Here is a 67798-nt window from a genome sequence, read left to right on the forward strand (position 1 = left end):
AGTCAGACTGTCTCAGGGTTCTCATTCGTTGACAATTCCTTTTCTTCCAGAATACAAAAGACATGATCCTTTTGCAACCATGAGGAGCACCTCGTTAATAAACTGCGAAATGAACTGCACCAAGATCCACTCTTGTTTTAACAGAATCTTGAAATTAAATTTTAAGTGGCAATTTTTTAAAACTGCCTCACATCCCTGGCTGGAATTAGAATCTTCACTGGGTATTCTGTCATGGAATGCAATCCGTCACTCTTAGTACTGATTCAGAATCTTTACGTTATAGGAGGGTTTGACAGCACCATAAATGTGTGCCCAGACAAGCTCTGTTCTCAGACAAGAGCGGCAAGAAAGGGCCAGTCACCGGGTGCTGCATATCCTCAGCACTTCAGTGTCTGGCTGACCCACAATCCGTTGAATTATGTACCTGAACAGGTGTCACCCAACTATTTTTCAGTGACTTGAACACCAACTAGAACAGAACATTCTAAAACTCTTGGGTGGCTGCATATCTCAGGCCTCAGCATCCTTGTGTCCTGTGCTTATGGTACAAATGGAGTCAGTTCCAAGCAATTTTGGGATGTCCATACAGCTGGGAAAAGTAAGAAAACATAAGATAGGTCAAATCAGCAGTCTCTGGAGCACTGGGAATTAATCCCATTTTAAATGAGCTAAATATGTGGCATAAATGGCTGTTTCCATTTACAGCTGAAAAAGTTTTGACTCTAAACCATAAATGGGACACTTTACAACTTTTTAAAAAAGGTACAAACCCTAGGAAACATTTCAGATGCACACCATGGAACCCTGATCCTGAGAAACTCACTGACTCTTTCTAAATGAGTTTAGAAAATGTTGTTCCCTGGACCTCTTTGAGAGCTATGGCATGTTAAGACGTTAAGGACTACAGCAAATGTAGTACCTGGTCTTATTTTATTTCACCCTGTTTCCTAGAGTACTGTGCCCATAGAAGGAGCCAGCCCTTTTTTTCTTGCGCACAAATACATTCTAGAGAAGCTGCTCTGTGGCCAGTGTAGCCCCCCACCCAGCTTAGTAAAGGAAGGGGCAGAGGCAAGGTGCCTGCTGGGCCCTCAGCCAGTTTCACTGGTGCTTCAGCCATCAGCTCCCTTGGGGCAGGGTTATACCTTTGCTTCTCTGCACCACTTCAGAGATGGATTCAGAGAAACAGGGAGAGAAAGATGCACACAGAAGGAGGGGAGAGGAAAAGAGAAGAAAGAGCAACAAGAGGTGCCAGGAGGAAGAAAGGAACAGAACAGTTCACTGGGGGTCTAGCCATCTGAACAGGTAGGACCTAACACCACTGCTCTTTAACATGCTCATCAGCTACGGCCAAAGCCCTCCTTGGATTATTGCTTTGTCCCTGAACAGGGTGGACAGGCACACAGCTTCCCAGTCAAGAACTCAGTGTTTGGGCTGCAGCAGCAGATGCCAGAATAAAATCACCTCTAAGCCTCTTTGAGGTCCCACTAAAGACCGAAACAGACCCCATGTTGAGGTTCTCTACTAACTGGGAAGGAGAGGGATAAAAGAGAACAAGGAAGAATCTGGATAGCTGAGCACAGAGCTGAGCAGGCCCAGGAGAGTGGGGCTTGTTGCCTGGTAGGTGCCTACCTTGGGCTGGTAGCCCTGCTGAGCCATTGTCTTCGCCTCCTGCTGAAGGAGGGCATTGCTGAGCTGCTCTGCCTTCCTGGCCTCCTCTTCCTCCTCCTCCTCCTGCTGGTCTTCCTCCCATACCTGAAGCTGGCGTTCAGCAACCTGGCCACCAGAAGCAAAGTCACCCTGAGACAGGCGCATGGGGTAGAGTCCTGCCTCTAGTCAAGAGGAAAATTCCACGGTTCTGCCCACTGGGAGAATCAGAGCTAAGTAATAGTGAGAGCAAGTACCAAAAAACAAGAGAAAATGTATAGCACTGGAAAAGATTATATGTAAGGGAACATATACCTTATTAAAAACTCTGGATGCAGCCAGGTGTTTGGGGGAATGTTGCTATATATTAGGTACTGAATTGAATAAAGAATTGTGACCCAGTAAGTGACATGCTTGCAGATACAGACAGGATAAAGAGAAGGAGACAGACAGCACTGACCTTCTTGCTCCCACAAGAGATGAAGGAGCTAGAGGGGAGTTTAAACTACAACTGTGTGGGTCCGGGTTTCAGTTGGGAATGAAAAGGTATGAACTGAGCTCTCAAACGTCAACTTCTAGTCAAGGTACTAATGTCAAGGGCTTCTGATTCCAGCCCAAAGAAGATACAAGAACCACGGCCTTGGAGGAAGTGGGGTTCTTTCTGTCAGGGGCTTTCAGCCTCCTTGCTGCTCCCAAAGGTGGCCTCCTACCCATGAGCTCAGCCCCACCTGGGCCTCGAGTTCTTGTTTCCTCGCCAACTTCAGTTCCTCATTCTCCTCTTTCTCACGACGAGCTGACTCTCTTGCCTCCTCGAGATTTCGAATGAGTTGTTCCCTGTGTTTCAGGGACTCCTCTTGTGCACGCCGGTTCTGTTCAATCTTTTCTCGTATTTGTTGTTGTCTCCCTGTCAGAACCTATCCTTAGCAAAAAAAGGAAAAGGAAGGATTTTAGTTTGCTTCTAACAGACACCCATGCTACCAGTCTCCAATGAGCTGCAGCTACCCTGAGATCCAGCCTAATCCTCAGCTTCAGACCTAAATACTACAGACGAAGAGAAGTATAGATTAACAGCACAGGGTCCAGTCAGCACTGACCACGTGTGCCAGTGCCCAAGAGGCACTGCCTGCCACCCCCAGCACACACACCACATCCTGCCTGGGGAGACAGACAGGCACCAAAGTGGCCGTAGGCGTCATGGAGGATGTCCCCTTCCCCAGGAGCACAGAACCGCTCAGCAATGAGGTGACTCTTACTCCCTCACAGTGGATTCTGGAAAAAAACCACACGCCACACAGAGGGTTAGAAGCAGGGTCTGGCCTCTTTCCTAACCTTTTGGATTCAGCTTTACGCTCAAAGCAGCAGCAGCCTGCTAGGTTTCTGACTTGGCCATAGAGCAATATTATGCCCCACCAACCCAAACTGCCATCAGCACTTGGAAACCAAGAACAGTAAGGAGTTATTGAAGCCACTTGAAGCCAACTTTTATGCTCCCTAGAAGGGCCTTGTAAAGTGGCCACAGCTAAGCAGAGAATTAAGAATGGGGAATAAAAAGACAATAAAGATTATCTGGTATCCACAAAAGTGAAAAATCACCAACTGAGCCCCGATTTCTCATGGATTCCAATACATAATATAAATGATATGCACAAAATATAATTTCTCCTTCTAAACCACGTTAAAATAACTTTCAATACATGGATAATGATTTTTTTTCCCCAGTGATTTCCTTGTAATTGGGATACTGCATTATTTCTACACTGACAAACAAAATAATTATGCTCTTTAATCAGCTTAACTTCTGATTATCCAACCTGAGAAACAAAATCCTAAATATGAAAAAGTCTTATATACCAAGGTGCTCACTGCAGTACCTTACAATAGCTCAAAATTGCAAAGTACCAGGATACCCACACGAGGTGAATGGATAAACAAGCCATGGTACCCACACATGAAGATATATCATGCATCTGCTACAATGGTATTTACAGAGAGGCTGTAATTGAATGATAAAATGCTTGAAATCAAACAGAGCACAAAAATAAATAGAAAAAAATATTATATGTAGAAACAAAAGAGGAGGAGAAGATAAAATAATAGAAGCTTTTGTGGTTGGTAGAGCTCTGGGTGGCCTTTTTTGTTTTTGCTTCTCTGAACTTATGAATTCTATTTCTAAAAAAGCATAATTGCTTTTATAATGATTTTTAAATAACCGAGAAGACTGATCCCAGAACACGCGGCAGGTGAGCCTGTGATGAGGAACACCCAGACTCCTGCCCGGGAAGCCTGACACCCTTCCACGTCCATCGCAGCTCCGATTACCTCCCTCATCAGTCTGTCCCGCGCACTCCTCTCTCGGGCCCACTCGGCTTCTCTCTTCTCCCACATTTCCTTGGCTTCTTCCCTGGGCAAACACAGGATGGATGAGAGCAGTTTCCTTACCCCACCCATGGCAAGAAGTTAACGAAAGAACAAATACGGGTCCAAAGCATCCATTAGCACAAGCCATGGGCTTCCCGGGGAACCAACCTTCAGGTAAGCTCTCCACACAAACTTTTTAAAGATTAATCTTGTGGACAACATTTACAGAAAGTATTAATAAGTACTTTAACTTAATTATTAACCATACCCATCTCCTTACAAAAAGTACTTGCAATAACTTGCCACCAGGCCATTTAAACCGAGAGGAGAAGGAAATCATCAGGCCCCTGAAGTGGGGTGGGGGGCAGTGCATAAGCCTTGTCACCACTCTCCTGGTCTCACTGCTCCCCATCTGTGGCCTGGGACAAGTGAGTGGCCCTCAGGTCTCCGTGTGCTGCATACCTACCACTTGGCTGGATGTCAGGATTAAATAAGATGAGATATGCAAAGCACTTAACACAGCATCCGGCTCAGAGTAAGTGCTCAATAATGTTACCTATTATTAAATTATTTTTAATCTACCTATTTGATTTTTAAAATCCAGACCCATTTATACAGACATAAGTAGCATTCTCCATCTCCATAATTTATAAGATTTTAGATGAACAGTTACTCTATGCCATATGATTCCTACGTTAAATAACTTAAAAGGAAAAACCTACCCACCCACCCCAAACTTGGATCCAGTAGCAAAAATGTGTTCTTCACAAATCATGAACAAATTGACCGGGACAGATATTTCAATAACTGGCAATTCTCATACTGACTTGCAGGGATTTCAAGGTACCAGAGCAGAGGCCAGGAGAGTTCTGCCCAGACAGTTGCTGCCTCTCACCTCAGCAACATTTGCAGCTCTGCCTCCCGCTCCCTTTCCACCTGCAGCTGCTCCTCGATAACCTGCTTCATCCACGCCACATCGGCCAGGGCCTGCTCCCGCTTGGCCAGGTGGATGCGCTGGTTCTCATCCTCCTTCTCGAGGAGTGCCTGCAGGATCCGCTTGTCTGCCTCCTGGAGGAAGCAGGACAGAAGCACAGCGGGTAAGGGCCCGCTCCCTTGGGGGTGGAGGGAGCCTTTCTGCAACCACAGCCTAGCACTGCTACCAGCCAGGGGCTTGGTCATTTCCTGAGATAGGAAAGATGTACTCAGGGGGACAGCTGCATGATGGGAACATCGGGCTGTCCCCAGTGGCTGCAGACAGGGACAGGAGGGAAGCTCGCATTTGCCCGCCCACTCTCTCTGTCCTACCCAGGATCTTACTGGGAGACCGCGCCAAAGTACTTGACAGAATAAGTTCAACATAAATATACTGACCTTAAAAAACAGCTTAAGATATACTGTTAAGTAAACACACTGCAGAATACAACTTTAATTATATTTTAAAAATCACGGAAAACAATCTCTCTATGTATGTGAGTGCCAAAACGGACTCTGTATGGGAGGGGCAGAGGTCACAAGAGCTGGTCAAGGGGGAATCTCACTTTCTGTTTTTTTGTTTTGTTTTTGTATGCTGTATGGCAGGGTCACATTTCATTATTTTTCCATGTGTGTATCTTGTTATTGCACACCTCACTTTCTGTTTTAATTCCTAGCAGGGTGCATTCACATACTGTGCAATGAAAAACATTTTTTTTCGAGAGGGTGAAAGAATTGCAAGGCTGCATCTTCACACTTACCAGTTCCTCTTGAATCTGCTGTGTACGTCTATTGAGTTGCACATTATACTGATGTCTCAAAAAGCGCCTAAAAATGAGCAAAATATGGACTGCCTTCAGTGTCTTATCAAGGATCAAATGGAGGTTAGACTACCTGTGCCAGGCTGTATCCTTTATGGTTTTAAGGATACTGATGCATATCTGAGAAAGCAGTGACAGGCCCCTGCCTGGGAAGGGCCTGGGGGGTGGGGGCAGCAGGCCTTCCTGCACACACCCCAGCTCTGCCTTCTGCCGGAAGGCTGCCATCTGCTTCCTCTCTTCCTCCAACCTCTCCAGCTCCCACCGTTGCTTTAACAGATTCTCCTGCTCCTTCTTCAGTTTGGTTGCCTGTGGTTACAAGGACAATAAATCTGACTAAGACCATGGAAATCAGATTTTCCTTCATTCCTCATCTCCATTTTCAGCACACACTAAGCAACAAGGGCTGGGCCTGACCACCTTGGTGATCGTGATCCTCTCCCACCTCTGGGGCTCGGAGCCCCTCTGCCCAGCTGATCCTGCTCACCTGTCCCTTATCAGCTAGCCAGCGTTTCCTGCAAAGCCTTTCCTGAGCCCCATGCTCCATGCTTCCACAGGACCCTGTGCTCAGCTATGCTTTATGTTAACCTCATGTCAGTCTCCCTGCCTGACAACGTCCCTGCTGTGAAGACTGCATCTCTAGCACCCAGCCCAGCACATGGCACTAGTCTAAGTAGCAGGCACTAAGTTTCCATTCACTGAGTCATTCAGACCTGGGGAATGAGAGGGTGAAATCAGCACAAAGCCTCGCCTCGCCTGAATGGGAGGATCCAGCTCTACAGTGAAACTATGCGCAGACTCCTGGGCTAAAACCCTCAGTTTTGAGATCTAAGACTTGCTACCAATGGAGAAACGTACACTAAGGACACTGGACTAATTCATGTCCACCAAGGACCCTGGGAAATCCAAGTTCTAAGGAGGCTCTCAGACAGATGGTCTATAAATGTGCCAAAGAAAACCTCTATAGTCTCCATGTCATTGATGTCCTAAAATCTGGGTGCACACCTAGAGGAATGAAAAAAAACCACGGGATTGGACTACATGTGAGAGAAGGGAAAACCCAGTTGGTACATTTCTGAAAGCCACCTTCCCCGATATGACCTCTTTTTAGATGAGCTTTTGAAATTTTCATCTGATAATAAGCAGCTACAAGAAAGGCCACGGGAAGGTACCTAACCCAGGTGCCGCCTGCACTTACCTCTATCTCCTTCAGCTTCAGCTCCTCCATCTGCTGAAGCAGCGCCTCAGCCTGTAGTTTAGCCTCTAATTGCCTCCTCTCTTCTTCTGCTTTCATCCGTTCCATCGCTTCCCTGCGGGCTGTTTCATATTCATTTTCATATCGTTTTTTCTCTTCCTTGTTGGTGGATTCTTGCTACATGGGGGCAAATGAACCTGGGAGATCAGTATGTGTACTGCACAGCCAGCAAAGGCCTGCTTCCTGGCTACCTGCTCAGCAGCCACAGAGCCCAGTTCCTCATTACAAGGCATCTGCGCCAGAGTTGGCCCCTGCCTCAAGTCCCCTCTTAGCTGTGACCCTGGACGCGGATGCATCTTCCTCAGCTCAGTTCCCTCGCTATGAGATGGGAGGGAAACCTCTCTCAAAGACAAATCCTTGGCACTGCTCAGAACAGTCCCTAGCTCAGAAGAATGTGAGGCTTGATATCATATTTCCTTTCCCTGCCAAACTCCAACAAAAGGCTTTCCAAAATGAACCCAGAGGCAAAACAATGGGCTTGGGGGGAGGTGTGGACTTTTATTCCCAGAGATGCCACTGTAAACCCAAATTGAGAGTTTATGATGCAGATTACATCAAAAGAGATTTAAAAAGGGACTCTGCCAACAACAAAAATGCCCTTAAAGCCAATTCCATTTAGAACCCCCAAGACAGGCCTACCTGCCCTGATCACCTGGTCTTTCTCTGTCCCTGAGGATGATCTCAGAGGACTCTATAATGTGCCAGAGCAAACACTAACATGTGTTAAGTAAACTTAGAAACCCTCTATTCTTTGCGTAGAGTTATTAATACTGAAAACAGGAAACAAAAGAGATGGAGCCTCTCATATTGTAGCACATAGGACTATTTTGAGAACCATATACCACACCTGTTTTTTTTCTTCTTTCTGCATTTCCCAAGAGCTTATAACATGCTTCTTGTGAAGGTCCAATTCAATCTGAGGACGAGAAGGGGGAGAATATTATTTTCCTCACGGGTGCATCTGATATTCATCATGGGGCTGATGTACTATCTTCTGGGCCACAGCTGGTACATGACTATGACATTTCTTTGAAAGAACTCAAAGTGGCCCAGGTACCCACTTCAGAACAGTGAGCAAAGCACAGCATGGTCTGAATGCAAGTAAGTTGGAAAACCAAATGATCAGGTGCTTCTGAACCATTCTCCAGAGCTGGAACAAAGTAACAGACTCTGTCCTCCCAGTCCCCTTTGGGTTGGACAGAGACAGTCAGCAGACACTGAAAAGGAAATACAATTTCAGAAGGCCACTGTGGTTGGTCTAAGACCATGCGGGCCACAGGGCACCTGAAGTCACCTGGGGGAGAAGCAGACTCAACCCCTGCCCAAGTCCCCAAAATTCCCTTTGCAAAGCAATAGCTGTAAAAACATGTGCTTCCCTGTATCAAACAATGCACTACAGGGTTAATAATAAGAGGTTTAAGTTCAGAGAATCTTTGGGTTCAGAAATAGAATGGAAATACTCTATCAAAAAGCTTTTTTTGGGGAAATTGTTTATATGGGTTTTAAAAGTTTCTTTCTCAATTTCTAACTTGAATGTTTTGAATAAACCTGTCTGTGAGTAAACAGTTTTGGAGGGCCACCTAAGTCAACAAATGCCCATTTTAGAGCCATCTGTATAATAATAATACTCAAAAGCACCTAGCTATTCTATTATTCAGTGACTGGCAATTTCTAAATGTTACTGCAAGTGCATAAATTAATGATACCAAACTATATAAAGTTTGAAAAGTGGACTGAAATAAATCAATGCTATGAGTGACGGAGTTCTTTCCTTCTAGCCCAATTTCCTTATATTCCCTCTTGGCTGAATGATGCCATCTTAGCCAGGACCCTGCACTGTAACCATCTGACCACTGTCTCTCCACTGCCCACAGTCTCCCTTCAGGACTGCAAACACAGGTACCACATCTAATCTGCACGTCCCATGTGGTGGACCGGGCAGTGGATGCTTAGTAAATGTTTGTTAAACAAGTGAATGAACTGTTGCTCCAGTCCACTCCAGCTGTTCTGCACAGGCTCGTCTCATAGTTAAGCAGTTCCCTCCTTTGCCTCAACCCAGCAAAAGATGCAAGTTTTTAAAAAGGCTGCAAACATGAGTTCATCTACTTAGGCAAATCAGTGAAGGATCTCCTTAGTTTTTACCTCTCGAAGTTTGGGGTTGTTCTTTTTCCAGTGGTCATACAGAAGCTGCTCAGCAATCTGTCAAGAAAATACAAAGGAGGCCTGATGTCATTTTCCAAATCTACTCACTCTTCAGACAACCCGCAATGGGAGTCAGCTCAGACAGCCAGGCTAACGGCGCCTCCACACTACAACCTCATTGTACCCAACCTTCACTTGCTGCCTGCCTTGCAGCCCCAGCTATGGGATCTAGACTGCCAGAGCAGAAACAAGAGCACCGAAAGAAGAAACGACTCTCATGATGGCAACGGAGGGGGCAAAAATCTGATGCCACACACAGGTTGTATCTAGGAGATTTCAAAAGGTATAGCAGGCTTAAAAACACACGTTGGAGCTCACTGTTCCAAACGACTACTTTGGAAGATAAAATATACCATGCTCAGACCTTTGTGGAACCACAGAACTGGAATAAAGTAAAAGGACTCGGATGTAATGACTTGTGTGTGCAAAACACACTACCTGAACAAAGACTTAGAGTTAGCACTTTTCCCAGCTGTCTCTGGCATCGACCACCATCAGATCAGAGTGCCCAGGGGTGATCCCACGTATACAACACTGACAGGCCGGGGATGCTCCTGCTCTTGAACCTTCTGAAGGTCTATGGGACGTTACCAGTTTCCTTTGCTCTTCTCGGGCTGATTTCAGATTCCCATGCCGCTCCCGGATTCTTCTTTCCCGTAGGTCTGTGCTCAGGTCCTCCAGTTCTTTGGCCAGCAGGTTCTGCTCCTCAAGCAGAAGCTGCCTGAGCCTCTCACGTCTGGCCTCCAGACTCCTCCTTTTCTCCTCCTTCAACTTCTCCCGCTGATAAGCATGCATGCTGGGTGAGAAGGATCCCACAATAAACCACTCAGACTACAGCAGAGGCTCTGCGAAAGACCAAAGGTGGACATACCGTGGTGACACAGATAGGTGCCACCCAACCAAAGTGGAGAGAGCAGATTATAGGACAGGATGCAAAACAGAATTTTGTATCCATAAACAAATACTGTTATGCATGTGATAACGTATAGGTAATATTTTTTGAGCAATTACCACAAGCCAAGGACTAAGCTATACATGTATCTTTATATGGATAGTTTTATATTAATCATAGCATAAATCCTAAAGAAGGTTCCATTTTAGCCTACTTTACTGCTTGGGAAACTGAGCCTTATTCATATAGTAAGTGACACAGTCAGGATTTCTATACAGATCTGTCTGAATCCAAAGCCTATGCTTTGGACTAACATGTATTTCTATAACAATGGATGGATGTGTGTGTGTGGGGGGTCTATTTATACACAAACACAAATGGGAAAAAGTATGGGAGGATATGTACCCAACTGTTCTCTCTGGGGAGGCGGTATTACAAAGAGACTTCTAGGCGCCACTTCATATACTTCTATATTGTTTTATCTTTTTTTTAATGTGTAACTTTACATATGATTTTTTCTTTAATTTCCAGTTGGAAAAAAAAAATCACCACTATGCAGGTAATCTATGCTGTTCAGCAAACCCCTCAAGAAAATATGTAGTCAAGCCACATGTCCTTCCACCACGTCCTATGACCAGCCAGAGTGGCCCCCCACTTCCACCCAGCTGGCAGTCACCGCGCAATTACCTCCGCTGGTAAGAGGACTTAGAGCTCCATTCTGCCTGTTTAGAGCTGCAGATGTCAGACATCCTGAAGTAGCGACTATTCTGATCCCACTGCTGCCGAAGCCGGGCCTCCTGCTCTCGCTGGCGTGCTAACTGCTGATCCAGAAGCCTCCGGCTGCACCAGTAGGAGGGCAGCGTGGGCAGTGCCATCTGAGAACAGCAACGGTAAGAATATGCTCCAACTGCAAACCCCAGGAACCTGTACAAGGCTGGCATCCTTTTACTCAGTGGTCTTCACCCCTGTCTGTATATTGGAATTACTCCGTGGAGTCTTTAAAAATACCCATACCTAGGCCTCACCTTCTCAGAAAATCTTAGAATGGGGCCTAGGCATTGGCATTTTAAAAATGATCTGCCACCCGGGCTGCAAATCACTGATTTAATAAAACCAGGATGTACCCAGATGTGGGCCAGGTGTTATCAGAGGCACTGAGGACAGAGACAGGGGACCAGTCCCAGCAATGCTAGATTTGGCATATTGGGGACTTCTGTACTCTTCATAAACTAACAGGGACAGTAATTTAAGGAACATTTGTATGTACCCAGCATCTGTCACATGTATAACCCTTCTCATTCTTACCACCACCCCATTATTTGGCAGATGAGGAAACAAGTTCAAAGAGGTGAAGCACCTTGCCAAGGCTCACACAGCCAGAAAGGAGAGGAAATAAAAGACCTGGGATTCTAATTCAGATAGGTCTGAGTCCAGAGCCCCGGGTCTGTCTACTGCAAAAGGCTCCCTGTTGGGACAAATATGCCCTGGTTCTAGCAGCCGCAGGCGAGAGGCCAGGCAAGGAGTCACACCTAGAAGTCTTCTGGGCCCCCACGGAGGGCAGATCCCTTATCTTACAGTTGAAGAAACTTCCTCTGAGAGAGAGGAAGTGACTTGTCAGGGGTTGCGGGGCAATCTGGGGACACAGCTAGACTAAAAAAGCAAGCAGTCTCACTGTAGCCAGGACAACCTTCCCCCAGCCCACAGCTGTCCTCAGGTACAAAATCTACACAGTCCCTGGCTATGGTAGTGCTTGAGGAAGGTCTCTTGAATAAGCACATGGGTCTGGCACCGCGCCAAGAGTCTCAAACTCAAAGTCCTTCAGAAGCTGCAGACAAATAATCTACATCTATGCGTCCAATTCGGCCTACAGGCCTGCGACCTCTGTTTTGAGACTTTGGCTGGCCTGACATGCTTTTTTCCCCTTGCCTTTTAAAAAAGCCAGTGGATAAATCTTTGCACTAAATTTAAGATCCAGCTCCCCGAGAAAGCCGTTTCCCTCTCTGAGCCTCAACATCCACATCGAGCAAACGGCCGGGAGGCCTCGACCCCATGTCTCGTTAGTACCACAGTGAGGACCGGAGCCCAGGTTTCCAGGCTCCCTGCGGCGGTATCCCTGGGTCCTCGCTCCCTTTTCCGCCAGCGCCCGGCCGACCGCGGCCAGAGCCTCTGAGTACCAGCCCCAACGCCGGCTCCCGAAAGAACTCAGCCTCCAGACTCACGTTTCTCCGCGCCTGGGAGTTTCCGAGGAGCCCCAGGCCCGCTAGATCCCGCAAGGCCAGATCAGGCTGAGCAGATGCCAGAGGCCGGGCGGAAACTCTTAGCACTGAAGCCGACCGTTTCCCCGCTGGTTGTCCCGGCAACGGGCCGGGAGACGGCGCGCCGCGAGGACCAAGTTTCCTCCAGCGCAATACTGAACGCTCTAAGGAGAAAAAGGAGACTGTACTTTTTTCTAGCGCCCCCTCGTGGTAGGAGGGAGATCAATAGCAAACTTCGTCGGTTCTTGAAGTAGGGAAGGGCGAGGAAAATAATCCACTCAGCATACAAAATTCAGGATAGTGGTTACCTGGGGTGGCAGGAAATCAGGGGGCTAGGATAGGGGAGGATAATATAAGCCAGTGCTCCTCCAACCGGGCAGTACATGAGAATCAGCTGTGCAGCGCTTCAAATCCCAGTCCCCAGACAAATTACATCTGACTCTCTGAGGGTGGGGCCTGGATAGCCTGTTTTTCAAAGCTCCCCAGTTGCCTTCAATATGCATCCAAGGTGAGAACCACTAACGTTAAGTAGATGCAAATTATTGATAATTTTCTATTGTAGTCTTAGACTGGTGGTTGGTTCTCAGTGTTCATTCATTACATGAGTTACAAGTTTTTATGCATCGAACATTCCATTAAAAAGATAATAAAGTAAATATCCACTCTTGCATTTGTTCCATCTTTTCTTTCATTTTTCCATTCTTTTCCTCACTTCCTTCTTTCATTCTTCCATTCCTCTATTCATTTCTGTCTTTCCTGGACGCTGTTTTAAGAGCATGGTCTCTGCAGTCAGAATGCCAACGCACACCATGCTGGCTGGGGGGTCCAGGCAGGTTGCTTCCTCTCTCTGTGCCTCATCTTCCTCATCGTTGAGAGTTCTACCTTCTAGCGTTGTCCTTGGGGGAGTCAGTAAAGGTATGAACAGAACAGAGTGCTTGGGGCATGGCAGGGGGGCTTGGGGGGGATTTCTTTCACATTTCCTCTACCCCACAGACATTTACTTGCTGTGTACCCTGCCCCATGCACAAGATTCCCCCAAGGTTGGCCTCTGCATTGGTCTGTACCCACTTGGCCAAGTTCAGGATCACTCTACCATATTATGTCACCAGTGGACAGAGGCAACCACCTGCTGTGATCAGCTCAGTCACAACACAGTGGGGCCTGTATTAGTTTGTTAAACTGCCTGAATGCAACATACCAGAAATTGAACAGCTTTTTCTTTTTCTTTCCCTTCTGCATGGGCAGGCACCAGGAATCAAACCTGGGTCTCCAGCATGGCAGGTGAGAACTCTGCCACTGAGCCACCATGGCCTGCCCTGAATGGCTTTTAAAAAGGGAATTTAGGGTGGTGCGATGGTGGCTCAGTGGCAGAATTCTCGCTTGCTATGCCAGAGACCCAGGTTCAATTTCTGGTGCGTGCCCATGCAAAAAGAAAAAAGAAAAAGGGAATTTAATAAGTTACAAGTTTACAGTTCTAAGACTGAGAAAATGTACAAAGCCACCAATAAGAGGTTACATTCACTAAAGATAGGGTGTTACCTTCCGGAACCCCTCTGTTAGCTGGGAAGTCATGTGGCTGGCATCTGTTGTCCCTGCTCCTGGGCTCCATTGCTTTCAGCCTCTGTTCCCAGTGGGGGTTCTCACTTGGCCGTATAGACTGCTAAGTCAGGATTTGAACCCAGGTCAGTCTGATTCCAGGGTCTGGTCTCATGCCTCTGTCAAAACTCACCCCCCTCACTGCTGTACAAACTTTTTAAAAATGTTGATACCCAATTTACTTAATCTACAAATGGAGCATATAAATCACAGTTTCTTTGGGCCTTAATTTTTCTATCTATAAAACCATAGTACTGTTTTTTACTTAAATTTTGAAAGTCTGATTCCTAGTAAGAAATGTTTATGCCTCTCCGTTTGACTGATTAGAGCGCTCTCATGTGTATTTTTGTTGTAATATTTTAGCTATTGTAAAAGGTAGTATTATTAATCTCAGCAGCAATACAATTACTAATGGCTTTATTTTCCCTTTCATAATTGCTTGTATCATTCAGCAAATACTAAAGAGTGTGGCTGATCCTGCTACAGAGATTTCACATGCCAGATTTTATTCTAAAGCCATGATGTTATTATTGTCCTGGTTTAAAGTTTTAATTTAATGACTTAAAGGCTTTTTTCCCAAAAAAAACTCCTAAAATAAGTTTTTCATTGTAATATTATTTTTTTATGCTTAAAGTGAAATATGTAGTCAATTAATTTGTTAAGATATCACATAATTTTATATATCACATATATAATTTATATAATTTTAGGGGTGGATAACAGCTCAAGGGGCCAATTCTAACTCACTTTTTCCAAATAAACATCTACTTGTATAAATCACTGCAAATAGATTTCCATCCTTTTACTCAAAAAGACTGCACTGGAGGGAGCCAAAAGAGAATCAAATATTTTGAAAAACTGCGCAAAATTGCAAACTCATAAATCCAATCATATCTTAAATGGCATTCATCCAACAAATATTTACTGATCACCCACTATGTGCCAGGACAGATTCACATTGAAGGAAGTAATAGCTTCTAAAATAAAGTAAAAATTACTGTTTTTTTTTTCTCCTGTAAAATGCCCTAGTAATCTGCCTCATTCTGTTGTAAAGATATGATAATATGTCATACATGAAATTGTGAGATGTTATTAAAATATTTACAAAAGAAATCTTGATGATTTCAAGGACATGTTTTAGGGGTGTCTTAGGTAGAAATCTCTGAATATGGGACGATGCTGATTTTTTTAATTGAAAGGTTTTTTTCAAAATTTTCATGACAATAAAGGAAGTGGTAAGAAAGGATTATGTCACCTAAAGAAAAAAAAAACTCACCCCCTCAGTGGTAGAATGCTAACCTACCATGCAGGAGACCCAGGTTTGATTCTGAACCATGCACTACCCCCCCCAAAAAAAACAAAACCTCAACCCCCTCCCCAGCCTAATACTTCCAGTGCTTAGGGAGAAACTCCAAGTGTTCATTGCAATTATATAGAAAGACAATTGATTTTTTTATAGAGAGCTTCTATTCTGAGACCTTGCTAAACACACTCATTAGTTCTAGAAGTTTTGCTTCCAATTCGTTGGTATTTTCCATATAAATAATTATGTGGCCTGAAAAAGAGGCACTTTTATTTCTTCCTTTCCAATGAGGATGGCTTTTACTTATTTTTCTTGCCTTATTACATTGGCAGGTATTGAATTACGGGTTAATTTGTGATTCTTCTTTTGACTTACGTGTTTTCTGAAATGAGCACATATTAGTTTTGTTTGTTTGTTTGGTTGGTTTTTTTGTATGGGCAGGCACCCGGGTCTCCAGCATGGCAGGCGAGAGCTCTGCCACTGAGCCTCCATCACACCAGCCCGTATTGGTGTTTTAATAAGAAGCAGCACAGTGGAGGGCGTCCCCCTGAGGAAATTTGCCTGCCCCTGGTGCCCTGCAGGTATGCAACCTCCCATCAGATTCCATTCTGTAAATCGGGAGAGCTCATCAGAGCTTGTTCTAACAGGCCTTTTTCTCCTGTGTGCAGAGGAGGCTGGAAAATGGATTTCTGCTCCAGAACCTTCTATTCAGAACCCTCAAGTAGCTCAGTCTGCTTCCATCTGGTGGAATATATTTCTCTGATGGAACAGCACTGACCTTTCTTTTTCTTTTTCTTTTTGGTATTTGTGGTGGTTTGTATCCATAGACCCCAGAAAAGCATGTTCTTAAGTTTAATCCATCGCTGTGGGTGTGAGTCCATTGTCAGTAGGACCTTTGGATGAGGTTACTTCAGTTCGGGTGTGGCCCCACTCAGTCAGGCTGGGTCTTCTGTTTTTGGTGGGAGGGGGTGGGTTCATGATCTGGGAATCGAACTCGGGTTCCCGCATGGAAGGCGCGCACCAGGAGAGTGCTATTACCAGGATCCTGTATGAGCAGAACGAAACTCAGAAAGACAGAGAGCTGTGGGAAGCAAGAAGCCGAAGGTCCACAGAACCCAGAAGAGGAGGGAGTGGTCAGGAGAGGCCGCCATGTGCCAAGTGACAGAGAAGCCCAGGTCCAAGGATCACCAGCAGCCAGACCCAGGTTGCCACCGTCTTCAGGAGGAAAGCATCGCCTTGATGATGTCTTGGTTTGGACTTTCTCTTAACCTCAAAACCATGAGCCGTTCAATCCCCTTTGTTGAAGCCGCCCCATTGCATGGTATTTGCTGGAGCAGCCAAAGCAAACTAAAGCACTATTTATATTATCTTTCAAGGAGAGCATGGTGTGAAGGATGAAGCCTCTGACCAGCTACAATTATTTCGTATCTCTGAGCTTCAGTTTTCTCAACTGTTAAAAATGGGGATACTCGTACTGGTTTGTGACTATTATTAACAGCTGCCTTAACGCAGTGCTCGGCCCCTTATTAGAACTTGAGGGATGACACTCACTGGTATTATAATTGCCTTCATACTGATCATTTCCTACGTAGGCACCTGCTTCAGTAGGGCTGGGTTTATTTCCTTCTGTGCTAGAGGAAAGAGCTGGGAAATGTTAACTTATTCACTCATCCCTCATCAGTGACCAAATAGCTGTTCCCCCAATGTCCTTGCTCAAGCTGAACAACCATTGGGATGGGGTATCTACCCCTCTCTACATGGTTTGGGGGTGAATCCGGATTAGTCTAAGCCAATTGTGGTTGGACCCACGCTCCTTGTTGGTGACTGGGCAGACGGTGGACTTCTGCCTCATTTTCCCCTAAGAAGATGACTTCTAGGGGCAGGGAGTTGCCGGGCGTTGTCGCATCTGCAGGAGCCCGCGGCACCTCTGCAGCCACACTGGGAGGAGCTGCGTGGCCTTAGCAGATCAGGAAGGGGGAAGAATCTGGTCCCTGGTGGTGATGGACACCTCCATTCCCCCCTGGCTTGGGGTCTCTTTTTAGGAGACAAACTAAAGGATCTTATTGCTGAAGGTTTTTCAGTCACCAGCAAGCCTCCCCATGAATAGACTTTCCCCAAGCACCATGTGTTCAGAGTGTAATTCTTGAACCACTTACCAAAGCTGCAAAGAAGAGAGTCGGCCAGTAATTGCTTAGCATGTATTGATCTGTGCCTGTGAGACCTCCCTTTGGCCTCCAGCTTCTCTAGGAGGTATGGGTTATCGTAATCCCACTTTGCAAATGGGATTGAGGTTTGGGGACAGAGGACTCTCCATGGCCTGTTTAGTGAGTCAGGATCCCAAAGTCCAAGCAGCTCCATTCCGTTGGGCTGTCAGATATGGGTACATGCCACCAAGACAGGGCAGCAAGCCAACCCTATTTTTCTATGGCTTCAATGGACATGGCACCCCCTGGTCCATTCCTGATGAGCAGGGAGCCTTCGCTTCCTAAGATACTAAGTCTCAGACTACTGATGGGCAATGCTGCAGCAGCTCCTGTCACTCTGCTCAGCACCCTTCTATGGCTCCCATTTCCCCAAGCACAAAAAACCACGCTGTGAGCAAGCTCATAGGCCCCTGCATGGTCTAACCAGCCCCGCTGGCCTTCTTTTTAACCCCGACCTCCAAAGTTTCCACTATACTGTTCCCTCTTCTTGGAAGGTTATTCCCCTCTGCGAACTCCTACTCAACCTCTAGGTCTCAGGTTAAATGCCCCTTCCTCTAGGAACCCCTCTCTGATCCCTTCAACTAGGTCGGATCATGCAGCCTCAAGACACACATGTATTTCCCCCCCAGAGCATTCATAGCAGCCTTAAATATATATTTTTAAATATTAATGCCACACATACACATACTCTACTGGAAATCCCATTAGAGCAGGGACCTTTCTGTCTCTTCCACTGTGTAAATGGCCTACAGTAGGTGCTTAATAAATATTTAGTGAATGAATGAATGAAACTATGACCAATGGGCACTACTCTAACAGTTGTCACGTGCAGCAGCTGGAGGAATGAGGGAATGAGCTAGAGGTTAAAGTCCGCCCATCCTTTCCGAGGGCCACACCCCTGCCAAAGGTCTGCAGAGAACCTGGCAATGTACCGGAGCTGGTTCCTTATAATTAGGGGCAATCCCTCTTGAGCAAGTGCCTGCGGTGTTCCCAGACTTCTATGCTGCATCCCAGGAGCCTTTCATCCCTGAGAACAGCCTCACCGTTCAGTCCTGTCTCTCAGACCTTCCTCCACTGCCCACCCCCACCCCCATCAGAAGAATAAAATGCTCGCGGTACTGGCCGGGAGAAAAGCCACCTTTGGAATTAGAAGGTTGAAAGTCCTCAGAAATCATCTTGCCAGACCTGCCCATTTAACACATGAGAAAACTGAGGCCCAAAGAGGGAACCAGGGTCTTCAAACAAGTCAACAGCAGAACCAGGACCAGAACCCAGGTCCTCTAACAGGTTGGCCTGGACATTTTCTGCTTTACTCAATCCTCTGCTTTCACACAGAGCTACTGAGAGCCGGGGAGATCATTTCTGTAATCTTCAACACCTTCAGCATTCTCCTGTGACCTATGTCTAATGCTTGCTGCTGTCCTAGGTAGATCTTTAAGGAGGCCACCTTGTTGAATATTCTCCTCCACACCTTGAAGGAAATACCGTGATGGTACCCATTTCACAGATGAGGAAACTGAGGCCCAGAGAGAGATGCCATCACTTGCTCAGGGTCACAAGGAGTAAAGAAAGAGTTTGATCCCAAATCTGTCTGTCAGACTCTAGTCTGGGCTCTTATTTGCTCACCTTTGTCCTCATTTCTGAATGCTCAGCATCTGTACATAACTCATTTCTGCCCCACTACCTGGGCCGATGCACTCCTCGAGGGAGTGCCATCTTTGAACTTACTGCTTAGCAAAGCCTGGTGTGAGGCAGGCGCTCAGAAGTTAAGCATGCCACTGAATCGAACGACAGAGCTCGGCCTTCCAGTTTTATATATCTCCCTTTGAATGGCAATGGCAGCTATGTCCTGACATTGTCTCAGTGTCTCAGATCAGTGCCACCATCAGGCTTCCTGAGAGCTTTTTTTTTTAATATCCCTATATAAAGAAATCCTTTAATTCAACAACAACAAAAGAAACAACACAATTTTAAAAAATGGGCAAAAGACTTGAACAGACATCTCTCCAAAGAAAAAACAAATGGCCAAGAAGCACATGAAACCATGCCATCAGGAGTCATTAGGGAAATGAAATCAAAACCACAGTGACACCACTTCACACCCACTCAAATGGCTACTACCAAAAAAAATAAAAAATAGATGTGGAAGAATAAAAACACTCACCCACTGCTAGTGGGGATGTAAAATGGCATAGTTTCTGTGGAAGATAGTTTGGCATAGAATTACCGTAGGACCTGCCAATCCGGCTATGCCTTGCCAATCCCAGTACTAGGTATATATACCCTAAAAGAACTGGAAAACAGGGACTCAGATGTCAACACACCAGTGCTCACAATTGCCAACATACAGAAGCAACTGATGAATGAATAAATAAGCGTGGCACACGCGCATAGTGAAACATCACCCAGCTATAAAAAAAGGAATGGATCTCTAATACATGTGATAACATGGAGGAAGCCCGAAGGCACCATGTGTGTGAAATAAGCCAGACACAAAAGAACCAACACTGCACGAACTCACTGATACGAAATACTTAGGATAAGCAAATTCATAGGGTTAGAAACCAGATTATATGCCACTAGGGGCTGAGGTAGGGGTAGAGGATGGGAAGTTAATGCTTAAATTGTACAGAGTATCTATTGGGCTGATGGAAGAGTTTTGGGGACAGGTGGTGGTGATGGTAGCCCAATATTGTGAGTGCAATTAATAATACTGAATCATGTATTTGACTGTGGTTAAAATGGGGGGCATTTTAGGTTGTATATTTGTTAATAGCATAAAAACTAAAAACAAACACAGGACTGTACAATAAAGTAAACCCTATTGTAAATGATGAAGTCTAGCTATATAGTACAATTATAAAAGTGCTGGGTTTTTTTGTGTGTGTGAATTGTAACAAGACATATGTACCAAATTAATGCAAGGGTTAATAATAGGGTTTATATGGGGTCCTGAGAGCATTTTTCACAGGTGAAATGCCAAACGCTGTGCTCTCCTGACCCCCGAGACCGCTGGGTGGGCACCAGAATGAGGTGCATTTCCTCACTCTTCTCTGCTCTGTGCTATTTAAATGACCGAGATACTCTTCACTTCCAGAAGCTGGAAGAAACGCTCAAATACCTGATGCCCATGAGCCGTGCTGTTTTCTGGGATGGCAGCACCTCGAGCCTGCCGGCGGGCGCCGGCTTGGCGTGAATTATGGTGAAGCAGCAGGCGGACTCTGTGGAATGGCAGGGTGGGTTGACCCGGCGGCTCTAATACCCAGAGGATTTGGCTCCACAGCGTCCATCTGGCATGCTTAATCCTGTTGAAAACCTGGCACTGGAAGAGGTGACATCGCTGGAATCAATTACCCCCATGATTGCCAGGACCTGGGAGAAATAACTAAAAAAAAAAAACCCTGCTCCATAGTAACTGCCCCATTCATGGAGGGCTGACAGCTGCTAAAGTGCCAACTGCCTCCCTTCCAGTTACCCCCTGAGGGCTCACACCAGCCCCGAGATGGAGTTACCATAGTCACTTACCATCCCCATTTTATGGATTCAGAAACCAAGGCTCAGAGATGGGAGGTGAAGTGGACTGAATCGTGGCCCCCAAAGATACCAGGTCCCAATCACTGAAACCTGTGACTGTTACCTTATTTGGAAAAAGGGTCTTTGCAGGTGTGATTAAGCTAAGGCTCTTGAGATGTGGAGGCAATCCTGAATTTTCCAGATGGACCCTGAACACAATCACATGTATCCTTATAAGAGACGGGTGGGCTTGAGGACAGGAGGGAAGGCAGTGCAGCCACCAAGGCATAGATGGGCCACGCCGCCACAAGCCAAGGAATGTCAGCAGCCACCAGAAGCAGGAAGAGGCAAGCAACAGAGTCTCCGTGGGAGCCTTGGGAGGGATCTCCCAAAATCTCACTGATTTTTTAACTTCTGGCCTCCAGAACCGTGAGAAAACACATTTCTGCCAATTTTAAGCCTCCACGTTTATGGTGGTTTATTACAGCACCCCCAGGAAACCTATAGCAAGGGATCTTTTTTTCCTTTTTATTAATTTTTAATTGTTAAAAAATATATAACAACAAGTAAACACAAAGATTCTTAACTTATGATCATTCTGTTCTACATATATAATCAGTAATTCACAATATCATCCCATAGTTGCATTATTCATCATCATGATCATTTCTTAGAACATTTGCATCAATTCAGAAAAAGAAATTAAAAGACCACAGAAAAAAATTCTTACATACCATACCTCTTACCCCTCCCTTTCATTAATCACTAGTATTTCAATCTAAATTTATTTTAACATTTGTTCCTCCTATTATTTATTTTTATTCCATATGTTTTACTCATCTGTTGATAAGGTAGATAAAAGAAGCATCAGACACAAGGTTTTCACAACCACACAGTCACATTGTGAAAGCTATATCATTATACAATCATCCTCAAGAAACATGGCTACTGGAACACAGCTCTACATTTTCAGGCAGTTCCCTCCAGCCTCTCCATTACATCTTGACTAACAAGGTGATATCTACTTAATGCGTAAGAATAACCTCCAGGATAACCTCTCGACTCTGTTTGGAATCTCTCAGCCATTGACACTTTATTTTGTCTCATTTCACTCTTCCCCCTTTTGGTCAAGAAGGTTTTCTCAATCCCTTGATGCTGAGTCTCAGCTCATTCTTTTTTTTTTTTTTAATTAAAGAAAAAAAAGAAATTAACACAACATTTAGAAATCATTCCATTCTACATATGCAATCAGTAATTCTTAACATCATCACATAGATACATGATCATCATTTCTTAGTACATTTGCATCGATTTAGGAAAAGAACTAGCAAAACAACAGAAAAAGATATAGAATGTTAATATAGAGAAAAAAATAAAAATAATAATAATAAAAAAAGACACAAACAAACAAACAAAAAAGACTATAGCTCAGATGCAGCTTCATTCAGTGTTTTAACATGATTACTTTACAATTAGGTATTATTGTGCTGTCCATTTTTGAGTTTTTGTATCTAGTCCTGTTGCACAGTCTGTATCCCTTCAGCTCCAATTACCCATTATCTTACCCTGTTTCTAACTCCTGCTGGACTCTGTTACCAATGACATATTCCAAGTTTATTCTCTAATGTCGGTTCACATCAGTGGGACCATACAGTATTTGTCCTTTCGTTTTTGGCTAGTTTCACTCAGCATAATGTTCTCTAGGTCCATCCATGTTATTACATGCTTCATAAGTTTATTCTGTCTTAAAGCTGCATAATATTCCATCGTATGTATATACCACAGTTTGTTTAGCCACTCGTCTGTTGATGGACATTTTGGCAGTTTCCATCTCTTTGCAATTGTAAATAATGCTGCTATAAACATTGGTGTGCAAATGTCTGTTTGTGTCTTTGCCCTTAAGTCCTCTGAGTAGATATCAGCTCATTCTTTATTTCTGTCCCACATGGCCAGGAAGGTCCACACCCCTGGGAGTCATGTCCCACATAGACAGGGGGAGGGCAGAGTTTGCTTGTTGTGTTGGCTGGAGAGAGAGGCCACATCTGAGCAACAAAAAAGGTTCTCTTGGGGGTGACTCTTAGGCCTACTGTTAAGTAGACTTGACCTATCCTTTGTGGGGTTAAGTTTCATATGAACAAACCCCAAGATTGGGGGCTCAGCCTATTGCTTTGCTTGTCCACACCGCTTGTGAGAATATCAAGAACTCAACTTGGGAAAGTTGAATTTTCCCCCTTTCTCATCATTCCCCGAAGGGGACTTTGCAAGTACTTTTTTATTCACTGTTCAAATCACTCTGGGGTTTATTGGGGTATCACTCTGAACAAACCAACAAAATCTCACGCCCTACTCAAGGTTCCATGTACTTATGGTGTTCAATCAAGCTGTCCGCATAAGTTATAGTAGGAAATGCACTAAACAAAATATAAATTTTGTAGCAAACAAACATTTTTTGCTTTAGTCTCACACGTAAGTTAAAATTTTAAAATATGAATTACCATCTATTTTCAACACCCTGCAGTAATGACATTTCTTTGTTCTTCCTCATGCAAAAGCATGTTTTTAATTTGTACATTTAGTCAGCATCATTGTACACTCTAGGCATTCCTAAATGATACCATCTCAGTCTTTGTTGTCTATCTACAGTAAGGGGTCTTCCCAGCGACCACACAGCAAGAAAGTAGAGCTGTTGGGCTTTGGATATAATACGCACTCAGTAAGTGTTTGCTGTTATTAATATTACTAGGCTGCATGAGGGGAGGCTGAGTCTATAAGGGTGAGATGTCGCAAGCTCATGAACTTGGCCCTCTCCCCCCATCCCAACGGATGTGGTTGGGGAGGGACAGGCTGAGAAACCACGGTTTGATGATTCACTTTTAGAGGATGCTATTAACACTGGCTGGACCTGATTCAGGAAAATGAAGAAACTTTGCAGGGTGAGCACCTCACCCCCACGGAGTCACTTCCAATCCCTAGAATTAGCTCCACCAGCCAAACTGGTCCTGCAGAATGATTTGAGAGCTGGAATCAGTGAGTTTGCAACTCATGGGCCAGATGTGGTGGCCCGAAAAAGATAAGGTGGCTCCCCTGTGTCTGACAGCATCCTTCCACCCCCACACACCCCCACACACTTTATTTATTGTTGACTTAATTCTCTGCCCTCTTTGGTTCAGAGTAAACAATGTCTGTTGAATGCATGTATGTCCGTAACCTAAAGGTAGGAACTGGTAGCCTGGATAGTGACGCTGGCTTGCAAAGGGTTTTTGTGGTTTTTCCCTTCCCTTCTGCCCTTCCCTCCTTCTCCCAAACAATTCAATCCAGAATCCATTAGGCGGATCTAAGCAACGTAAGCATCTGCAAAGGGAGTCGGCATGGTGGCCCATACAGGGGTGGCAGAGTGTAAACAGATGAGGAAGACTTCTGCATGGGATAGGGGGTGACCCAGAGCCAGTGGTCAGAGCTCATGCAAATGAAGAGGGTGTCCTCAGGCAAATGAGGAGGGCATACTCCTGGAAAGGCAGCCTGGCCCGGGGTGACGAAGCTTGAGTGGGGTATAAAGTGCATCCCAGCTGGAGAGAGGTCAGTGGGAAATTGTTACATATTAGTTATTGATCAGACAAGTAAATATATTGAGGACAATGAGAATGAGGTCTCTCACTTTTAGAAAAGGGTGTAATAAATAGGAGAAAGGAAAAATGAGAATTAAACTTGTAGAGTGAGAATGGAATTGGAGCTATCAGGGTGAACTCATGCTTTTCAATATAAATAGATGATTATAGGAACAAATACAGATATAAATGTGTGCGTGTGTGGAAGTCTGCCCCCTAAGAGGGCAGTAACACCCCAATCACAGGAAGCAAACTAGCACCCAGATCTTGGTTTTTAAACGCCATACTCCACTAAAAGGAGCCTGAGCTCTCTGGGAAAATAGATGATTTCAGGCCTAAGAACAGGGAAAGTACAAAACAAGCCTTGACTACCTTGTGCTGGAGATTAAAGAAGTACTTAAGGAATGATGTGGACATGTCAAAAGGACATCCTGGGATAATTTGAGCACCCAAAGAAATAATAACAGTAATGGGCTGTATCTTGTGGAATCCCAGATTCATACATATGTAAATAAATGAATGGAAAGTTTAATGATGGATAGAATATTTCCCTAAATCTCAAAGTACTTCCCTAAGAAGTATTAAATTTCCAAGAGGAGAAGAGTAACTCACCATTTGAAAAGCTTGGCAGACATCACCTTATTCAGGCGACCAAAGTTAATTTAATCATAAGGAAACATCAGACAAATTGAAATTGAAGGACATTCAACAAAATAACTGGCCTGTCCTCTTCCAAAGTGTCCAGGTCATGAGAGTAAAAAAAAAAAAAAAAGAGTGAGAGGCCCTTCTATTTGGGGGGAGATTCAGGAGACAGGACAACTAAATGCAGCATGTGACCCTAAACTGGATGCTTTTACTATAAAGAATATTATTGGGACAATTGGCAAAATGAATGGGAGCTAAATGTTTGATCACAGAAGCGTATCTGTTCATTGTCCTATACTGGCTATTGTGGTTACAGAGAATTTCCCGATTTTACTGGTTGTATCGTGGTTATGGAGAATGTCATTCTTTGGAAGAAATACACATAATAGTCATCAGGGTGGTGGGGTACTATGTCAGCAATTTGTGCTGAAATAGTTCTCTTTACTGTACCTGTAACTTTTCTCTAAGTTAGAGATTGTGTCAAAAGAAAAAGAAATAAATGCTCTAGTGGTTTGTTTTTTTTTTAAATATTTGAATTGGTTTTGCCAACACCTAAAACTCAAAAGATTTTACCTACAAATCTAGCTTTCTGTTTTCTCCTGACAAATCTGAAAGCTGGCAACCCTGCAATCACTAGCCAGGTGTTTAGATGGGTCTTGTGACCCCCCAGTTCTTCAAAAGTCTCCACCACTCTTTTTATGTACCGCCCAACCCACCAGCTCTGTTTACAATACTAGTCTGGTCCCTGATGCCAGCCCAACCCCTGTCATAAGCTATGGGAAGGCAAGAACCCATCCCAGAGCAGGCACTTAAAACTTTTTTTGGTGGATAAATGGATAGATATTTGGATGGACAGATGGGTGAGTGGATGGATGGATGGGTGGATGGGTGGGTGGGTGGGTAGATGAATGGATGGATGGATGGACAAACTTTCAAGATACTCCATTAACTCAGAGCAATGACATATTTAGCACATCAAGCCTAAGTTGTATGACAAGATGATTCTTGTAGACTCGAATTTCTTGTATCAGCGGCAGTCTCTGGGTGGTTTGGATGTGATGGAGCAAGTTGAGAAACCAGGGTGTTGCCTGATGCCAGAGGTCCCATGTGGGCTGTGATCTCCCAGAGGAGTCTGAAAGATGGGTGGAGTTTTGGTACTGGGCCGTGTGCTAGGAGGGCAGGTGAGGCTTTGAGAAGATGGTATCTTAGAATGCCCAAGGCAGTGAGGTTGGGTGGGGTGGGAATGCAGTACAGCTGATGGCTTGGGCTACTATCCATGGGAGATCTGACTTGATGGGGCACGTCAGGGTCTGGGTTATGAGCAAGAGGTGATGATGGCGTCGTCTCCCCCAGCTCCTCTCACTTCCTCATTTTAGTTGGGCCATCACTTTAGCTTGGAACACTTCTTCTCTAATCTTCCCCTGAAACTGAAAACATTTAATAAGGTTCAACCGATATTTTTCTGGCACTAGTGATTTCCCATTGCCTTTAGAATAAAAACCAAACTTTTATCATCTCCACCTGATCCAACACACTCCAGCCCCTGATAACTTCCTGGGCTCAAGTCCTACTCCACTCATCTCCCACCCTCACTTGCTCCACTCCCATCTGCTTCCCTGAAACCCTGGTTCCTTGCCCACACCAAACTCTTAGCCACCAAAAGTCTTCTGCACATGCTCCCCTCCCCCCAAGGTTTAACTGGCCTGTCTCCTACTTCTCCTTCAGGTCTCAGCTCAAATGTCTCCTCTTCAGAGAGGAGGAGACCCCCCTACATCCTTTTTCAACTAGCAGCCCTCTGTCATCCTGTCACTTTACTCTGCTTTAGTTTTTTCATTTATATTTATCAGTGTCTGAACTTTTCTTATTTTCTTGTTTATTGTTTGTCTCCCCAACTAGATTGTCAACTCCACAAGGGCAAGATTTTTATCACCTTATCAATTGATGCCTAGCAGAGGGATGTGGAATGAATATTTATTCTGGAAGGAATGAAAGGCTCCCAACTCATGTTGGATATTTGGATAAGGTGGGCACTGAATTTTAGGACACGAGCTTCTAGGTAGGTTGCTGCTAAGGTGAACTGTGATCGAGGTTGTGAGGAGCTGTTGGGGGGGAGTTAGGTTTTGGGAAACAAAGCCTCATTCAGGGATGGTCGTGTTGGATTTTAAGCTGGACTCGATATAACAGGTAACAGTAGATGATTAACATTAGCCGTATGGACTCACAGGAGGACAGGTGAGCAGTGGCCGAGTTAGCTGATAACCCGAGCAGCGCCCAACAGGTTTAAGGTCATTGAAGGTGAAGAACCCAGAGTTTCCTCTGCTTGTGGCTAAAGAGAACCGTGACCCAAACACAGACGCTGAATTTGGAAAGAAAGGTGGCTGGGTTGGGTTGCACCCTGGCCAGGTGGGTGGGTCGTGAGCTGTGACCTGGCCCGAGCCGGCTCGCCAGGTGTGGGGGCAAAGCCGGGGGCGGCGGGGCGGTACACCTGGAGAAGGATCACCTGGGGAGCAGCTCACCTGGAGTCCGCGCGCTTCCGCGCCCAGCGGCCGGCCCCGCCCCCCGGCCAATGGCCACCCGGAGGCCCGAGGCGGCGGGCGCGGATTGGGCGAGCGGGAGTGGCGGCGCGTGCGGATTGGGCGCGGGCGGGCGGGGGCGTGGCGGCGCGGCGAGCCGCTTAGGCGCTCGGCCTGCGGGCGGCGCTGGGCGCTCGGCGACGCGGGCGCATCGCGGGCGGAAGTGGCGACGCTGGCATCCCCGGAGCCTGCGGAGGGAGGGGGAGGCGGTGACGGCCCCGGCGCTGACGGCGGCGGCGGTGACCCGCGAGGCGGCGTGGACCCCCGCGGCGCCGGCTGGGGCATCACCGCGGGCCTCGACCCCGAAATGGCGCTGCTGGCGGAGCACCTCCTGAAGCCGCTGCCCGCGGACAAGCAGATCGAGACGGGGCCCTTCCTGGAGGCGGTGTCCCACCTGCCGCCCTTCTTCGGTGAGCCGGGGCTGGGGTGCTGGGTGCCGGGGAGCCTGCGCGCAGCCCTGCCTCGGGGCGCCCCGCGTTCTCATCGCCCCGAGCGTCCCCGGAAGCCCCTGAGTCCCCCCCCCCGAGCACCCCCAAATCCTCCCTCACCTGGACACCCCCAGTCCTATTTCACCAGGCACCTTAAATCCTCCTTTTCTCCCAGCACCCCAAACTCCCCATACTCCGCCACCCCCAAATTTCTCTCTTCCCGGAAAGGGTCACATCTTCCATGTCTTCCCCAGACATCCCCAAATCCCTGTCCCCACATCCCACTTTCCTCGGTTCCCCTGAGATGCCTCCCAATTCATCTCCTAGATGCCCCCCCACCCACGGACGTCCACCAGCTGGTGTCCCCTCAGCCTTCCATCTCCCTCAGTCCATCTCCTCCAGCCCCTCCCACATGGAACCTTGTGACCCCTTCCTTCCTCACATTCCAGAGCCAAAAGTAAATCAATAATTAAACTCCAAGGGAAGGAAGCCTGATCTAGGGCAGGGTGCTTGGAAATGGAGTTGCAAAACTATAGGTCCCCTTTTCGGGTCCCAACCAGCTGCTTTGTGGGATGAGGTCACACTCAGGCATGAATCCCTCCCTCAGTTTGGGCTCTATAGCAGGAAGCCTACCTCCCCCAATATGCCATGTCCGGGAAGGTCAAGGAGGCTTTGGAGAGATGAAAGCTCAGCCTGTTGCAGACCTTCCATCCTCCCCTCCTTGAGCCACTCTAGACCCGAATGGAAAATAGAAGACAATGCCACCTGCCTTGCCCTTTGCAGGGTCCTGGTTAAAGGGTGCAACCTGAGCTCTTTGCTTTTTTCTCTTCCACCCAGTACCCCACCCTGCTGGTTCTCTTGGTGGCCTGAGGGATGACACCAGCCTCCAGGACAGAGTCCCACTGAAACCCACCAACTGGCAGGACCTTAAGACTGACTCAGATTGAATTGATTTGGCACCCCAGGAGGGTTATTTGCTTTGCTCCTGCTGGGTGATCAGGACCCGCTGTGCCCTGAGCTCTGGGTTGATTGTGATTACAAGAAGTCGTGTCCCAACTCTCCTCCTGCGCCCCTGAACCTCAGTGTCCCCATCTGTAAAATGGGATGCTGACCTCCTAGGCTAGCTGCAAAGAGTAACTGAGATGGGTGTGCAAAGGATGGAGGTCTTAGCTGTGGGGGGAGTGGTTATTATATAAGCACCCGGATCCAGTTTGGGGTCCCTCATACACTAGGTGATGGGTGAATCAGCATCTGAGTAAGTGCGATTTTCTGCATATCCTACAGTGTACAGGTTGCCCTATTCTCAGACCTCGGGTAAGCAACCTGAGAGCAGGGGCTTGGACTTTTATGTCTGCTACTGTGTCCCCAGTGCTCAGAATGATGCTTGGCGCATGGCAGGTGCTCACTCAATACTTGTTGAATGTGCAAAACTTTCTTAGTATCACAGTGGTGAGATAATACTGAATCTCCCAGCAGGGGCTTGGGAGCCAAACGGCTTTCAGCATTGAGGACTTGCTTATCTTGGCGACAGAATTGTTTCTGTGCTCTTTCTTTGGTTCTATGAATATTTGCAGGTCAGAGCCAGCTTGCCCTGGACAAGGATTCGGAATCTTAGCCGGTGGTTCTTAATTGGGGGTGATTTGCCCCTCACTGGAATCCGGGAAAGTCTGGAGGCATTTTTGATTGTCTTGACTTGGGTGCAGGGTTGGCGTTGCTACTGGTATGTTGCAGGTGGATGCCAGAGAGGGTGCTAAACTTCTCCCAGGGCACAGGACAGCACCCCACCACCACCAACAACAACCACAGAGAATTATCCGGGCCCAAATGCAGCAGCAGCAAGCTAGAGAACCCTGGTTCATCTCTGTAGCGTTTTCCTCCCTTATCTTGTCAGTTCAGTTTAGAGGGAAGGGGGAAGCGGCAGCTGGAGCCAGCTGTGCTCTGGTGTAGGGCTGGAGAGCATCTCCTCCCCACTTTCCCCTGGTCTCAAAGGACCCTTGTCTCTGCTACTACCCTGTGCTATGGGGTGTCACATCTGTTGACAGATGCACCATTTATGCAGATGATTGGGGGGGTGCCCCACAAAGGATTAACTACCACAGGACACTCTGCCCCACAGCCCATCACTGTTCACCAGCGAGGGTCATTCTTAGCACTCTAAAACAAGGTGCTAACCCCTTCTGAACAGCCCTGCTGCTCTGCAGGGAGAGGTCTCCGTGGGTGTAAGACTCGGGTTTTATGAGGCGTCTCCGGGGCTTGGGGGATGACGGCGCTGCACTCCATCTGGCATCTGGCTGCTGTGGGGGCGTGTTGAGTGGAGCTGGTCTCAGGTGACGGGTGCCGAAAATCTGAAAGGTTTGCAGTGTCAGTTCCCTCCCAAACCCCTCTCAGTGCTTTGACATTTGGACCTGGATCGCTGTTTGGCATAGGGGTGGGGGTGGGGGGGCGTCCTGTGCACTGTAGGCTGTGCAGCAGCGTGCCTGGCCCCCTTCACTCCATTTGGGTAGCACCCCCGCCTCCCTCCCTAGCTGTGACACCAAAACTATCTCCAGGAGGCAACATCACTCCCAGTTGAGAACCACCACTCTGGATAAAAATATGGCAAAAAAAAAATTTATATATATATATGGCAAAGGGAACCCCAACCAAAACCATTCCAGCCAATCCTAAAGAACACTGAGAGTGTTATATAAGATTCTACAAAGGTTCCATGCACTAGGGGAACTTTTCCGAAACCTACAACCTCCACATGGGCCCCTGGTCCAGATCAGTCCTGAAACCTAGCCCAGCCTCTCCAGAACATCAGACAGTCCCATTTCCCTTCCCCTTATTATTGACAGCCCCTTCCAACATGAAAAAATTAGAATGGGCATAGCCCAAACACTCCTAGAGAGTGAAAGAAAGTTCAAAGGTGACAGTGGAGTAATACAGAGAAGTTTAACAAACGAGTATGATTGCTGAATCATTAAATTGATGTTTCTTTTAGTCTCCAGTATCTTAGAGCAGCTAGAAGTAAAAACCTAAAATTGGGGAATTGTAATCCATACCAAACTCTGAAATCTGTTCTACAACTAATTGTTGCAATGTGCTTTGAAATGTATTGCCTTTTTGGTATATATGTTATTTTTCACAAAAAAAGGGAAAAAAAAGTCGATTGTGATGATAAAAAAATATTTATTCCTTCTGGCTTCCAATGTTCTGGAGTAGCTAGAAGGAAAAACCTGAGAGGATTGGTATGGTAGCCCGTGACAAACTCTGGGATGTGTCCTGTAACTACTCGTTGAAGAGTGCTTTGAAAACTATTGCTTTTGTCTTTCTTTGCTTTACATATATGTTATATTATATAGTTTTTTAAAAGTAAAAAAAAATTAAATTTTTAAAAATGGAAAAAAATGCAAAAAATATATGGCAAAGGGTTGAAAGCTGTTTTTATTTAAGAAGTATTTAATTCTGCAAGGAAGATCTGTTCATTGGAGGAAAACTGAACAAAAAGAATCTGTTAAAAAAAAGTATGAGTTTATTTTTCTAGTCAGTATAGCATGACCAGCTTTCCACGTCAATCATCATTTTTCATAGTTGCTTAGAATTCTATTGTCTGAAGGTGGCCATAATTTATTTAACCAATCCCCTACTGTTGGACAGTCACCGTCTCATTTTTTGGCTCTATTGCAAATAACATCCTTGTTTCTGTTTCTTTGCACACTCCTGTGGTTATTTTCCTTTTTTTTTTTTTTTTGGCATGGGCAGGCACCGGAAATCGAACCCAGGTCTACAGCATGGCAGGCGAGAACTCTGGGCTGCTGAGCCACGCTGGCCCACCCTATTTTCAGTTTTTAGAAGTGAAATTCTTGGGTCAAAAGGTGTGAAAGCTCTTTAACATATGAAAGCAGCCACAGCTCTTAAACCTTTCTCAGCCTGCTGTTTGTGACAGATGCTGGGTCTTTCTGCTTCAGTGGGTTTGGGCTGCGGGTCAGCCACCTCCTTGCCCGATTCAGAGCACATCCTCTTAGGCTAGCCCTTCCTCCATATCTCTGGCTGAATCTCTTGAGTGCACAGGTTTTACTACAGCTCCTTAGAGCCCAGCCCTCTGTCCATCTTCCTCCTCTACCTTGACCCAGTAATCGGAGCTCACCTCTGACTGATCAGTTTGCAAGTCTACTTCAGAGAGGCCCTGCTTTTTCATTTTTTAGGTCAATCCTGTAGCTGCTCTAGAGCATTTACAGCTGGGGGGAGGTGCTTAGCTGTCATTTTAGTCTTCCCACTTCCTGCCTAGAACCCTCTGTGGCTCACAGTGATCCTACCTTGAAATCTGTGCTATGTGCTTTCTGATGGGCTGGCAGCCCCACAAATGGTACTGTGCCATCACTCGCAGCCCGAGTGTTACCCCTATCACCCTCCGCCTGGTGCTCTCTACTCCTCTTCCACCACCCCACCTTCCTTCTGCCTGGCTGGGTTTCTCTTCTCCTCAAGGAGTGGGCTTAGCAGTCACCTTGTTCAGGAAGTCTTCCCTGCTCCCCTTTAGAGTGCCATGAAACCGATCACGTGCTACTCTCATTTTCTGTGACTCCTGAGTTATTTCTTTGCTCAGCCCTTAGTGGGCCCTCAAATATTTGTCAAGCAAATGCTTTGATTCCATTCCCATTCTTTTGGATTCTTTCTAAATTTGAATTAAAATGCACAACCTGTCTTACATCAGATACCTAAGGCAGACATTATCAATCAGTCGTGGTGCTGGTTTCCCGTTTGAGCCTGGACCCCGAGACCAGAGGGACTAGGCACCGTGCCCAGGGGTGCACAGCAAGCGAGTGACCAGTCCAGCCAGGTTAAAGCCTGGGCCGCTGGACTCGTTGTGCCTGTAGAGGAGGAAACTCAGTGGGGCAGGCCTGCTTGGTGGCTGAGGAATCCAGTGGCTCCGCTGGCACAAAGGGGTGGCAGCCGCAGACCTGATAAGCAGGTCTCCTCTGAGGCGTGCGTGCCGGGCGATGAGCCACCCCTGCCAAGCAGGGCCCACAGCTCCTGTTGATTTGAATGCAAACTAGAATGGCCAGGGCGTGGAAACCATCCCATGGGAAAGCTGCTTTAGTTGGGACTGCAGGCTAAATGCCAGGGAACCAGTCTACCCACTTCAGGTGCCCTGGGTGTATGGGGGGGTGACTTGAAGCACCCGTTGGCCTATGAGTAAGGAGCTCCCCATCTCGAAGAGTTCGCCCCACTGCAGCAAGCCTTTGTGCTGGAGGCTGCTGTGAGCCGGCACCGTCTGGGAAGGGAACACTCACCGCATCTCTGCAGTGGTTTTCACAGCTTTGACACTGCCTGCACACAACTGCCCTCCCTTGGAGGTGCACTTGGAATAAGCAAAGACTCACTATCATTTGGGAGCACCCGCTGTGTGCCAGGTGCCCTAGGGGTGTGGCACCCTTATGGTCTCAGCTGATCTGAGCAGGACCTGATTACTACCTGGGGAGACGGCTGCTCTGGCCACCCCCCCCCCCCCCCGCCATGTCTTATCCTGATAGCCTGCATGGGCTCCTGGTGAGTTGGGCTCCAATGGGACAAGTCACTCTGATGTGTGTCTGATGCTGCCGAAGCCCACACTCCAAACACCATGGACAAAGTAGAGAGGGAAATGTCAGCTTGGTGTCAAGCTGAGCCAGCCTGAGCATGTGCTAAAGCTGTGTGTCCATGGACAAGTGACATCCCCTCTCTGAGCCTGTAGACCGAACTGTAAAGCAGGATTTCCTGGGAGGGTCCACGGAGATGCTCTCGCAAAGTGATTTGGGGAGTTCCTCACTTTCTCATGTTTATGACAAATGGCCTCCAACCTTTAGAAGCCGCACAGCCCTTGGGAAACAGGGATCTGCCAAAAAGAAGCCACTCTGGGTCTTGGTGACAGACTGCCAGGGCTTGAGGCCAGCCGCTTGGCTAGTACAAGAATTACCCTTACACTGTCGTTTATAGCATTGAGGGCCAGCATCCGCCTGCTCTGTCCCCTGTGATGGTAACTAGATTCTCTTTCTGTGTTCAGAAAAACCCAGCCCTGGGGTCAGGGGCTAAGGCTGGCCTGCTGCTGGACAGGATAGAATTGAAGGACAGAGGGCAGAGACCCAGATTGCTGCCGTGTCCCTTGCCGGCTGGCCTAAGCCTGCTATTCCTGCTTCTCGTCTGGACGGGGCGGCCTGGAGGACAGGGCTGGGGACAGGACTCGGGCCCTCCCCGAACCCAGCAACAGGCCTGGCAGAGTGTGATGCAGAGCCGAAAGAGAACGGATGGATGCAGGACCCTGGTCACAGCCTACGTCCCTCGGATTCTGAGTGGCTGTCATACGCCGAGAGTTGGAATGAGACCTCATGGATTGGAACAGGCACCGTCTTACAGAAGAGGAGACTGAGATTCAGAGAGCTGAAGGGATGCGGCCAGGTCACGCAGCTAGAAGGTGGCTCAGCCGGGCTTTAACGCAAGTCTGGCCGTGTGACAGAGGGGGCCAGGGACCCTGTCAGGCAGGGGCCTGCAGGGCAGAAATGCCCCTTGCCTGCCCCGTCCGGCTGGGCGGCCCCTCTGGGGCTGGCATGACTACATTCTTACTTCAGTCTGCTGCTGGAGCTGCTTGGGATGGAGATGCGGGATTCTAGGCTTATGGGTTATTGTCTCTGTGTCTAAATGGCCTGGGAGGATGTGAGCTCCTTTTATTACATTCTTACAGTGTTACTTCTATCAGGGCTTTTTTATTGTTACATGGTAACTGTGTCTGGGCTTTTTGAAGTCATTACAGCTCATCAGCCCTCTTCCAGGGTCCTGTGGAAACTTCTCCTGTCCACCCTGCCTGTCAGGAGGTACCCCACCCACCCACCAGGCCCCCCACGCCATTGCGTCGTTACCCTCCCTCCATGAGAGCCTTACTTCACCCCTTCTGTGATGGCTCTCTCAGTGGTCCAGGATACTTTTGAAGTCATTATTTTATGACCGGGGGATTTCTGCTAATTCTACCCCAATCCATCAATCTGTCTCTCTGTCCCTCCTTCCCTTCCACTCCCCCATACCCTCCCCGCCCCCCTCCTTCCTTTTGCTTTCCTAATCATTGGGATCATGATTTTCTGGATTTCCCTCTCTAAAGAAAAGCCTGACCTGTGGGGGAAGATGAAGATGATGACATAATTTGTAATGAGAAACCTACAATGACCATACCTGCTTTTTCCTGGGCACCTACTATGCGCCAGGAATTATGTAAACCCTTTGTCTGTACAACCTCACTTCAGCCACATGGCAGCCTTATGAGGTGGGGCCCTTGTCAGCCTCATCTCTCACGTGGGGAAGCTGAAGCTCAGAGAGATTAACAGACTGACAAGGAAGAGAAAAACTTCCCGACCTCGTTCCCAATTCAAAGCTGATTTTTGCCAAAGAGAGCAACCGGGGTCAAGCAGAAACAGCTGGCATGTCACGGGGGCGGTTTTTTTAAAGCAACATTTTGAATGGTTTTTCAGTATTCTCTCTTTCCTCTTTAGATGGTGGCGGTTAGAGTTTTAGGAAGGGGGCATTCTGAGGGCCCCGAGGCTTCCACACAGGACTTACTGCAAGCTGAGCCCTGACTCCCCGCTCCCCGCAGGGTTAAGGATTAATAAATGATTTCATCTCATCAGTTGTAATTTCAGTGCCTCCCATTATGATCGTTGTAACCCAGGACCTATAAAGTTCATCCGCCCCATGTTTTTAGCAGCTGAACTTTATTATCCGGTTATGGAAAAGAAAAAATGGATTTGAAATAGTAGCCTCTCCACCCAGGCAGCGCGCATCACGCTGCCCCATCCTCTTACTTTTTGGAAATAAGTATTTCTGGGTTGGATTAAATGGTCTGTTCCAAATCGCACAGGCTGAAATTAAACCGGCGCATCTTAAAAACAGACTGGGTCTCTTTGTTTGTTTGTTCTGTGTTTGTTCTCAAATGAAAAGTGTTCCTGAAATGAAATGAGAGGGTGGGCCAGGGCGGGGCGGTTTGGTCCCCTCGACGTGGGGTCTGCTGCCCGCTCCGGTTGAGGGCTGTCTGCAGAGGAGGCAGGGAAGGGTGGCTTAGAGGAAATTTTCCCAATATGTGCTGTGGTCCTGCTGAGAGCCTAACGGCAGGTGCTTCCCAGCTCTACTGCGGCCAGAAAAAAGAGGAAATGAGTTTAATTCTGCACAGCATATGGTGGCTGGTGGCTCCTGGGGAATCCCTCTTTCTGGGGCAGTCTCCTCTACCCGAGCCGCGGCAGAGGCCCAGGCAGGAAGCTGTTAGATGGCCCCTGCCTGGCCAAAATGGCCACAGAGGGCACGTAGGCACCAAATTCCATTTTGGAGCCCACCCACCTCCTCCCATGTGGACACAGTTGGCTGTTTTCCAAATCTCTAGCAGAATCAAAGCCCTGCAGGGAAAACAGGAAGAAGTGACCGTCAACCATCAAGACAAGTTTTTTAAAAAGTTACACAAAGCTGTCCTAAAACTCTGAAAACTTGTCCACCTAGGACCATTTAGCGAAGGGTTGAGGGGCCCGCGGCATTACTGAGTCCCACCTTTGTCATAAGTAACAATTTTGATGATGGCCCCAAGTAGAAAATCGTGGATGGCTTGCTGTGTAAAGTTGTGACGTTCGTGTAACATTTTGATGAGTAGCATCCAGAATGGTTGAAATAGAGAAGGTTGGTGCACTCAGAAAATGGGATAGCTGGAGGAATTTCACTGTTTTGATTGTATTTTACTTTATTTAGTTATCCGGGGGATGGTGGTGGTACATGGGCTTGGAATCGAACTTGGGTTTTTCCCGCATAGCAGGTGAGCATTCTATCTTTTTATTATCAAGATAAAGCATCTTTTCTTTTTTTGTGTGAATTAATTGCCCTTTTTTAAAAGAAAAAAAAGAGTTCTTTTTTTCTTACTAATTTGTAATAGCTCTTTACTCTTTAATATTAGAGATAATTAGCCTTTTTGTGCGGGGTATTTGCTACATCAAATATTATTTGATGTTGATTGGTGGTGAGATTAGCCCTGTGTCCTGTATAGGAAGTTTCTGTGTCCTTCAGTAGAGATTTACTGGTCTTTTTCCTATGCCCTCTGGGTCGTGTGTCATGCTCAACAAAAACTTTCCCAAGCAGAAGACACCCACTGCCAGGTGTTCCAAGTAACAAAGGCTTTATTTTGTTTAGTAATCTCTGCCCATTTAAGTTGTTTCTGCGAAGTAGGATGCTGGGATTGTATCTGATTTTTCTCTGTTTTTGAGGACAGGTTCCTTTCTCCCAGAGGTAAGATGATGAATTATAAAACCCTCCAAGCCCCCACCATCTGATTACCCCTGGCAATCAGATTCAAGGTGGCATTTTAAAGAAGGGCCTGTTTGCTGATGATAATAACAAAAAAATATCTGGGCTGACTGTAAAACTGGTAAAACAAGAAAGGGATTAAGGGCAGGGCTGCATTCCATAGGAAAGGCCAGACTGGATAATCTGCTGGAAACATGCTGAGCTCTGTCTGGAGCAGGGCAAGCTTGAATTTAAACTATTAGAAAGGCTTCTGTGTGCGTGGAGATTAAAATCATCTTCTGGCTTTCTTGTCATTTTCATGAAATTCACACGAACAGATGGAAACATTCTAGAAAAGAGGGAGGGTGTAGCGAAACCAACTCTGACTTCGTAATTGGGTCTGAGTTCTTGGTCCTTGCTGTGTGACCCTGGGCAAGTCATTTAGCCTCTCTGGGGCTATTGTCTGTAGACTGCACCAAAGACAGATAAAAGCCCAAAGCTTTCCATGGGTGACATTGAATCAGGCTTCAGCCCCACTGCATCTGGGGCTGAGCAGTTCAGCCCCTTGCCCACAGTTACACCACCCACTGAGCAGCGGAACGGAGATTCGAACCCAGGGCTGTCCGACCCCAGAGACTCCACCACTTCTCCACTAATCACAGCCACCCATGTCCTGACTGTCCCCACCCGACCACCACGTGGACATTCAGGGGCACACGGAGATGGACACAGAGGTGGCTTTCCTGGCGGTGACCGCTTCTGCCTGCGGCATGGAAGCAGGCCCTGGCTTTGGTCTCCAGGCCCCTGCCTTGCCGCTCCTCTCTGCTCCTGCTCCGCTCCCAGCTCGCCGAGTCCACGCTGGATCCCCCCTTCCCCTGCAGAACCTCTGGCCCTGGGTGGCCACGACTCACAATAGCACCGCTGTGGGCCGCTGCTGACCTCACAGCCTCGTGACCCACGGGCACAGCGTGGGGAACACGAAACAAAAAGCCTTTCTCCTGCCACCAGGGCGGGGCCCCCCAGAGCCACACAAAAGCCATTTCAGAGCCAAAGAAGCCCCATAACCTTTTTCTGCATCTTGAAAATGCAGAAGGAATGACCGAGTCCTTGTAAATCACCCACAGAGATGATTATCTGTCACCAAGCCCTGGTTCCACAGCTTCCCCCCTGGAGACCTTTTCTTTTAAACTTTTTTCTATTGTACAGTACAACATATGTACAAAGCAAAGAAGGGAAAAAGCAGTGGTTTTCAACGCACACTTCAGAAAGTGGTCACAGGACAGATCCCAGAGTTAGTCATGGGCTACCATATGATCCTCTCATATTTTTCCTTCCAGCTGCTCCAGAGTATAGGAGGCTAGCGGGCTTAAATACACTTTTTTTTATCATCATAATCGACTTTTTTCCCTTCTTTTTCGTGAACATTAAGATATATACAAAAAAGCTATGAATTTCCAACACAGCACCACAATTAGTTGTAGAAGATATTTCAGACTTTGCCATGGGTTACAATTTCACAATTTTAGATTTTTACTTCTAGCTGCTCTAAAATACTGGAGACTAGAAGAGGTATCAATTTAATGATTCAGCATTCATATTCATTTGTTAAATTCTATCTTCTATGTATAATTCCACCATCACCTTTGATCTTTCCATACCTCTCATTGGGGTTGTTTGGGCTATGGCAATTCCAAATTTTTTATATTGGAAGGGTCTGTCACTAATATGGGGTAGGGAGACAGAACTATCTGATGTTCTAGAGAGGCTGGGCTAGGTTTCAGGACTTATCTGGACCAGGGACCCATCTGGAGGTTGTAGGTTTCAGGAAAGTTACCCTAGTGCATGGAACCCTTGTGGAATCTTGCATATTGCCCTAGGTGTTCTTTGGGATTGGCTGGAATGGTCCTGGTTGGGGGTTGGCAGGTTACGACAGGTAGCAATGTCTAACTGAAGCTTGCGTAAGAGTGACCTCCAGAGTAGCCTCTTGACTTTATTTGAACTCTCTCAGCCACTGATACCTTATCCCGTTACACTTCTTTCCCCCTTTTGGTCAGGATGGAATTGTCAATCCCACAGTGCCAGGTCTGAATTCATCCCTGGGAGTCATCTCCCACACTGCCAGGAGACTTTGACCCCTGGATGTCATGTCCCACGTAGGGGGGAGGGCACTGGTTTTACCTGCAGAGTTGGGCTTAGAGAGACTGAGGCCACTGAAGACCTTTGTCGAGGATTAGCCTGTGGTGGTGACACCCATCACTAGCTGTGCTGAACACACAGCACTGGGAGCTTGCCAGGTGCCCCACCTCCCCCTCACAGGACCCCCCGCCAAGGAGAACTGCTAGAGATTCCCATCCTGGATTCGCACCCAGGTCCGAGCCCTTTTGCCTGTCCTCTCCCGTCCTGGTTGGATGGATGCTTAACACAGCTCATTGGGTTGATTGGATGATGAGAGAGTATGGAGGGAAAAAAGGCCAGCAGGGAGCACACCCAGAGCGTCCCTGCTTCCCACAATCCGTTCACCTGCCCTGCTGGGTGCTGGGGGCCCTGCAGGGAGCCAGGCAGCCCGGCCCCTCCCTCCTGGAGCATGAGTTTGGTCTGGGAGAACGGTGGTAAGCAAGGTGTCACACGTGTAACTGTGACTGCCCGAGCCCTGAAAGGACATGGAGGAAAAGTAAAAGGAATGTGCCTTTTGTGAGCAGAAAAAAAAACACCTGACATTATTTTCCCTGATATCTTATTACGAAATTGTTCAAACATCCAGCAAAGTTTACAGAATTTTACAGTGATTCCTTGTTCTAGTTTGCTAGCTGCCGGAATGCAATATACCAGAAACAGAATGGCTTTTAAAAAGGGGAATTTAATAAGTTGCTAGTTTACGGTTCCAAGGCTGAGAAAATGTCCCAATTAAAGCAAGTCTATAGAAATGTCCAATCTAAGGCATCCAGGGAAAGATACCTTGGTTCAAGAAGGCCGATGAAGTTCAGGGTTTCTCTCTCAAGTGAGAAGGCACGTGGTGAACACGGTCAGGGTTCCTCTCATCTGGAAGGGCACAGGGCGAACACGGCGTCATCTGCTAGCTTTCTCTCCTGGCTTCCTGCTTCATGAAGCAGCCTGGGAGACATTTTCCTTCTTCATCTCCAAAGCGCGGCTGGCGGACTCTCTTCCCTGCCCTGCCCCCGCCCGCCTGGGTCTGCCTTTTGTCCCTCGCACGTTCTTGCGTAAAGGGCCCAGAACCACGGCATCAGCTCGTCTCTCCTTTATCCGCTGGGGAACGACACAGGAAGGAGCCTGTCCCAGGGTCATCGGTAAATCCGGCCCCTCTTCTCCTGCCCCAGAAGTTGCCTCACCTGCTGGAGGCCAGCCGGTTAATTAGCAACACCCCCTCGTTGGCCACGGAGCTCTCAGGCCGTAGCTTCTGCAAGACACGTTGGGGTGGCAACGTCCAGTGCAGTAGCCACCAGCCTCCTCGGGCTTCTAAAAGAATGAAAATTCGATCAAGTGACACAATCAGTTCCTCCCATCACACTGGGCACATTTCGGATGCTCAGTGGAGCCTCCGGATCAGATGGTGGAGACAGAGAGAACATTTCCATCATGCAGAAACTTCCTTTGGGCCCTTCTGCTCTAGTATCAGGGGTGCTGTGCACAGATGGAGCTAGTGGTTAGGTGTTCCAGTTGCATTTTTTTTTATTATGGTAATGTGTGTGTGTGTGTGTATATATATATATATATTTATATATATATATATATATATATAACATAAAATTTGCCCTTTTCACCATTTTCAAGTGCACAAGTCAGTGACATTAATTACTGTCACTATGTTGTACTGCCATCACCACCTTCCATTACTAAAACTTTTTCATCAGCTAAAATATAGATGGTACCCATGAAGCAATAGCATCCCATTCTTTCTCCCCCTAGCCCTTGGTAATCTCTGATCTACCTCTGTCTCCATGAATTTGCACACTCTAGATATTTCAAGTAAGTGGAATCCTACAGTATTTGCCCTTTTGCGTATGGCTTCTTTCAGCTCGCATCATGTTTTTAGGATCCATCCACATTGTAGCATGCATCAGGACTTCTTTCCTTTTTGTGGCTGAATAATATTCCACCAGCTTACAGCACTGCCTTCCCCCAAACACACCGATCAAGTGGCTGCCCCTCACATCCCCCAGCCTCTGTGGCCTTTGGAGGCCCTGTTGGGAATCTAAATCTCTCTTCTCGTTCTGTCCCCAGATTGCCTCGGGTCCCCAGTGTTCACCCCCATCAAGGCAGACATCAGTGGCAACATCACGGTACGTATTTGGCCCCCGCAGCCACGGCCCCAGTTCTTGCATCCAGTATCTCAATGCGCCAGGGGTCGGCAGCACCTGCTCCGTGCCATGAGCGTCTCAACCCCAGGACAGGGGAGGGGACAGGCTGGGTCCCACGCTCACCCCCGCGGAGCTCGGGCTTCTCGGTCCCCCTCCAAGTCCTTGCCATGTAGTCGCGGCCTGGTTGGGGCCACAGTCCGAAGGGTTGACCTGAAGAACCTACCAGGTTGTTTGTTTTCTGCTTTCCATCAAATGAGAAATGAAATCCAAATTCCACATGTAGCATCAGTCTGGCTGCTCCCCTCTCCGATCCTGGGAGCTGCCCAGCCACAGACCCCCTCCCTGGGGGGATCCACTTTGGGGCTGGCCTGGGGCTTGGGCTGCACTGCACCATCTCATTTCTTCAGTCCAGCAGCCCCTCTCAGGCTGCCTGTGCCCCCTCCCTCTTCACATCACACAGCAGGTAGATTCAGAGGCAGGCCTGCCTGCCAACCCAGGAGCCTTGGTTCCTGGCTACCTTGGAATCCTAAAGGCTTATTTCCACTTGTCTGCAATAGTGAAGTGTCACATATCTGGCATCTGTGGCCAAGTCAGTGGTGGCTGGAGAACATGCCAGAATCCCAGCTCCTACCTGTACGAGCTATGTGAACTGGGGCACATCCCTTCCCCAGTCTGAGCCTCAGTTGTTTCACCTGTAAACTGAGCAGCATCCAGGGTTACTGTGCAGCTCAAACGAACAGCTCACAGGGTGCCCTGCACGTCCCAACTCGGGGTGGGTGCTCAGCAGACCATGTGCTGGTGTTGACCCTAACAAGGCCTCCGGCCGTTCCTATCCCTGCCAGTCCTGGTGCCAGGAGAGGGACGGGGCCTGGCAGAGCACTTCCCACCGTGTCCACCAGCCTTGCCAAGGAGACAACCCCGTGTGCTCCCTTTCAGAAAATCAAGGCTGTGTATGACACCAACCCAGCCAAGTTCCGGACCTTACAGAACATCCTGGAGGTGGAGAAAGAAATGTATGGAGCAGAGTGGCCCAAAGTGGGGGCCACGCTGGCGCTGATGTGGCTGAAAAGGTGATGGGCTCGTGTGGTGGGGGGGTCCCAGCTATTTGACCTGGGGGCCCTATACAGCGGGGGAGGGTGGTCTGAACCCAGCCACTGCCCGCGGCATCCACTCTGGCTGGGAAGGAAGGCCGCTGCCATTTCTGTTGCACCTATTGCAGACCAGACGCCCTTTCCTGCGTGATGCTCATTAATGACTGAGAAAAAGTGTCCCAGCAGCCAAGGCCTGCCTGTTGGTGACGCTTCCTCATTCCAATCCCATCCAAGGCATAAAAGATGTTTATGGAGCATGTCGTCTGTCCCAGGCATTGTGTTAACGCTATATACCTGACCACACTGCAGCCACTGTGATTATCCCCAATCCACAGAAGAGGCCACTGGGCCTTCTAGAGGCTGTGTCACACACCCAGGTCACAGGAGCGGAGCTGGGGCTGAGGGGCCAAGCACAGCTGTGCAGGTTGGGCACTGCACATGGGAACCCATCGGAGTGATGCTGTGCCCGCAGCGCGTCTGTACTCAGGCCGTTTTCTTGGCAGTGATGCAGCATCTTGAGGAAGGGACACCCGACCCCCCCCTTTTCTTTTTTAATTTTCAGAGCAGTCATAGGTTTACAGAAAACTCATGCAGAAGGTAGAGTTCCCATATGCCACCCCTGTGCCTCCACCCCCACCAAAAGGGAGCGCTTTACCTTACACAAAGGCATCCTGCGGGTTTGGGGGGCGGTGGGGCCGCCCGAGCTGAAATTTGAACTCAGACTGTCTTATTCGGAGTTCATGCCACCTGCAACCGCCATGCTGTCCTCCCAGCAAACACCTGTGCCACGTAATTGTTCCCATCTGACAGATGCGGCCACTGAGGCTCAGAGAGATGCTCACACTGCCCTTTACCAGCTGCAGGATTCTCCTTTCACTCTGCAGACGACACAGCCCCTGACAGCCGTGGTGAAACCACATGTCCCCTGTCCCACAGGTGTCCCCGGTGTTGCCCTCCTGTGGGCTGGGGGCCAGGAGGGAAGCTCATCCCCTCACCACCCCCCGTCCCTCCAACCCTGGCCATGCACATCCATGCACACATGCATATGCTCACACTCCGTGTGCGCACAACACAACACCCATGCACACACTCTGTGCACATTCACACCTTACCACGCAAACTCCCACAGAGGCTACGTGTAAACACATACCATACACACATGTAGGCACACTCGTACATGCCACACACTACACACCCACCACACACACCCATGCACTCCACATGTACACACATACCCTTCCCCCCACATTCCTACACACACCACATGCATACGTGCCTATGTATAGCACACATGCCTGCACACATATACATACCACACACTACATACACACGCCACGTGTGCACATGGACACATGCCACGTGCAGATATGCCACATGTACACACACGCACATGTGCAAAATACTGTTTTGGTGGAATGGAGCAGGGAGAACTGGCTTCCCTGAGGATGAGGCTTGTGGGCATCAGGGGATGGGTGGGCTGTAGTTAACACCCCCACAGGGTGGGCCATGGTAGCTCAGTGGCAGAGTTCTTGCCTGCCTTGCTGGAGACCCGAGTTCAATTCCCAGTGCCTGCCCAGGCAAAAATAATAATAATAATAAAAATAAAATTACCACCCCCACAGCATGTTTTAGGAATTCCCTTGTGCTGCCCACCTTTGTCTGTCAGGGAAAAACCCACAGGCTGAAAGGAGGCATGTCCCCAGACCCATCCGGCATCCAGCTGGCAGGTCCTGGGGCTTTCTCAGGAGGGCCAAGTCCAGGCAGGTGGTGATGTTCAGATCAGTTCAACTGTTCGTATCCAGATTGGACATGGGTGACAGATGCCAACAGGCCAAGCACTTTTTGAGCACATGCTGTGTGCTGAGCATGGAATGCACGTTGCACGGGGCACCACTCCTCTGGGAAAGGAGTCAGGCCAGAGGATGGCTGCAGGCAGCAGGGTGTCAGGGCCTGGCACAGAGGGAGCTTAGAGAAGGCTTCCTGAAGGACAGGTAGCCAAGCAGAGTCTCGGCAACTGTGCAGGAGTGTCAGGCACACAGGGCACAAGGCCTTGCAGAGGCAGGAGGGCACGGAGGCACCGCACACTTGCAGCTCCACCGGGGTCTGGTCCAGCCGGAGCTCCAGATACGAGGCGAGCTGGGGGAGACAGCTGGCTGAGACAGGGTCGGGGGTCCAGCTTCGTACTTGGTTCCACGTCCCAAGCTGATCTCTGACGAGTGAGCTCTGATCTAAGCATCAGGACTTCCCCTCACTTCACGAGTAGTCAGATTAGAGACCAGCTTAGAGATCCTTCTGTCCTCGGGCCCCTGTGCTTGAGCCCCCTGCCCCCAGGCAGAGGCAGGGCAGCTCATCCAGGGGCTCCAGGGGGACACTGAGGGATGGCCAGGCAGGGAGCCAGCAGGAGGGTTAGACAAGCTGGATCCAACTCCCAGCCTCTGCCCTCGGGCCAGTGACCGAGCCACAGTTTCCTCCTCTGGAAAACGGGTCTGATTGTGCCAACCTCTGCTTAATGGGGTGAGGGAAGAGGAAAGGTGGTGGTCAAAGGGCTGGTGCTGATGAGGTTTTCGGCGTGGTGGCCCTGCTGTAAACCGCACCCTTCTCTCCACGCATTGTCCTATTCCTTCAGGAAGGGCTCTAAGGGCCATTGGAGGACGCAGACTGTGACCCGGGCAGTGGGACGTCGGGTGGCCTCACGCAGGGGGGCAGGTGCAGGAAGCGCCCCGGGGCGCCAGGGTAGAGCTGGGAGTGCTGCCCAGCGCATCCCCGGTGACGGCCAGGGCTTGGCCTCCCTCATGGCTCTCCAGTGGCCACCTCTCATGGGCGGGGCCCGGGGGAGGGCCTGTGGTTGGGAGATGGACCGGCAGTCCCAGCCCCAGCCCCTGTGAGCCTGACAGCCCGGCAGCGGCGGGAAGCACGTGTGTCCTGTCCCAGATGCCTTGTATAGAGACTGTGCCTGGGAGACAGGGAGGTGTCGAATTGAGCAGCCACGACCAAGTAGAGCGTCAGGATCACACAGTAGGGCAACTGCCTTCCCTGTGTGGTGGCATATTCCGGGCACCCAGTCGGTGCTGACCTCAGACCATGCCCAGGTCTGGCAGGGGCAGAGGCGTGCTGGTGGCTGGGAGAGGCAGGGCGCCTTCGAGGTCCCACTGAACCGTCCTCTCTCTCGCCCGTCCGGGGCCCAGGGGCCTGCGCTTCATCCAGGTTTTCCTGCAGAGCATCTGCGATGGGGAGCGCGACGAGAACCACCCCAACCTCATCCGCGTCAACGCCACCAAGGCCTACGAGATGGCCCTCAAGAAGTACCACGGCTGGATCGTGCAGAAGATCTTCCAGGTGAGCTGGCCTGCCCCCGGGAGGCCCAGATGGACCGCAGCCGGCCTGCGTCTGCCTGCGGGGCCGAGGAAGGGGTGCCCCTGGCTTTCGGGGGTGACGCCTTGTGGGGAGCCGAGCAAAGCCTGCCCAGGACCTCGGGCCAGCCAGCACTTGGAGCTCAGCCTGGGTTTCCACCTGGGGCAGGGAGGCCAAGGGAAGCCCCCGTCCCCCTGGGGTGTCTGCCGAAGGACAGTGGCCCGTGGGCTCATGGTGACTTGTGTTGAGGTGACGTGGCCAGGGCTCCTGGGGGCCCAGCACCAGCCTGCCTCGTTGAAGCCACTTGGGGAGCCTGGACAAGCGTCGAAGGTCCTGCAGCCATATGTGGCCGCTCGGCTTCTCGCTGACCCTCACCCCGCCCCGGCCTGAGCTTGCCCAGCCTGTCACAGCCACCCTTTCTCCTCCAGCACCCACTGCCTGCCCGTCTTTGTCCCGAGAGAACCGGGCTCTGAGAGCCTGTCTGTGCCCCGCAGCACGGCCCGCAGGCCAGCTGGGTCGGGAGCCACGCTAGGTCCAGGCAGGAGAGGCTGGTCATGTGGGGGGAACACCGCCACCTCCGGGCCATCACAGGGCCGCCCTTCCTGCGCGCAGTGCCCCCCCCCCCCCCCCGCGAAGCCCTCGCCCCACAACCAGCTCAGAAGTAGCATGTCCTTTGTGCCCGGCCCTGCCCAGGCAGGACATGTAATCTTTGCCAAGAACCCCAAGAGGGGCATGTTCTTATCCCCACATCACAGATGAGAAAACCGACGCTCAGAGATGTTAAGTATCTCACTCAAGGTCACACAGGAAGATATTGCAGGCTGGGAATCTACCTCCCTGAGCCTCGTGGCCTCCCCTTTGGAATGGGTATAAAATAGGCCCTGCCTCGAAGGCTGCCTGTGACAATTGAGAAATAATGTGTATGAAGTGCTCGGCACATTGTTACACTCAGAAAACCAAAGTGATTACTCTTCTTATTGCTGATGATGACATTATTTATACTTAACTCCACGCTATCAAAAAAAAAAAAGAAAAACTTAACCTGAGTTTTTTATCCCGTTGCATCTTTTTCCTTCCAGCCCTGAATTCTGGGAATTTCTGATCTCTGCACTTTGCAAGGGTCAGGCAGCCCTGAGACGTAGGGACCCCCCCAAAAGAGGCCACAGCACAGATTGGTAGTTGTCTCTCCTGCACAGAAAGGGAGTTTTCTGGAGAAGCAGTTCACCTTTTCCAGCGCAGGGAACCCAGAGGGAAGCAGTTTGCCCACCCAAGCACCTGCCATACGCAAGGTGCTGTGCTGAGCGTTCTGTACAACCTCCTTCAGTCCTCACTAAAACCATGCGATTGGGTGGGTTCCACTATTATCCCCATTTTACAGATGAGGAAACTGAGGCTCAGAGAGGCTACGTAACTTGCTCAAGGCTAACAGCTAGTTAGTGGCACAAGCTGCCCCCAGGTCTGTCTGTCCCCAAAGCTGGGGGTCTGTCCTGCCGTCCTTCCTGAGGGTGGAAGGGAAAACACAGCTCCCTCTCCCTTTCCCTCCCCATGCACCGGCAGCACCAACCCCGCCCCCGCCCCCCCCCCCCGCCCCTCGGGTTGTCCCGCCCCCGCTCCCGCCCCTCGGGTTGTCCCGCCCCCGCCCCCGCCCCTCGGGTTGTCCCGCCCTCGCTGACGCCTGGCCCACCCCACTCCCCGCCCCAAGGCCGCGCTCTACGCCGCCCCCTACAAGTCCGACTTCCTGAAGGCGCTGTCCAAGGGGCAGAACGTGACGGAGGAGGAGTGCCTGGAGAAGGTCCGCCTCTTCCTGGTCAACTACACGGCCACCATCGACGTCATCTACGAGATGTACACCCGGCTGAACGCCGAGCTCAGCTACAAGGTGTAGGCGCCGCGGGCCCGGCCTCGGGTCTGAAAAGTCATTTCTCAGCCTCTCCTGGTGGAGCAATAAACAGCGGCCCTACTTCCGGATCTCCTCCAGATCTAAAGCAGCACAGAAGGGCTTCCTGCCTTCATTTCAGTGTGGTAATAACTGATTAATGTTTCTAATAATCAAGTCCTAGGGTTTTGTTTTTGTGTGTGGTTTTTGTTCGTTGGTTTGGTTTTCTTTTCCCCACACACAGAGCATGACTCTGGGGGAATTTAAAAAAGAAGCACGATTCCTTGCAGGGATCTGACGCAGTGACGCTTCGGGTATGTTCAGCCCGTGACCCATTTGATTGGAAATGACGTAGGGCACCTTTTCTGGGATCAAGCAACAACAGAAACCGAAAAAACGAGCCAGCGTGACCAGTGTGTGTTCCCGGGTGGCCTGTGCGGCCCAGCTCAGCACTCTTAGATCCTGCCTTTTCTTACTGTCCTTTGCCAGACAGTTTTTTTTTTCTCTCATAGCTGAAACCAACCAGCAAGGCTCCGATGACCACGGGCCGTTCATTTTAAAGCTGGCACAAATAACTGACCACAGATGGCTGTGTTTGCATTCTTCTGCCTATTTATTTTCTTCAGGGACAGCTTTTCCCACCTAAGAAACTTCCTACCACTTGTATTCTGTCGAGGGGGAGAGGACGAGTCCCCCAGCTGCCGAGACCCAAGAAAGCACCTCGCTGCCTTAACTGTCCTTCCTGGCACTAAAAAAAGAGCTGTCTTTTTAAAAATTACTGGGGCAAACAAAGCAACCCCAGAGAATTGATGTGTGTTGAAAACCCTATGAGGAACAATTGGTGATTTTTATGCAGAAACTTAATAATCCTTAATAAACAAATCTCTATTTTGGAATCACATCTTTGTGCTCTTTTGGTCCTTGACTCTTGGTTTTCCTGGAACAGAGCTTACAACTGGGGACCCTTATGCCAAATCCAGCCACGAACCTGTCTTCTAGCCTGCGTGATTTTAAAAAAATAGAACCAGTTGCCACATTTAAAAATTGGGAAATTTCACATAAAAAATTCAATTTCCAGCTTCTTTTGTAAAAGCAGGCACCCTGTCGAGAGCTGAGAGACAACGGCTCCCTTGGCTAGATGGGGGGATGGGGTGGGAGAAGTGACACATTCTCCACGCCGCCTCAGTCCCCACTGACCACTGTGGTCTCCTGTGACTCGTGGTTATTTGCACCTTCTCACTGGCCTGGGTTCATGCTTAGGGAGTCAGGGTTTGCACTGAGCCTCAGTGGAAGAGAGGGAGTTGGGGGGTGGGGTGCTGCTCTGCTGCTAAAGCAAAAGGAAAAGGCAAGGCAGGACCTGGTGGCCTGCACAGAGCAGATGACTCGGTGGGGCGGGCCTGCAGGCTGCACGTGTGTAGGTCGCTTACAGAGGAACTAAGAAGCACATCGTGCTCCCGAGGGATTTCCACTTGACCCTGAAAGCTACAGAACATCGTCCAACGGGTTTTGTGTATAATCCAATCAGTTGTGCAGTCTGGAAGGCTCTCTCTGGCATGGCCAAGGCGCGGAAGCCTCAACCAAGCTTTTCACTGTGTCTGTGAATATGGTCTCCATTTTCATTACATTTCCTAATATATCTGAGAGTAGGAATGCTACTTTCTAAGCTCTAATTGTGCTTTATATAATTCCCCTTTGGGTTTCCTAGAAATACAAAATTCTGCCAACAAATTAAGAGAGTAATGTCTCTTCCTTTAGAAACCATCTTTTCTTCGCGTCTCTGACCTAATACAATCAGACCAGCCAGGAGTCGGGGTGCCAAGGTTTTGCGAATGACTCCACATCTCCCCTCAGCCGCATCCACTTCTGTGCAGCTAACGGTGGGCCTGTCTCCCTCACGCTTCCCTGCCAGGGCGCTCCCACCGGTGGAGAGACCCGGGTTGATCTGATACTGAACAGAAACCTGAATTAGCCCAAAAGTTTGACAAAGGTTCACTCGCTTATTCACTCGATTCATTAAATTAAACCTCACTGAGCAATTTTTAAGCCCATTATAATATACCTATACCTGCGCTATAGACAAGGAAATGGAAACTCACTTCACCTCCCAGAGCCTCAGTTTCCTTATCAGCATCTTAGGGGTCTTGCTTGCGCCCACCTCATGGAGCTATTATGAGGCTTAAATGCCAGTTTGTCTAGAGCAATTAGAAAAGCATCTGAAGCATAGATTCTGTCTTAGGATGTATTTACAAGGATATACTTACATGATGTGTGGTGCAGCGATGTCATCGAGCATTGGAGTCCTGTTAGTTTTGTGGCCTTGGACAAAACACTTAACTTCTCTGAGCCTCAGTTTCCCCGTCTGCACAATGAGGATGGTTGATAGTTCCCAATTCACTGAGAGTCCGTGACACAGGCAGGAGCTTACTAATTGTTCAGTGTTGCTCCCGTTAGCATTATTTGCCGGGGATTATGGGGAAATGGAGGAGGAACGCCTCCCGTCTGGTTCCGTCCGTTGGTTGATGGGTTTCCAGTGATTCCCGCACCCCAGGCTTCCGGCTGCGCGCCCCAATGTCCCCGGGCCGGCACGCGGAGCGCCTGCAGTTCCCGAGGGGCCCGGCAGGCGGCGCTGTCCGCGCTGGGACGGGAGCGACAAGCTGTGTGCCCCGGCCACTCGGCACCCCCCTGCACCCCCAGCCTCCTGCCCGTTCCCAAAGTGTGTGTCGGACACCGGCCCGGGTAGGGGTCGGGACTTGCCTCCCTAACATTTTTAGGGGCGTTTTCAAGGATTAAAGGAGCAGCCCCATTTGAACGCTGTTGGGAAATTTGAAGCCCCTTGAGCGGGTGCTTTGGGATTCTGCCTTCAGGGCAACCTCTGTGTGGCAGATAGTCTGTCACCACCTCCAGTGCTACTTGTTGACAATTTGGGGGTTCAAGTCTGCATTCTGCAGCTTTGAGGTTGCATAATCCAGCAAATCAGTTCACCTTTGTGGGCCTTAGCTTCCACGTCTGTGAGTGGAAAGGAACCTCTACCTTGCAGTATTTTGTAAAATAATTGTATATAAAGAGCTGGGCACATAGAAGCTGTTCAGTAAATGGCTATTATTAGTGTTTTTTTTTCATTATGATGCTACGGCCTGCCAGGGATTCCTGAAGGGGCAAGCTGGCCCCTAATGCTGTCAGACCACATCATGTTCCCTCTCCCTTGTCCTTAAACACACAGTAGGTCCATAAAGTACCCCAGCAAACATGGTATAATCCGGCTGCCCTTCCTAGTCCTGCCCTGGGCTGTATGATCCTGGTCAAGTCCCTTTTCTCCCCTGGGCCTCAGTTTCCCCATTTATTAAATCAGGGGATTAGATGGTTCAAGGCTCTTTCTTAGCTCTGGCAATCTGCAGTGGGCCTCTCATGTCACTCTAACCAGTCTCTGCTCTGCATTCATAATTCCAGTGACATGATACTCCATCTGCAAGTGGGGACATCGGTCCCTCCTTGTAGCATCAAATGGCCTGCCACCCAGTGGGTGCTTGATAAGGGGCAGCGATGATGATGATGAACTCAAAATCAGTTCTCCATCCGGCACAGAGGGGATTGTCTGGAAGGTGAGCCATTCAACCCCGGTTTACTCAACAGTTACAATGTGTGAGGCCCTGGGCTAAGCTCAGGGGATCCTGCAAGGACAAGACAGATAGGGCCACTGCCCCCAGGGGAGGTGGAGGAGACCTCCTCCAGTGGAGGAGATACACGATCATTCCAGAGAAGAAAACGTGCAAAAGATGTCAAAGAGGACAGTGTGGCGGAGAGTGATTTCAGAGATGGAGGGGTGGTCAGGGGGGGCTTTTCTGAGGAGGTGACGTCTGAGCTGAGATCTGAAGACAAGAAATAGTCAGCCATGTAAAGAAGCTAATGCAAAGGCCCTGAGGCTGGAGAGAGAGGCGCAAGTTCTAAGGACAGAGAGAGACTAAGGTGGCTTGAGCAGGGAAATCAAGGAGGTGAACAGCGAGGATGAGACCCAGAGGTGCCAAGCTTGCTTTTTGTTTTAAGGGCAGGGAAATTCAGGAGCTCCTGTGAGTAGAGGGGAACAGAGCCAATTCTTAGCTTAAAAAGCTGTTAACCAGGACCTCAACGGGTTCCCTTTGTGGACTTAGAAAAGGGGCTGGCTGCGTCCCTGCCCCCAACCTCTGCCTCTTCCTAGCTGGGAAAAATCACACCTCTATCAGCTCCTCTCTCTCTCTCTCTCTCTCTCTCTCTCTCATACACACACACACACACACACACACACACACACACATACACACACAGACACACACAGACACTTTACTTAGGGGATCCCAGGCTTCTGTGAAAGCCATGGACCTCTCTCCAGAAAGTGGTCACTCACACTCACCCCTCTCACAATTTCATGCACCGTTCCGGGGACCCCTGGAGGCCCACCCAGAGGCCCCAGTTGGAAAGCCCTGGATTTACTGTGTCCCTACGGGGACCAAGGCTGTCTCCCCCTAGCACCACAGCCTTCAGGTGGAGGCCACCTGGGCTCAGCCACCCCTTCCCCGGCACCGGCCCCTGCCCAGGGGAGTCCATCCGGTGGCCGAGCCACTGGGGGTGGCTGTGCCCACGGTCACGTCACGGTCATCTGAGGGAAAAGGCGTCCTCCCCATTGGGCCTCAGGTTTCTGTGCTGGGAGAATTCCAGAGAAACCTCACTGAATATCTGTGGCAGGGTGGGGCCAACAGTCTCTCTCTGGGACCAAAGCCAGCTATTTGGGGGAACCAAGGTGGACAAACCAGTTGATTGTCTCCAATCTCTTTGTATCCTGTCCTTTTGGGTTTCTTGGTAAATATGCAGGGAGGTGATTTCCTGGGGGGAGGGGGACTGCTGTCCTCTCAGGCAGGCTCCCGGAGGCGGACTGGATTCTGTAGTTTTGAGGCTGCATGATCCAGCAACTCAATTCACCATGTGGCCTTGGGAAAGTTTCTTCCATGTCTCTGGAGGTGCTTCCTTTCCTATAGCTGGGGTAAAGCACAGCACGAGCCTCGCATGCAGCAAGTGCTGCATAAATGCACAAATGCTGAGCCTTTTGCTCCCCCCCCCATTGTTTCTTCCCTTTTTTTTCCCTCTCCTCTTCATGACATGAGCTCATCCCATCCATAAAGTCACATAAAAAAGAAAAAAAGAAAGTGAGAGAAAGGCCAACCAGAAATTTGCACCCCCCTGCCCCCACCTTCCCTCTCTCATCCAGGTAGGTGCCAGCAGGGACTCCCCCTCATCAGTGAGGGGACTGAGGCCCCCAGACCCAGTCTGGCGGCTGCTATGCTGGTGAGAGGGTGTGGATTGGATTCAGACAGTCCTGGGTTCAGGTTCTCGCTGCACCACTGGCAGGCACCTCGGGCCAAAGGCTTCACTGCACACAGCCTCAGTTGGCCCATCTGCAACAAGGAGAGAAGACCCACCTCTGGGGCGGTGGGGAGGAGGGGATGAAGTGCTAAGTGCCTGGAGAGGTGCAGGGGCCCGGTCTGTCCCGATAACCCCAGGATCTCTCCAGGCCCTCAGGGCCCGGAACCCCAGCTCTTGGCCTAAGCCCCTAGACCGAAACCAGGTGAGGCTACCAGGGGGTAAGAAGGTGCTGGTGAAAGAGAGCTGGGCAGGAAAGCAGGGAGTGTAGGGTGAGAGAGGAAAGAAGCTTCTGATGGGAAATGTGGAGGAGAGCCATGCCAGCGCTGCCTGCTGTCTGCTGGGCTTGCTAATTTTCATCCATAAAATGGAGACAATAAAATGAGACAAGGATGCTGTTAAATCACACAAGGGGAAGCCTCCGCTATACTTGAGAGCACGTAAGTTAATCTGGTGCTGGAAGTATGGCCACAACATGGGACCATCTGCCGAGCAGTTACCCTGTTCCAGCACGGCTTGGCCCGGCAATCACTATTGGGCTTAATCCTCACAAATGCAGAGGCAAGTATAGTTAATACCCCGTGTTACAAGTGATAAAAGTGAGGCTCAGAGAAGTAGTGGCACCTGCCTGAGTACACACAGCTTCAAAGTGTGGTAGAGCCAGCATTTGCACCCAGATTGTTTTGCACCTGTTGTCTTGTTCTCTCTCTCTGTTTCTTTCTTTTGTAAGTTTTATTGAGTTATAACTCACATACCATACAATTCATCCATTTAAAGTGTACAAGTCAATGATTTTCAGTATTTTCACAGTTGTGCCACCATCACCACATTCAATTATATAACGTGTTCATCACTCCGCAAAGAAACCCCTGCACCCTTTTGCCATCAGCCCATAACCCTCTCCTCCCTCTCGTAGCCCCTGCCAGCCATCAACCTACTTTCTGTCCCTATGCATTTGCCTCCTCTAGACCGTTCATATAAATGGAATCGTACACTTTGTGGTGTTTTGTGTCTGGCTTCTGTCACTTAGTATTATGTTTTTGAGGTCCATCCATGTTGTAGCATGGATCAGAACTCCGGTTTTTTTATGCTTTTTTATTGTGTAATATAACATATATACAAAGCAGAGAAAGAAAAAAGCAATCATTTTCAAAGCACTCTTCAACAAGTAGTTACAGGACAGATCTCAGAGTTTGTCATGGGCTACCATACCATCTTCTCAGATTTCTCCTTCTAGCTGCTGCAGAACATAGAAGGCTAGAAAGAATGAATATTTTTTCATCATCACAATCGACTTGTGTGTGTGTGTGTGAAAAATAACATATATACAAAAAAGCAATGAATTTCAAAGCACAGCACAACAGTTAGTTGTAGAAGAAATTTCAGACTTTGGTATGGGTTACAATTCCACAATTTTAGGTTTTTACTTCTAGCTGCTCTAAGATACTAGAGACTGAAAGAAATATCAGTATAATGATTCAGCATTCATATTCATTTGTTAAATCCTATCTTCTCTGTATAATTCCACCATCACCTTTGATCTTTCCATCCCTCTCTTCAGGGGTGTTTGGGCTATGACAATTCTAAATTTTTACTTTTAGAAGGGTTTGTCACTCATATGGGGTAGGGAGATGGAACTCTCTGATGTTCTGGAGAGGCTGGGCTAGGTTTCAGGACTTATCTGGACCAGGGACCCATCTGGAGGCTGTAGGTTTCTGGCAAGTTACTCTAGTGCATGGAACCCTTGTGGAATCTTACATATTGCCCTAGGTGTTCTTTAGGATTGGCTGGAATGGTTTTGGTCTAGGGTTGGCAAGTTATGATAGTAGCAAGGTGTAACTGAAGTTTGCGTAAAAGCAACTTTTTTTTTTTTTTTTTTACTTTTTGCATAAAAGTAGCCTCTTGACTCTATTTGAATTCTCTCTCTGCCACTGATATTTTATTAGTTACACTTCTTTCCCCCCTTTTGGTCAGGATGGAATTGTTGTTCCCACAGTGCCAGGTCTGGATTCATCCCTGGGAGTCTTCTCCCACGTCACCAGGGAGACTTTCACCCCTGGATGGCATGTCCCACATAACGAGGAGGGCAAGGATTTCACTTGCAGAGCTGGGCTTAGAGAGACTGAGGCTACATCTGAGCAGCAAAAGAGGTCCTCCAGGAGTAACTCTTAGGCATGCCTATATGTAGTCTAATTCTCCACTACCTACATAAGCTATCTTTGAAGTAATTCTTGCAAGAGCTTATTTATATTTCTAGTGTGAATCAGTGGGACCGATAGGTCTATGCAACCTCTTTCAATGCTGTTCCCCTTCAGTGTGGTTATACTGCGTGTAGACCCGCTAGCAAACCGCCTTCACCTCTATTATTCCCTTACATTGGAGTTCAACCTCATTAGCTAACCATTCACCCGTCTCTAGCTTCCATGTATCTCTAAGTCCCCTGTATTCTGTATTACAAGCCTCTGATTTTACCTTCACTATGGTCACAAAAGTAGAACTCCATTTCTTTTCATTGCCAAATTGTATTCTGTTCTGTGGCTGTTCCACATATTATTTGTGCATTCACCAGTTGATGGGCATGTGGGTTGTCTCTGCCTTTTGCAGTGGCGAATAACGCTGCTGCGAACATTCATGCAGAAGCTTTTGGGTGGACCTAGCGTGTTTTCGGGTCTCTTGGGAGAGGGATTGCTGGCGATGGTAACTCTGTCTGACCTCAGAACTCCTTCACTGCCCAGTTTTACATCCCCACCAGCAGTGTATGAGGATTCCCGTTTCTCCACATCTTTGCCAATGCTGGTTATTATCTGCCTTTTTAAGAGCCATTCTTTTTTTTTTTTTTAATTTTTTAATTAATTTTTTTAAATATCAAAAAACACCAAACATATTCTTTTTTTTCCAACTTTTTTTTAATTGTATAGTATAACATATATACAAAGCAAAGAAATAAAAGAGAAATAATTTTCAAAGCACTCTTCAACAAGTGGTTACAGAACAGACCCCAGAGTTTGTCATGGGCTACCATATAATCCTCTCATATTTTTCCTTCTAGCTGCTCCAGAATATAGGAGGCTAGAAGGCGTAAGTATTTTCTTATCACAATTGACTTTTTCCCCTTTATTTGTGAAAAATCACACATACAAAAAAGTTATAAATTTCAAAGCACAGCACCACAATTAGTTGTAGAACATATTTCAGAGTTTGACATGGGTTACAGTTTCACAATTTTAGGTTTTTACTTCTAGCTGTTCTAAAATACTGGAGACTAAAAGGTATCAGTGTAATGATTCAGCTTTCATATTCATTTGTTAAATCCTACCTTCTCTGTATAACTCCACCATCACTTTGATCTTTCCATACCTCTCTTTGGGGTTGAACAAACACATTCTTAAGTTTTGATCATTCCATTCTACATATATAATCAGTAATTCACAAAATCATCACATAGTTGCATATTCATCATCATGATAATTTCTTAGAGCATTTGCATCAATTCAGAAAAGAAATAAAAAGACAACAGAAAAAAAATTCATACATACCATACCCCTTATCCCGCCCTTTCATTGATCACTAGCATTTCAAATAAATGTAAATTTATTTTGACATTTGTTCCCCCTATTATTTATTTTTATTCCGTATGTTCAAACTGTCTGTTGACAAGGTAGAAGAAAGGAGCATCAGACACAAGGTTTTCACAATCACACAGTCACATTGTGAAAGCTATATCATTATACAATCATCATCAAGAAACATGGCTACTAGAACACAGCTCTACATTTTCAGGCAGTTCCCGCCAGCCTCTGATTACATCTTGACTAACAAGGTGATATCTATTTAATGCATAAGAATAACCTCCAGGATAACCTCTCGGCTCTATTTGGCGTCTCTCAGCCATTGACACTTTATTTTGTCTCATTTTGCTCTTCCGCCTTTTGGTCGAGAAGTTTTTCTCAATCCCTTGATGCTGAGTCTCAGCTCATTCTGGGATTTCTGTCCCATGTTGCCAGGAAGGGCCACACTCCTGGGAGTCATGTCCCACGTAGACAAGGGGAGGGTGGTGAGTTTGCTTGTTGTGTTGGCTGGAGAGAGCGGCCACATCTGAGCAACAAAAGAGGTTCTCTTGGGGGTGACTCTTAGGCCTAATTTTAAGTAGGCTTGACCTATATCCCCGGTGGGGTTAAGTTTCATATGAACAAACCCCAAGACCAGGGGCTCAGACTATAGCTTTGGCTGTCCTCACTGCTTGTGAGAATATCAAGAATTTTGAGATCCATTCTTAATGGCTATGCTACGTTATAGAATTGGCTGGGCCTGGGTTCAAATCCTACCAGCTATGGGACCTCAGGCAAGTGACCTAGCAAGTATTTCTGAGCTTCAGTGTCCTTGTCTGCCCAATGGGGTCAAAGCTTCTTCCTCCCAGGTGGTCAGGAGGTGAACTGGGTTGATGGCAGTGCCAGGGCTATGCCAGCTCTAAAGAGAGGAGCACGTGTGCCATGTTCTCCTAACTGGGTGTCCTGGGCAGGTGAAGACAGTGGCACAGGATGTAAGCTCCCGGAGAGTCAGGGCCTCTGGCTTACCACTCTCCCCCTGGGGCCTTGCAGCCAGGATCCCAGTGGGTACTTCAAAAGGGCAGGCTGTGGGGTGTCTCCTATCAGTGCACCTGGCCAAGCTTACCTGCTGACTGCACCCTGGGGAGCCTCCACATGGCACTCAGCCAGCACTGGGGACCTTGATGTTGTTGTTTTTTTTTCCTTTCTTAAGATGAAAAGTAATGCCCGTCAAGAGTCTTTTGTCTTCCCAGGGCAGAAGCCAGGGAGTTCCACCAGCGAGAAAAACAGCAAAGAAATGGCAGTTATGTCATAGCTGCGGCCGCGGTTCGTGTGTCATAAAAACAGTGAGGGTTGCGGGTGCTCCATGCTCAGCGCTGCTCTCTTCCCTCTCAACCCTCCCATGTGAGGCAGGTCTTTATGCTTTCAAGCATCTGGTATTTTTAAAGCACCAACTAAGTGCCAGGGGCTGGGCCTGCAGCCACAAACAGGCCAGCATGGCCTCCTCCTTCATGGAAACTGATCCCTCCTTTTTTTTTTTTTTGAATGAGGAAATAGGAGTGCTGAGACAGGAAGAACCCAGAATTCAGCCTTCTTGCTCCCCCTCCAAAATGAGGCTTAGTCAGGGTTCTTTAGGGAAACAGAACCAACGGGAGATTTCCGTAAATGTTATGAGGTTTTATAAAACTGTCTCATACAACTGCGGGCTGCACAAGTTCCAATTCCTCCAGGCAGGCTGCACGCTGGGAACTCCGAGGAAGGTTTTCGATGAATTCCCCAGGAGAAGCTGGCTGAAGTAGAGATAGAAATCATCTCTTCTAGCTGCTGAAATCATCACTTCTCCTTTGAAAGCCTTCAACGGATTGGACGAAATGTCTCTCCTTGCTGAAGGCAATCTTCTCAGTTGATTGTAGATGCAATTAGCCGTAGATACAATCAACTCACTGAAGATTTAAGTCCAGGAAATGTCCTACAGTAACAGGCCAGTGCTTGCTTGAACTGACAACTGGGCACCATTACCTGGTGACAACTGGGCACAATTACCTGGCCAAATTGACATGTGGACCGACCATCACAGTCCACCTCTTCCCAACTCGGCAGCTATATGCATCACCTTAAAACAAAATTAATGGCAGCTGTACATGTCACCTTACACTAAACTTAATCTCTAAATAAAAAGCAATAACAGACGTATTTTTGGCCTAATAATACTCAACTGTACACCTGGAAACACACAAAATCTCTCAAGCATAGGGTCTAAGTCCTTGGGTAATATTCACTCTTAAACTTGATATCCTATCACTTAAATACTACAACATGAACTAATACAACATATGTCACTTCATAACGGGATAAGATGGGGAAAAAATAAAGATATTTGCCTTATGTAGAAACACAAACATATCATAACAAAACAAGACTTATATATATATACCAATGCAGTCACCATTTCTGTAGGTGGGGAAGTGGTCGAAGTTCATATTTGTCACTGCCTTCTTCCACTACCCATTCCGTGTTTCCTGTACCCTCGGCAAGCACCTCAACTGGCTGTGGCTTTTTTTTGCCTTGGGGGGTGACCCAAACCTTCATTCCTGAAGTTTCTGGGCCATTGATCATCCAGCCTGGATTGAATTGTTGCAGTTTTCCATTGACTTTAATCACAGGGCGTGGTAATACTAAGAAACACCCTTGGGGATCCAGGAAAACTCTCCTTTACCTCCATTGTGTAGCTGCAATACTATTTCCCCTTGATAGTCAGGGTCGATTCCCTAGCCAGCACAGTGATTCGCTTCTTTTCCTATTGATTCAGAAGAATGAGAAGCCCAAAGCAGCCAGATGACAGTCTGAGCTTACAGTTCAATAGAATCGTTGTGTCTCCTGGTGAATCTCTTCCTTTTGGAACTAATAGAGCTTAAGGTTGCAAGGACAAGAACAGGTAATAATGAGTGGAGCTATTCCTGTTTCCACCCCTTGATTCCTGGACCCATGAATCATGGCCACGGGAGAAACAGCAACATAAAGTGGATGCTAAATCAGAGCATCCCAGCCTACTGGAGAACATCGCCCCAGCCCTGCAAGGTGTTGCCACCTAGTTGGCACTTAAGCCATTCCACCATTCAATCTATCCAGTTGCTTCTGGATGATGGGAATATGGTAAGACCAGAGAATTCCATGAGCATGTGCCCATTCCCGCACTGTATTTGCTGTGAAGTGAGCTCCTTGATCAGAAGCAACGCTGTACTGAATGGTGAAAAAGTCATTCTGTAAGCCCTTGGATGGTAGTTTTGGCAGGAGCATTGTGTGCAGGGAACGCAAACCCATATCCAAAGTATATGTCTATTCCAGTTAGACCAAATCACTGCACCTTTCATGATGGAAGTGGTCCAATATCATCAACCAGGTAGCAGGCTCATTACCTTGGGAAATGGTGCCATATCGGGGACTGAATGTGGGTCTCTACTGGGCACTCAGCAGTGGCTGTAGCCAGGTCAGCCTTGGTGAGTGGAAGTCCATGTTGCTGAGCCCATGCATAACCTCCATCCCTACCACCATGGCCACTTTGTTCATGAGCCCATTAGGCAATGGCAGGAGTTGCTGGGGAAAGAGTCTGACCCACAGAATGGGTCATCTTATCCACTTGGTTATTAAAATCTTTCTCTGCTGAAGTCACCCTCTGGTGTGCATTCACATGGGACACAAATATCTTCATGATTTTTGCCCACTCAGAAAAGTCTACCCACATACCTCTTTCCCAGACCTCTTTGTCACCAATTTTCAATCGTGTTCCTTCTGAGTCCCTCACCATCCAGCCAAACCATTGGCAATATCCCATGACTCAGTTTACAAATGCACCTCCGGCCATTTCTCCTTCCAAGCAAAATAAACAACCAGGTGCACTGCTCGAATCCATTGGGAGGATTTCCCCTCACCACTGACCTCCAGGGATATCCCAAAAAGGGGCAGTAGTGCTGCCGCTGTCCACTTTCAGGTGGTACCCGCATATTGTGCAGAACCATTTGTAAACCAGGCCCAAGTTTTCTCTTCCTCAGTCAACTGATTGTAAGGAACTCCCCAAGAGGATAGCTTTGGTCTGGAAAGAGAAGGTAATGTGGCAGTAGTGGAGACCATGGGCATTTGGGCCACTTCCTCATTGTCATGGTCAGGTTCATGTGTCAACTTGGCCAGGTGGTGGTACCTGTTTGTCTGGTTGGGCAAGTGCTGGCCTGTCTGTTGCAATGAGGACATTTCATGAAATAAATCATGATCACGTCAGCTACATCCACAACTGATTCCATTTGTAATCAGCCAAGGGGAGTGTCTTCTTTAATGAGTGATGTTTAATCTAATCACTGGAAGCCTTTTAAGGAGGATTCAGAAGAGACAGGCTCTCTTCCTGTTTTGGCTGGTGGGCCTCTCCTGTGGAGTTCGTCCAGACCCTCTATCGGAGTCATCAGCTTCACAGCCTGCCCTGTGGATTTTGGACTCTATGTTCCCACAGTTACATGAGATACTTCTATAAATTTTGTATTTATGAATATTTCCTGTTGATTCTGTTTCTCTAAAGAACCCTAACTACTGCAAACCCTGACTATTACAGCTTGGTACCAGGAGTGGTTCTTAAGAAACAGAATTTTTAAAATGGGTTTTTATGAATGGTTTTCTAAACTAACTGGACTCAAAGGCAATGAGGACTCTGATTCCCGTAATCAGAATGACACTGCCAGTCCATGCAGTGAGTTGGCAAAAGAGATCGTTAAAATATCACCATTCAATATTACAATAAATGAGCTAGACTTAACAGACATTTATAGAACATTACACCCCACAGCAACAGGATACACCTTTTTCTCAAGTGCTCATGGATCATTCTCAAAGATAGACCATACGTGGGTCACAAAGCAAGTCTCAACAAATGTAAAAAGATTGAAATCATACACAACACTTTCTCAGATCATAAAGGAATGAAGTTGGAAATCAATAATAGGCAGAGCGCCAGAAAATTCACAAATATGTGGAGGCTCAACAACACACTCTTAAACAACCAGTGGGTCAAGGAAGAAATTACAAGAGAAATCAGTAAATATCTCGAGGCGAATGAAAATGAAAACACAACATATCAAAACTTATGGGATGCAGCAAAGGCAGTGCTAAGAGGGAAATTTATTGCCCTAAATGCCTATATCAAAAAAGAAGAAAGGGCAAAAATTCGGGAATTAACTATCCATTTGGAAGAATTAGAGAAAGAACAGCAAACTAACCCCAAAGCAAGCAAAAGGAAAGAAATAACAAAAATTAGAGCAGAAATAAATGAAATTGAGAACATGAAAACAACTGAGAAAATCAATAAAACCAGAAGTTGGTTCTATGAGAAAATCAATAAGATTGATGGGTCCTTAGCAAGACTGACAAAAAGAAGAAGAGAGAGGATGCAAATAAATAAGATCAGAAATGGAAGGGGAGACATAACCACTGACCTCACAGAAATAAAGGAGGTAATAACAGGATACTATGAACAACTTTATGCTAATAAAGACAACAATGTAGATGAAACAGACAACTTCCTAGAAAGGCATGAACAACCAACTTTGACTCAAGAAGAAATAGATGACCTCAACAAACCAATCACAAGCAAAGAAATTGAATTAGTCATTAAAAAGCTTCCCAAAAAGAAAAGTCTAGGACCAGATGGCTTCACATGTGAATTCTACCAAACATTACAGAAAGAATTAGTACCAACCCTGATCAAACTCTTCAAAAAAATTGAAGTGGATGGAAAGCTACCTAATTCATTCTATGAAGCCAACATCACCCTCATACCAAAACCAGGCAAAGATATTACAAAAAAAGAAAACTACAAAACAATCTCTCTAATGAATATAGGTGCAAAAATCCTCAACAAAATTCTAGCAAATCAAATCCAGCAACACATTAAAAGAATTATACATCATGACCAAGTAGGATTCATCCCAGGTATGCAAGGATGGTTCAACATAAGAAAATCAATTAATGCAATACACCATATCAACAAATCAAAGCAGAAAAATCACATGATCATCTCAATTGATGCACAGAAGGCATTTGACAAGATTCAACATCCTTTCCTGTTGAAAACACTTAAAAAGATAGGAATACAAGGGAACTTCCTTAAAATGATAAAGGGAATATATGAAAAACCCACAGCTAATATCATCCTCAATGGGGAAAAACTGAAAGCTTTCCCCCTAAGATCAGGAACAAGACAAGGATGTCCACTATCACCACTGTTATTCAACATCGTGCTGGAAGTTCTAGACAGAGCAATTAGACAAGAAAAAGAAATACAAGGCATCAAAATTGGAAAGGAAGTAGTAAAATTATCACTGGTTGCAGATGATATGATACTATACGTCGAAAACCCTGAAAAATCCATAGCAAAACTACTAGAGCTAATAAACGAGTACAGCAAAGTGGCAGGTTACACGATCAACATTCAAAAATCTGTAGTGTTTCTATACACTAGTAATGAACAATCTGAGGGGAAAATCAAGAAACGAATTCCATTTACAATTGCAACTAAAAGAATAAAATACTTAGGAATAAATTTAACTAAAGAGACAAAAGACCTATACAAAGAAAACTACAAGAAACTGTTAAAAGAAATCACAGAAGACCTAAATAGATGGAAGGGCATACCATGTTCATGGATTGGAAGACTAAATATAGTTAAGATGTCGATTCTACCTAAATTGATTTACAGATTCAATGCACTACCAATCAAAATCCTAACAACTTACTTTTCAGAAATAGAAAAACCAATAAGCAAATTTATCTGGAGGGGCTGGGTGCCCCAAATTGCTAAAAGTATCTTGAGGAAAAAAAACGAAGCTGGAGGTCTCACGCTGCCTGACTTTAAGGCATATTATGAAGCCACAGTGGTCAAAACAGCATGGTACTGGCATAAAGATAGATACATCGACCAATGGAATCGAATAGAGTGCTCAGATATAGACCCTCTCATCTATGGACATTTGATCTTTGATAAGGCAGTCAAGCCAACTCACCTGGGACAGAACAGTCTCTTCAATAAATGGTGCCTAGAGAACTGGATATCCTTATGCAAAAGAATGAAAGAGGACCCGTATCTCACACCCTATACAAAAGTTAACTCAAAATGGATCAAAGATCTAAATATTAGGTCTAAGACCATAAAACAGAGGAAAATATAGGGAGATATCTTATAAATCTTATAATTGGTGGCAGGTTTATGGACCTTACACCTAAAGCTAGAGCACTGAAGAAAGAAAGAAAGAAATGGGAGCTCCTCAAAATTAAACACTTTTGTGCATCAAAGAACTTCATCAAGAAAGTAGAAAGACAGCCTACACAATGGGAGACAATATTTGGAAACGACATATCAGATAAAGGTCTAGTATCCAGAATTTATAAAGAGATTGTTCAACTCAACAACAAAAAGACAGCCAATCCAATTACAAAATGGGAAAAATACTTGAATAGACACCTCTCAGAGGAGGAAATACAAATGGCCAAAAGGCACATGAAGAGATGCTCAACGTCCCTGGCCATGAGAGAAATGCAAATCAAAACCACAATGAGATATTATCTCACACCCACCAGAATGGCCATTATCAACAAAACAGAAAATGACAAGTGCTGGAGAGGATGCGGAGAAAGAGGCACACTTATCCACTGTTGGTGGGAATGTCAAATGGTGCAACCGCTGTGGAAGGCAGTTTGGCGGTTCCTCAAAAAGCTGAATATAGAATTGCCATACGACCCAGCAATACCATTGCTAGGTATCTACTCAGAGGACTTAAGGGCAAAGACATAAACAGACACTTGCACACCAATATTTATAGCAGCATTATTTACAATTGCAAAGAGATGGAAACAGCCAAAATGTCCATCAGCAGACGAGTGGCTAAAACAAACTGTGGTATATACATACGATGGAATATTATGCAGCTTTAAGACAGAATAAACTTTTGAAGTATGTAACAACATGGATGGACCTTGAGAACATTATGCTGAGTGAGACTAGCCAAAAACTAAAGGACAAATACTGTATGGTCTCACTATATGAACGGACATTAGTGAATAAACTTGGAATATGTCGTTGGTAACAGAGACCATCAGGAGATAGAAATAGGGTAAGATAGTGGGTAATTGGAGCTGAAGGGTTACAGACTGTGCAACAGGACTGGATACAAAACTCAGAAATGGACAGCACAATACTACCTAACTGTAATGTAATTATGTTAAAACACTGAATGAAGCTGCATGTGAGAATGATAGAGGGAGGAGGGCTGGGGACATATTGAAATCAGAAAGAAAGATAGATGTTAAAGATTGAGATGGCATAATCTAGGAATGCCTAGAGTGTATAATAATAGTGAAATGTACAAGGTACAATTTTAAAAATGTTTTTGCATGAGGAAGAACAAAGGAATGTCATTATTGCAGGGTGCTGAAAATAGATGATAATTAATACTTTAAAATGTCACCTTATGTGTGAGACTAAAGCAAAAAATGTTTATTTGTTACAAAATTTATATTTTGACTAGAGCAATACCTAATATAACTCATGTAGATAGTTTGATTGAATGTCATAAGTACTTGGAAGCTCAGGTAGGACATGAGATTTTGTTGGTTTGTCCAGAGTGATGCCCTGATGAATCCCAGACTGATTTGATCAGTGACTGGAAAAGTATTTGCAAGCCCCCTTCGGGGAATGGTGAGAGCGGGGAGAAATTCACCTTCCCCAAGTCGAATTCTTGATATTCTCACAAGGAGTGTAGACAACCAAAGCTATAGGCTGAGCCCCCAGTTTTGGGGTTTGTTCATATGAAACTTAACCCCACAAAGGATAGGTCAAGCCTACTTAAAATTTAGGCCTAAGAGTCACCCCCAAGAGAGCTTCTTTTGTTGCTCAGATGTGGCCTCTCTCTCCAGCCAACATGACGAGCAGTCTCACCACCCTCCCCCTGTCTGCGTGGGACATGACTCCCAGGGGTGTGGACCTTCCTGGCAACATGGGACAGAAATCCTGGAATGAGCTGAGACTCAGCATCAAGGGACTGAGAAAAACCCTAGAATGAGCTGAGAATTAACATCAAGGGATTGAGAGAACCTTCTTGACCAAAGGGGGAAGAGTGAAATGAGACTAAATGTCAATGGCTGAGAGATTCCAGACACAGTTGAGAGGTTATCCTGGAGGTTATTCTTACGCATTAAGTAGATATCACCTTGTTCAAGATGTAGTGGAGAGGCTGGAGGGAACTGCCTGAAAATGTAGAGCTGTGTTCCAGTAGCCATGTTTCTTGGTGATGATTGAACAATGATATAGCTTTCACAATGAGACTCTGTGAATGTGAAAACCTTGTGTCTGATGCTCCTTTTATCTACCTTGTCAACAGGCGAGTAGAACATATGGAATAAAAATAAATAATAGGGGGAACAAATGTTAAAATAAATTTAGTTTGAAATGCTAATGATAACAGAAAGTGAGGGGTAAGGGGTATGGTATGTATAATCTTTTTTTTTCTGTTATCGCTTTATTTCTTTTTCTGTTGTCTTTTTATTTCTTTTTCTACATCGATGCAAATGTTCTAAGAAAGAATGAATATGCAACTATGTGATGATACTGAGAATTGCTGATTGTATATGTAGAATGGAATGCTATGTTAATATTTTTGTTTGCTGTTAATTTTTTAAATTAATAAATAAAATATATATATATTTAAGTGCAAAAAGCAAAAAAAAAAAAAAAAAATTTGATTCTTCTAATGCTTTGCTTGTACGAAGCCAGGCTGTGGGGGATAATGTTTTTGACACCTTTATGGAGTTTTGTGGAAATAGTAAGTATAGAGCTATTAACTGGTTGTTGTTAGATACACTGGATACATTAAAGTGTGAAAGGGATGGGCTTAAGGCTTCAAATGAGAAGCTCAAGCGCCATCTGACAGATGTAAACGTTTCTGTGAGTGTCCTGAAGGAAAATTTTATTTCCTGTAGTCGTAGACTTGAGATCTCTGAAAATCAAACTCAGAGTCTTATTGCTAGAGTAGCAACTTTACAACATAAACGGAAATCTCAATGTTGCATGGTGTCTGCCGTTAAAGTGAGGGCATTGATTGGAAAGGAGTGGGACCTGAGAAATGGGATGGTGACAATGATGTCGGGGATGAGGATGAAACCCTAGGTCGTGCTGAGTCTTCTCTAGATAGCCCTGTAATAGTCTGCCCTGAGGACACAGCCACCCCACCTCCAGCCTGCCTTGAGGAATTGGCCACCCAACCTCCTCCTGAAGGGATTAGCCCTAGAGTGATTAATCCTGTTTCACCAGATGAAACTGCAAATGAATGCCCTGAAGCAAATGGCTTGGAAGATATTTCTAATTCTTTTCATGACCCACCCCCACCACCCGCGTTTCTTCCAGACCTATAACTAGATTAAAGTCCCAACTGTCCTCTAAACGTGAGGTACAAAGTATCACACATGAGGAGGTACGTTTTACTGCAAAAGAACTGTGTGAGTTTTCCAATTTATATAGACAGAAATCAGGGGAATATGTGTGGCAATGGATTTTAAGGGTGTGGGATAATGGTGGGAGGAATATAAGGCTGGATCAGGCTGAATTTATTAATATGGGCCCACTAAGCAGAGATTCTGCATTAAATGTATAGCTTGAGGGGTTAGAAAAGATATTAA

At 47.2% G+C, this 67798-nt stretch overlaps 2 protein-coding genes across 5 annotated transcripts; one reads left to right on the plus strand and one right to left on the minus strand.

Moving 5' to 3' along the window:
- Positions 1 to 256: 256 nt before the first annotated feature.
- Positions 257 to 12557, minus strand: TCHP (trichoplein keratin filament binding). Of its 3 annotated transcripts, none has more exons than XM_077160066.1 (13): positions 12361 to 12557; positions 10829 to 10981; positions 9841 to 10045; positions 9190 to 9246; positions 7895 to 7963; positions 6991 to 7164; positions 5989 to 6101; positions 5736 to 5802; positions 4898 to 5070; positions 3964 to 4045; positions 2373 to 2558; positions 1630 to 1773; positions 257 to 589 (listed from the first exon to the last, which is right to left on the minus strand). In XM_077160066.1, exons 2-13 carry the CDS (start codon positions 10888 to 10890, stop codon positions 557 to 559), a joined length of 1365 nt encoding a protein of 454 aa, XP_077016181.1. In that variant the 5' UTR covers positions 10891 to 10981; positions 12361 to 12557; the 3' UTR covers positions 257 to 556. The 3 variants fall into 3 exon arrangements, with proteins under 3 accessions (XP_077016181.1, XP_077016182.1, XP_077016183.1); XM_077160067.1 differs by having other exon boundaries at positions 9841 to 10094; XM_077160068.1 differs by having other exon boundaries at positions 10829 to 11016; positions 12361 to 12533.
- A 15418-nt stretch (positions 12558 to 27975) lies between these two features.
- Positions 27976 to 49057, plus strand: GLTP (glycolipid transfer protein). Of its 2 annotated transcripts, XR_013175633.1 has the most exons (6): positions 27976 to 28245; positions 41764 to 41822; positions 42777 to 42910; positions 46117 to 46267; positions 47985 to 48304; positions 48671 to 49057. XR_013175633.1 is itself a non-coding variant. In XM_077160069.1 (5 exons), the coding sequence occupies exons 1-5, from the start codon at positions 28143 to 28145 to the stop codon at positions 48165 to 48167; spliced, it is 630 nt and encodes a 209-aa protein (XP_077016184.1). In that variant the 5' UTR covers positions 27976 to 28142; the 3' UTR covers positions 48168 to 49057. The 2 variants fall into 2 exon arrangements, 1 of the variants encoding a protein (XP_077016184.1); XM_077160069.1 differs by having other exon boundaries at positions 47985 to 49057.
- Positions 49058 to 67798: the final 18741 nt, after the last annotated feature.

Source organism: Tamandua tetradactyla, chromosome 5, assembly GCF_023851605.1.
Source record: "Tamandua tetradactyla isolate mTamTet1 chromosome 5, mTamTet1.pri, whole genome shotgun sequence".
NCBI lineage: Eukaryota > Metazoa > Chordata > Mammalia > Pilosa > Myrmecophagidae > Tamandua > Tamandua tetradactyla.

Coding starts and splice junctions, on each gene's coding strand:
- TCHP (XM_077160068.1), bottom strand. CDS start 11,016: ATGGCACTGCCCACGCTGCCCTCCTACTGGTGCAGCCGGAGGCTTCTG. Junction 5,803..5,988: donor CGGCAGAAGGCAGAGCTGGG/GTGTGTGCAGGA, acceptor GCTCATTTTTAG/GCGCTTTTTGAGACATCAGT. Junction 1,774..2,372: donor AACAAGAACTCGAGGCCCAG/GTGGGGCTGAGC, acceptor TCTGGTGGCCAG/GTTGCTGAACGCCAGCTTCA.
- GLTP (XM_077160069.1), top strand. CDS start 28,143: ATGGCGCTGCTGGCGGAGCACCTCCTGAAGCCGCTGCCCGCGGACAAG. Junction 28,246..41,763: donor CCACCTGCCGCCCTTCTTCG/GTGAGCCGGGGC, acceptor TTCTGTCCCCAG/ATTGCCTCGGGTCCCCAGTG. Junction 42,911..46,116: donor GCGCTGATGTGGCTGAAAAG/GTGATGGGCTCG, acceptor TCCGGGGCCCAG/GGGCCTGCGCTTCATCCAGG.